Below are 72,089 nucleotides of genomic sequence, written 5' to 3'. Positions count from 1 at the left end.
CCAGCAGTTGAACCATACTCTTCCTCCTACAAAATGGAACGTACCGTGTAACGCAAATTGGGTACGTTACGACTCCCTGATTTTCAGAGCTGGCGCCTAGCTTTGAAGAAAATTTTTCGAGCACTGTGTGTGTATATATATATATATATATATATATATATATATATATATATATATATTACATATACAAGGGTCGTTCAAGGTTGACCGGGATTTTCGTACGTAAAAAATCGTTGAATAGCCGGATCATGAAGAAATGTGCGGGTGACGTAATGTATTCCTTTGCGAGTAACTAGCGCCCGGCATGACGTATTTCGCGCATGTGCAGCAGTTGCAGCGAACATGGCAGCAAGCAGTGTGTCTGTGGCTGTGGAGCAGCGGTGTGTAATCAAATTTCTCGTGAAGGAGAAAGTGAAACCAGCTGAGATTTTCAGACGATTGCAGCACAGTATGGTGAACAAACGATGTCGCAGACAAGAGTGTAGGAATGGTGTGAGCAGTTTTGCGAAGGATGGGAGCTAGTGCCAAATGAAGCGCATGGACATCTGCAGTCACACCAGTGAATATCTCACGTGTTGAGCAAATGATTCTTTAGAACCGGCGAGTAACAGTGCGGGATATTGCTGCCGAGGTGAATATCAGTGTCGGGAGTGTTGAGACAATCATTCACGACCACTTACGCCGCCGCAAAATCTGTGCAAGGTGGGTTCTCCGCCAGCTGACATTCGATCAGAAGTGAACATGCAGGACGGTCTGTGAACAGCTTCTGAATCGGTTTCGAGCAGAAGGTGATGAATTGTTGCAATTCATCATCACATGTGATGAAACATGGTTGCACAATTCAACCCCAGAGTCCAAAAGACGCAGCATGGAGTGGCGGCTGGAAAGGTCATGGCAAGTGTCTTCTGGGACATGAAGGGCGTTATCCATGTGAATTTTCTGGACAAAGGAAGCACAATTAATGCCCAGTATTACTCCACATTGTTGAGTGGTGCTGTACGAAAGTCCATTCGCAAGAAAAGACCTGGGATGTTGTCTGGAAATGTCATTCTTCTCCATGACAATGCCCGCCCTCACACGCCAATGTGACAACAACAACTCTGGCCGACATGCGCTGGGAAGTTCTGGCCCATCCCCCTACAGTCTGGATTTAGCCCCCAGTGATTATCCCTCTCGAACCCGTGCATCTGAGAAGTAGCTGATTACAAGAAGAAGAAGAGGGAGGGAGAGAGAAAGAAGCGTCTCCTCCCCGCCCCACACACACGTCTTCTTCACCGTTCTTCTCTATTTTGGGAGAGGAAAGAGGAAGAAAATGAGTTGCCTCCTGCTCCTCCGAAAATTCTTTTTCTCTCTGATAGAAGAGAGGAAAAGATTCTTCCTTTCCCCCTATGGGATCTCTTCGGCCCTCCCCCCAAACCTCCTCTCTTTTTCTTTCTCTTCCAATATATCATCCACCTTGTCCTTTCCCGCCTTTCCCCCCCCCCATTTTCAAGAAGATGGATGGCGATCCACCCTACTTTACAGCCCGCATTTCTCTCTCTTTTAAGTCACATACGGGGTGTAAGGGTTCAAAGGGAGGGAGTCTTGAGCCAAAAGGAAAATGGAGCAAAGAAGAGAAGAGAGGAGGGAAAGAGATGAGAGGAGAGGAGGAAAGAAGAAACCCCTTGTCCCTGCAGAATGAGACTACAGCCTTCCCTCACATAGTTTACTTTTACTCTTCTTCAGGGCTGGCTGGCTGGCTGGCTGGCTCTCTCTGGCTCTCTCTGGCTCTCTCTCTCTCTCTCTCTCTCTCTCTCGCTCGCTTAGTTGGTGACCGGCCACCTTTACCCCTCAGAGTGAAAAAGAGGAAAACAGAAGAGGGAAAAGGGGCAGGAAAGGAGTGCCTTCAGACTGAAGAGTACTTCTCCTTCTCGTAATCTTCCAGGGACCTTCCTCTGTCACCCACTCTCGCTCTTTCTTCCCTCCGAACTATCCAACCTGTGGCCCCCTTGCCCCCCCTTTTCCCCTGCCACTTGAAAGCAGAGAGAGAAAAGGAGAGATTCCGGATCTTCTCTTCGTTGGTAAAGGAAAAGAAGCAACGGTGGAAAAAATACTTTATTTGGGAGGAGGGGGTCAAACCTAAAGAATTCTCCTCCCTTCTTCCCTTTCCTTGCCTCCCTATTGTGAGACGAAAAGAAGAAGATTTCCGACAGACGAAGCACTGCGGAGCGATGTCCTCCAGTGGCTACGACAACAACCAAGTTCTTTCTACGCCAAAGGAATTCAGGAGCTGCCAGAACGATGGCAACGGTGCCTCGGCGCGCATGGAGAATACTTTGAAAAACTGACATAGTTTGGCGTTTCTTCTGCTATTTCCTCTGCAGAAATAAAAGTCCCGGTCAACCTTGAACGACCCTTGTATATACACTTTATCACATAATTTCAATACAAACTTATGTGTTTAAGCTTAGGCCATTGTGTTAATAGTGGCTTTACTGAAGTCCCTTAGGTTCATAGAAAAGATGTCAATGGTGTTATTCTTGATTAACAATTTATTGTAACTGGTGCACATTCTCCACAATGGAATTTCTTTTTAATTTCGGATCTAGCCTTCTTTATAAGAAAAACTTCATTCCTTAGTCTAGTTTTCGAAGACGGCATTCGAAAATTAATCTGGCAGAGTAGATGTTCCGAATAATAGACATTATTCATCTAGTATGTATTATCTTATTAAGCTATTAATTAAAACTTTATCGTTATTGTTATTATATGCGAGACGCTTTGTTTGGACCCCTCTAGAAATACAGTTCTAGATACGTGCTTAGTGCTTACTGATCACATCACTGTCACTATGCCTGAGATCGAGAATGTGTGGGACAACCCATCCCTACGTGTCCTCATGCCATGGTGCATTGCACAAGGGGACATCCTAGGGGCGTAGTGGCAACGCTCCCACAAGGGGTCCATCCCCTGTGGTGGTGGTGGCGGCACGGTGGTTCAGATGTGTGTGTGTGTGTGTGTGGGGGGGGGGTGTTAGCTATGCATTGTATGATGTATAAGTGCAGGTGCAATTGTTAACATATGAAGGTTAATGTAGGTGTCTGGACAATAGTAAGTTCTTTAGTTGTTTTTTAAAACTTTGATGGCAAATAATGTTAGTCAATGGTGCAGGCAGTTTGTTCCATTCCCTCATCCCTGTAACAATGAAGGACTTGTTATAGGTGGCAGTTTTATGTTTGGGGATTTTTAGATTGTCTTTCTTGTGGATATTATGTTTGACCAAAGTTCTACGAGAACAGATCTTATCGAATAAGTATTTTGGGGAGCCACTCTTAAGTATTTTGTGCATCAAGGTGAGTATTAAGTATTTTCTGCTATTAATGTTTAGCCAAGAAAGTTTCTTTAAGGATCTATGTTCTTTTCTTTTTAGGTTAAATATGAAACATATACAAGAGTTTAGAATTTTTTGAAGTGTATAGTTTAGGCCCTGGGAAATACAAGGTAACCAAAAAAGTTCTTGCCGTTTTTGATGTCCCATTAATCATGCGCTCACAGAGAGGAAACGAAATGACGCACGTGCCTGCCAAGCGATCGGGAGTTAGTCTGACCATCGACTGTCAGTAATACAGGCACGTTGCGCACACATAGCAGTCATAGCTCGACCAGCGTCGAAGAGAAATGGAGGTATCGAAGCAGCTTGTTCGCGTGTGTTTGTTGTATGAATTTAAAGTGGGCCTGTCAGCTGCCGCAGTTGCCAGACATTTGGGGAGAATGCCGTGAACGAACGCACTGCCAGGAATTGATTCCAGAAATTCTGTTCGGGAGATGTGAGCCTTTCGGATGAACCTCGCAGTGGACGACCACATGTGTTGGATGACAAGGCCCTGAAAGCTGCCATCGAGGAGGACAGTGGTCTAACGTGTGATGAACTTGCAGAAAGGTTCCATGTTTCCACTGAAACAGTCAGACTGCACCTGCATGGGATAGGGAAGTCATACAAGTTAAGCAAGTGGGTACCCCACACATTGTCGGCAGCCAACAAGGAACAACGAGTGACAGCCTGTTTGTCCTTGCTCACTCGGCACCTGAACACACCCATATTTGGTCGTTTGCTCATTGGTGACGAAAAGTGGGTCCTCTATGACACTCCCAAGCGTACCAGACATTGGTTGTCACCACGTGACCCTGTTCCTCACACCTCAAGACCACCTCTGCACCCACGAAAGGTTATACTCTCTGTATGGTGGAATTGTCGGCAAGTGGTGCATTACGAGCTCCTTCCACCTGGTCAGACCATCACTGCTGACCTCTACTCTCAGCAGTTGCAAAGGGTGCACCGTGCATTGCGGCAGAAGGAGCCGGGATTGGTGAATTGCAAGAGTGTGCTGTTCCTGCACGACAATGCCAAGCCACATGTGGCAAAGAGGACCCGGGCAACCCTTCAACAGCTTGGCTGGGATACACTGTGCCATCCACCATATTCACCGGACCTTGGACCAAGAGATTACCACCTGTTTCATTCCCTCGACAACCACCTCCTTGGGAGATCCTTCGCAAATGAGGGAGACCTGCAGAACGCACTCACGGACTTCTTTGCATCCAAGCCCGCTGAGTTTTACCACCAGGGTTTTGTGCAGCTGCAGGAACGTTGGCAAAAGGTGTCGGATGCTGATGGAGATTACTTCGAAACCTAAAGGTACGTACCGTACCGTCCACTGTATTGCTCTTTGTTTATCACTGCTCTAGAACGGCAAGAACTTTTTTGGTTACCTTGTATTACTGTACACTGGAGCGCAATAGTCTAGTGTGGGTAGAACGAGTGCTTGCATAAGGCGATCTTTAACATTGACATCCTGAGTAGGTTTTAAATTATACAAAGATTTAAGTGTCTATCGAACACAATCCCCAAGTTTTTGCTTGTATCCACTTTGCTTAGCTGTATACTGCCAAGAGTTGGAGGAGGAGAAGGTGCATTTTTGTGAAGTTTTTTAAGTGTACCATGAGTTCCTATATCACGATTTTTTTGGATTTAATTAATTGAAGGGGGTTCCTCCTTGACCAATTTGTTATAGCATCAAGGTCAAATTGGAGTTTGGTCAATGCATTATCGTAATTTTCTGTATTACACTGAATATAGATTTGAGAATCATCAGAATACTGATGGTAGTGGCAATTTTGGACAGCACGGTCGAAATCAGGTATGTAAATCATATATAGTAGTGGACTTAATATAGTTCCTAGGGGGATGCCTTGTTGAACAGAACCATTTTGAGTATGCAACTTCCGGTTCCCGATATTTCACACATTGTTTTCTGTTGCCTAGATATGAATGAAACCAATTTAAGACATTTCCGGTAACACCATAGTGATACAGTTTGGCCAATAGCAATTCATGATTGATCGAGTCAAACGCTCTTGAATAGTCCAACAAGACTAAAAGTGTAACTTTATTTTCATCTATCCCTTTACTTATATTGTCTACGATATCTACCAGTTCAGTGCAAGTACTATGCATTTTTCTAAAACCAGATTGAAAGTGAGGTAGGAAACCTTGAGTATGTGGAAGTATTTGTTCATAAATTACTTTTTCAAGTATTTTGGACATTGTGGATAGAATGATAATAGACCTTAGATCTTTAATTTCTGTGGGATGGATTTTTTAGGTATAGATGTTACTTCACATTTTTCCATTCTTGACGGAACCAACCTTTGGAAAAGGAAAGGTTAATAATGTGCGTAAGAGCTTTTAAGCAAAAGGGGATTCAATATTGCAGAACACTTAGGTTTATGCCATCATAACCGCACCCAGTTGATTTAATTTTGTTTATTATATTACATACTTGTTCGCTACTTACTGGTGAACGGGTCATTGTTGGGTTGCTGGAGATAAGTGTTAATTTCATCACTCACTGCTGCATTGCTATCTGAGGGTGCATTTGGGTTAACAAAAAAAAACTCCTTTACTGCATCAGGCTGAAATGTATCTGAGGAGAGTGCATTACTATTTTTATTTGGTAAATGTCCCTGGCTTCTGAGGTTAGACCATAAGTTCTTAGAATTTTTTATATTCATATTTACCATTTCGTTATAGTGTTTAAATTTTGTGTTTCTGACTGCTTTTTTGGCTCTTGTTTCTAAAATATTTGTATGATAGGAGAGCGTCTGGGTCTCCTGTACTTACGTACCTCAGATGAAAGTAGTCGTGCAACTTCCAGAATTTCCTTACTCGATTTGAAATCCAGGGGGCAGCAGGTTTGGCGACAAGAATTTTTCCCTGGGGGGCGTGCTCGTCTATTAGCCTGATAATGTTATAATTCAGGGCCTCCACTGCTGCATCGATGTGTTTTTTTTTTACACCATTCCACATTTTCCAAGTCTTTTCGAAACTTGTCCAAGTCGATGGTTTTGAAATTTCTAATTTTGATAAATTCTTGAAATTGTTTTGGTGCGTACAGGTCAAATATGGAGTATGTTATATGGTAATCTGTAATTCCTGGTAACTCGCTCTGCCTAATTTGCTTTACAATTAAAACCTCGCCGAGGACAAGAATGATTTTCACAGACCCCTACCTAGATGTAGCTGACATATGTACTTAGACATTGTAGAAATTTTATGTACTTACTCATTTCCGCTGAATCTGATGAAAAGAAAACTTAGCATTCAAAGAAATGTGACCACCAACGCTATGGAATTATTCTTATACTGTGTGAATGTGAATTAACCACAAAAAGAGGACATTTTCTCATCAAGACTGCAGTTCGAAAAAAGTCAAAGCAGGGAGGAAATATGGTCAACTGTCCCGACCAAATTGAAAAATTTAGTAGCTTCACATAAATGGTTATAAAACTAAAATTACTAAATATAGTAGACTGCAGACTTCTGAAGTCTGCCTCTATCCAGAGACAACGCATTCTTTAATACAAGAAGAAAATCTAAATTCTTGCAAAATCTTAAAATTATCCACTTTATTTTTGTAGGTTTGCATCAAATTATTTCATGGCTCGAGGGATGGCATGGCCCCCTTGCCCCCCCCCCCCTTGGTATGGGCCTCCTTTCAGTACATACCTTGTACATCATTGCAAGCTGTTTCTTTATAGGGATAGGTGGCAGGACCCCTTTATGTTGCAGCTGGTATCAGAACAATTCTGATTTGTAGCTGATACAACTTCACTAATCACAAGAATAAGGAGGGAGCGTGACCACATTACCTGTCTTTTCCTCACACATTGGGCTCAATGGTTTCGAACGTTTATTTTTGTATCCATGCAAAAATAAATTTAAAGAAAGGGAATGTGGAGGTTCCACAATGACACCACAACTTGTCCTCGATGCCAAGGCCCGATCCCAAAAATGAAGGTTATACAAGGTCCATGCTGAAATCCTTGAAGTTCATGACAGCAATTATCCATACCACCAACGCTGTCCCATCAGACCGAAGCAACAAGCAACACATGTCACTTGGGATCTGCAAGAGTATCAGCATCAATATGTGTATTGGTTCAGAGTGGTATCAGCTTGGCCTTAGTAACTAGCACAGTAGGATAGTTTTTTTTTTCTTTAAAAAAAAATCAAGGTTGTCTCCTCAAGCAGGACCCTTAGATAATGGGAGAGCAACTGAAATGGACATGCAGATGAAAATGAATGAAATGAAATATGACAGACAAACTCCGTACTAAGCCCTCTTGTTGCATCACAGCATCCCTATGGTAGGGGGAAAAGTTAATTTTGGGACATGTTGCAAATGTTATTGAACAAAATGGGACAGTTCCAGCTGAAACGACACATCTATCTAATATTTTTTAATCAAAATCTTTTTATGTACAATGAATAAAAACAATAACCTTTTATGAAGCATATTTGATGCTTACAGTAATAAAAATTTCAAAGAATAAGAATTTTATTACAAATTTAATTCATTATAATAAAGTTATCATTTGGCAGCATATTTAGCTTAATTGAACTCATGCAAGTTCCATCAGCAGATTGTCTCACTATATTACAATCACTATAATGCCATTGAGCAATTTCATACATGTATGTAGAGAGGCAAATTTAAGCTAAATCCAGATCATTTTTTAATACTTTATTCTTGACAAGAAAGATGCAGAACAAGAGAACTGCAACTGATGGATGATGGATATACATATATTACAAAGCAGGAAATTTACTGATTCAGATGTATTCACAATATTTTTGAATTGATTCCCAATACCTAATTGAACCACAATAATATTCACAATATAAATGGTATCATGTTTCTCAAGATATTTTTACACAGGTACTAAAGCAATTCTTCATAATGAAATAGGGATAGAATGCGAGAGCTGAAAGTACTTAAAACTTGTAATTCATTAGTTATTCACTTACTACAGGGTACATCCTCTTTTATTATAGGAATCACACTAAGTATTGGATCTTTACCGATTCTTTTGGCCAATCAGTGTTTTATGTGAGACAAAAGGGAAAAAACGTATAACTGAGAAAAACGTATTATTGAAATATAATTAAAATGATAAAATTAAGTACACAAAGAAAGAAAAGGAGTACTACATATGCACCAAAGTTTGCTGTATTGCAATGATCTCTTCTAAATCGTCATTGTAAATTTACAAAATCATGAGAAATAGTGAAGGTGCCGGGGGGTGGAAGGGGTGCAAGCAAGGATTACCCGCTTAATCCATTCACCCAATTCCATGCAAAAAAACAAAAAAAAACATGTTGAACATTAGGACGTTTATCTCGATTTTATGTTTACCGTAACTCTCGTTTCCCCCTTTATACGTTTTCCAAGACTTGCTGATGACAAAATTTGCCAGAAGCCTGTTCTGTATGCCAGGCGACCTCTCCCTCCCCTTGCTTTTGCATTTATTCACCATGCGACCTTGAATTCCTGCCTTACTATTGGGGAACAACCACACTATTGCCAAAAAGAATAGTCACTAAATGCTGCTTTCTCTAGGGTTTTAATACATTCTAAAAGTGTGATTGAGGTGTCCTTGTTCTTCCTCCCTCCACAAAAACGTATGTGGACAACTGGCCATGGCTCAATCACTATTCACACTTCTTTACAAGTGTTTTTACGTAATCCTTCCTAGTATATGGGAGAGTGAGGGGAGGGGACTTGCTTGGAAAACTTAACTTTGCCGGGAAAGAAGAAAGAAGAATTTGCAAACCCCAGTTATCTCATATTGGTTTAGGACTGAGTGAAAAAAGTCGCTAATCTCCTCTGACAAGAGACAATTAATCTGCAATTGCTGTGCAGGGCTATGCAATAATTTCATGAACCAGGCTTCTTTTTAATGCAGCCATCTGCATAGGAAAGATTGCTTGTGTGTCCCTTACAGTACAATAATCCTTCCCCCTTTCTTTCTGCAACTTAGTTCGGGAATAAGCACGCTGATGACTGAAAAAAAAAGGCCTTAGTTTAGCTTTTCATATTTTCAACAAGTGCTTTATCTTTAAAACGTGCAGGATTTTATTCTGCCACCTGTGCATTGGTGCCAATCTGTCTGGAGGGAGGCTGCTACTGGTAACAGTGTTATGTCTAGCTCTTCCAAAGCAGTCCCTTGCCATATCGCTTCTGACAGCAAAGACTCATCCAATGTAAAGGATGTAATTTTTCCTTCTTGTCCTGCCTTCTGATAAACAAAACAGTAAATCTTATCTTGCGGATAACACAAGATTAATTCTTTTGAACACTAGACCCAGTGGCATGCTCAGGATTTTCAAGGGGGGGGGCTTATGTAGACATTGTTTTGCCTCCCCAAAGGCAGCGTGGTTACGTTGTCAGCTTATAACCAAGGGGTTCTGGGTTAGATACCCAGTGAAGGCACATAGTGGTTCGGATTCCACTTTAAACTGTAGGCCCAGTCCAAATTACCCTTCTGTGCATAAAGTGGACTTAAAACCTTGGATGCCTGTATTCCCGTTGAAGCTGGCACCTTTTCAAGCGTGCGCTTTTCAAACTTGCCGCAAGTACAAAAAAATCGTAGCTCGAGAACTAATTGTTGTAGAGAGAAGGAAATTTGTTTTGTTTTCTTTCTTAAAGACAGGGCTTTTAGAGGAGATAAAATTCATACATTTTGCCTCCCAACAATTAGGGTTAACCAAATTTGGAGGGAAGCATGACAACAAATAAAAAAAAAAGCAAATTACGGCGTTTGTAATTTTTGTGTAATTAAGGAATTTCACGTTTAGTGTCAGCCATATGGATGCTGGATAGACCAAATTTTGAGAAAAGCATGACAAAAAAACACTCTATGAGGATATGTAATGCTTGTGCTGAAACATTGAAAAAACAAAACAACAAAAAAAACAAAAAACTGAGATTACGTCATTTGAAAATTTTGCGTAACTAAGGAATTTTGTTTCTAGCGTCTGCCCTATGGATGGTTGATGGACCAAATTTTGAGGGAAACTCTACAAAAGATCACTCTATGAGGATATGTAATGCTCGTGCCGCAACTTTGAAAAGAACAAAAAAAAAGCCCGGAAATTGAGGCATTCAGAAATTTTGGGTAATTAAGGAATTTTGCTTCTCGTGTTTGCCCTATGGATGCTGGATGGACCAAAGCTTGAGAGAGGCACGACAAAAGACCATGCTATGAGGATATGTAATGCTCGTGCCGCAACTTTGAGAGAGGAAAAAAAAATTTTGGCTGTCGGAAATTTTGCGTAATTACGGAATTTCGCTTCTATTGTGAGCCCTATGGATGCTGGATGGACCCAATTTTGAGAGAAGCGCAACAAAAGACCGCTCTATAAGGATAGCTAATGCTCGTGCCGAAACTTTGGAACAATATGGAAATTACGACGTTCAGAATTTTGCATAATTACGGAAAAATTTGAACTTTGGGCTTTTGCCCCTGCTTACTCCCTGGACCCTTAATTGTCAGATGTTTCTTAAAATGTTGCTTTTTGTTCATTCTTACATTTAGAATTTAAATTTTTCAAAAAGATGCAGTGATCGAGCAGTTATAGCCTATTATTTTCAATTTATTCCATAGTAACAAAAGGGAAACAAAGTGCTTTTTTCAAATGGAGCTTGCATAAAAAAAGTGCAGACAGTGTTTAGTATAATCACTGCATTTCTGCAGAACCATTCACAGAGTGAAAATAAGTCGCAGTGACCAATAATTAGTTTATCTGCGATTTCATTTTACACACAAAAAAAGTGCTGTCTTCAACAACCGTATTGTCTTTAAATATGATGGTAATAAGACCGGGTAAAACTCCCCACCCTGCTGGTCATTGTTCACTCCCCTCCTTCTTCAGCTGGCTTGTAATGTTTATGACAGGCTGGGCAGTTTGGCACCAGTGACTTGTCTGACAGCTTCAAAGATATCACTTTCCGATCTGCTTTAGGTGCAAATATGACTTGCCCAAGGCAATGCAAAGAAGAAAAGCAGGATTATTTAGCATAGACCAATCTGGTTCAAGGTTGCATTGCCCATCCCCTGCCTTCCGATGAAAGTGACATAAATAGAATTCCGAACAGTTGACAGATGTTATCATCATGGAAATCTTGAACTCCAAGAGCAGCATTCTTTCCAGCAAGCAGAGTTTTAAAAACGTATAACGAGACTTTTACCTGTTGGGATTGAACCCTTTGAACATATAACTGGAAAATTTCGTATATGTGACAGTTGCATAACTGAAATATAACAGTACGCAGGGACAGCCATAAAAACACGTACTAACGAAAAAAAGTACTATCCCGAATTGCATTCATATATCAGAAATCAGCTTTGTATGTATGTATGTATGTATGTGGATGGGTGGATGTGTGTGGTAGAAAATTGTTAGAAACAATAAAATGAGCATGTGAACTGTTTATACTTCAAGCTTTGACTTGAATGACTTTTTTTGGATTGGAAAAAACTTCCCTGCATTCAGCAATTCAACAGAAATCCTTGTGCTACGGAAGTGCAACTCTGTTTAAGACAATCTGGAAAAGGGGCACATCACAAAGAAATCAATTACGAAATGGCACAACCAAATTTATAAAAGTGCACACAGAACAGTTTTCAATGAACATGGTGAGTGTGTATGGCAATCCACTGATTTAATTTCATCAAATTTGTTTTCTTACGAACATCATCTTTGTGCCAACTCTTCCATGTGAGATGAAGAAGGTTTGAAGAAGCTACAGTCACTGTGACACCTGACCTAAATTTGGCAGAGGTTCAATTACGCCTATCGCATTATACATTGAGTCATGGTAACCAAATCCTGGGTGGAACAATTATCACCCACCCCGGGCATGGCAGCCAGTTGCTCTACTGACTGGACAACTGCTGCTTCTGAGACATGGTACTTTAAAAAGTTGCACCTTATTCCTGATTTACAGAAATCCATTCTGACAAGAAATCAGAGGGCAAACATTGAATGATCAATTTTTTCTAACCATGTCAGGTCAACTCATAAATTCCTGAAAACATCAGGATATTCAGAAGTGTTACAAAATCCTAAGGTTCGGAAAAAGGGATGAATGTTTGTTACTATTCCTTCATCATCCATCAGATGCATCATTCTCATGTTTGTCTTTCTTTTCTTACCAATTATACCTTTCAAATATTTGTAGCACAAAAATTCATATACATAATAATCAGGCAGTCAGTGTTTACATACATTAATTCCAATTATCTTTCAAGAAGGTTTAAAAATACCTTTTCACTTCCTAAATGAATTCAAGTATTTCTGCAATATCTTGTAACAACTGGAAATCAGCTTTCTTGCTTGGCGAAGAGATTCTCAATGTCCTCGACTTTCTTTGGACACTTTTCCGTCAATACCACAGGCCCATTCTCTGTGATGAGGACATCATCCTCAATTCTCACTCCCAGCCCACGGTATTTGGGTGGTGCCACTTTGCTGTCCTTAGGGACGTAAATGCCTGAAAAGATAATTTAAAAAAGAAATGAATACATGTAAGGGGTAGCACATATAAGTCATAGCAACTGCTTTTTAAAAAATAAATATTGCTTTCATTACCACAAACTATACATATATCCGCGGTGGCTCAGTAACATGTCTGACTACCATGCTCAAGGTATATCGGGTTCGATCCATCAACTTTTCTAACGTTGGAAGCGGCCCCGGCGCCCACCCAGCGTCGAATAACATGGGTACCTGGGGAAAACCTGGGGGGTTAAGGCAGTCAGGGGCATGATGCTGATCACATCACCCCCAATCACGACCGGATCAAGAAAGTGTGGGGCATTACCCCCACACCCCCTATACGCCTTCATGGTGTGGTGCTATGCACAGGGGAGAACTTTACCTTTTTTATACATATATCCTTCTGTTCTTCTCACCTGTGGTACATTATGATACACTAGATGGCAGTGTCAACCAAGAACTTCGAAAGGAGGAGTGTGTCAACTCTATTTGACCATCATGGAGAATGAACATGATCCAGGCTGAACAGCTGTTGTCTGTGAAGGAGAATCTCACACTGAACTTGTGGAAGCATTGGGAAATAATGCTCCACCTTACCAAAATGTTGCAAGATGCCACATGAGTGAGCTCTTTTACACATTGCATATTAACAATGCATCTACAAATTCACAAAAACAAAGTTCCTTTGCCAGATTTTCCAGGCCAGTAGGTTGATTCATGTCCTTACATGTGTGTGTAAGAAGGTCACTAGTTATTAGCTAAACACCTCACTCAGAATCTCAATTATTAAAAGTAGTAACAAGGAGGAGGACTGAACAGAAATTGAGTGTTGGTTAAGTGGGGTGAACTTTTATGTAATACTTGCCAAATATTGACTAATGGTAAACAAAGAATTCTTTTTTGGACAGAAATCATAACAATTACAGCATAAATAATACATAATTAATTTAGTAATATATGTTAAAATATGTATTAATCCTAATGTCAACCAAATACAACACAAAAATCGCAACAAGACAGTGGTAAATGCCAATAGCTACCTACTGTAGCAGACTTCTAGTCGATAAATGTTGAAAACATGATCACTTCTCAAGAGTATTTAACATGCAATTTCTACAGTAACTAGCAGTAGTACTCAGTACATTAAAAAAAGTAATTTTGTCCACAACAAATTAAAAAATACTTGCTTGTCCTCATTTTCTATGGTTCAAAAACCTACTTTTGGTGCACTACTACAAAAATGTTGATTTTTCCAGAAACTGATGAAATTTCCAGAAAGAGTACATATCCCCGACTTTTTCAGGATTTACAAACTGGTAGACACTCTGATATTAGAGGAATAAACATATCTGGAATAATCCTCGCATCCCTGTCTTGATCACTGTTTTGCAAAATTCACGCATTAAAAACAAAAGCATATATTGTACCCTTCCAATCGCATACTGCTGTACTGGAAAGTAAAAAACAACATACAAACCTGGTTCAACAGTTATAACCATTCCAGGCTTCAAATTCACGCTACGTGGTATTAAGGCAGTATCATGAACATCCATTCCCAAGTAATGGCTAACGTGATGAGGACAAAAGTTGTGAGCAGCCTGGAATTAATAGGTTAGAAAATGAACATTAAGGTACATTCAAACTATCTGTTTCACACATCACACCAAAATAATTAATTTTTATGCACACAACTCTAATAATGCTCTGCTCTAAATTTATTTCAACAAAACTATCAATTGAAACTTATTGTAGGGCATTCCCAATGGCATAGTGGTAACTCTGTTGGCTTGTAAGCAAGAGATCCAGTGTTTGATTTGAGTTGAGGCACATTGCACAGTGCTATAGGTCTGTTTAAACCGCACTCAGTACAGATTACCCTTTCTGAGCATAAAGTTGACTTATACCAAATTGGCAAATCTTTTATACTGATATCGTTAAAATAGACTAATCGGTACTATATTGGCATCAATCGATATAGGCATATTGGTGTATTGGTTTATCAGTAAAATTACAGATTATTTTACCAATCCGATACATATATAATTATCTTATAGTTTAGTGCAAAATTCTACCATGTTGTCATAATTTTTATGGATAATCTGCATGCTTTCTTTTGCACTGGAGTTACCTCGAAACACACATTTATTAAGGTCAATGAACCATCCAGGCCTTCACGGACCATTTGGAATTATTATATCAGATCGGCAGAATATCGGTTATTGGTATCAGTAAATTTTATATCGGTACTTTATCGTTATCAGACAAAATTTCATATCGGCCCATCTCTAAAAAAAAAACTAAATATTTAACAAAATGCCCCTGAGGCACTGTATATAGATCCACCAACATTTCTGTGTCTGCGAGTCATTGGCGCTAGTGTTGCTTGCTGTGAAAAACCCAATGGCTTTAGGGTAGGGGTAGTGGCTGATCATCAACACATGGTTTTCTCTTGCAGTGCCAAATCTAGAGGTGAGCATGAGTACAGCTTATATAGTACAGAAAAACTATTAAAGAAAATATTGTTATTGTTATTATTCAGAAATAAATACATATACAGGCTGGAGATTAAAGTACAGCTCATTAAGAAACTTATTTGTGATAATTTACTCTGATAAGATTAGTTTTCATTTTTCCACGTAAATTAAAAATCAGAGTAAATTACCTATCTCCCCCTACCCGCCAAACATATATCTTTAGATATTATTTGTGATAATTCAAACTTTGTAGATTTGTGTTGGCATAGAACCTACGCTGAGACATTTTTCCCCCTTTCTTACATGTGTCAAATGGCTGAGTTGATAATGCAGATGTATCAATTGGATTTTCTGTACCACTACAGGTCGATAATTTTCTGGTATTGTGGTCCTTTGCAGTATCCACAAAAATGCCATGGAGCACTTCCACAGAGTATAATTATCCTGAAAATTATGCAAAATTCGAAGTTTACTTTTATTTTGCACCAATTTGGTGTGCAAAAACTGTATGTTATAATTACATAAGTACAGCATTTTAATATTCTGATTTAATTCTTGAATATTTTGAAGCAAAACTCGGGTAAATTGATCCTTATAATTGGAGAGAAATACTGATCCACTAATATTAAGCAATATTTTGAACAACTTTTAATGGTTACAATTTACAAGCATCTGTATCAGTAAGAGTACCAGCATTCATATCAGTATCAGTTCAAAGTGGTATCCTCTCAGTCCTAGTGCCAAGACACTTGATTCATGTTTTCTCATTCGTATGTTATAAACGAGCATGTCCATATTTATGAGTAGAGGCATGCATATTTCATTTTTGACGAAAACACAAAATGTGAAATAACACATTGTAATGTCAATTTTTCATGTTTCTGAAAGGTGTGAGGTGCATTTTCCTACCCTGTTTTGTCACGAAATAATGCAAAATGAACTGCAAAATGCGAAATTTAGAGTTTATTTACCGACACAACACTTTCTGTCATCATAATTATCCTGGGAGTTATGCAATCCACGGAAAATTTATTAATTCTGCTGTAAATATTTAGAAGCAAAAATAGACCCCTTTATACAGGAATAAACTTAATATTCTGGTAACAACATAAATGTGTTATTAGAAGGGATATGTTTATTTTGTGTAGTAAGTGCAGTTTTTAAATCAAATTTAGGATTATATTGACAATTTTAAAATCAAAATGTCATTATATATATATCGCTTTTTCATCGCTATACAGTGAAATTGTATTTTATTTACCGCTTTTGAACCTGAAATTAACTCAGATTTTGTACTGAAATTTTGCTTTTTTATTTACCAAAAATATGTGCCTCTATTTATGAGCCAAGACAGCAGCATAGGGGTTACCATTCTATGCTGTTACCATAATGTTGAAATTATGCACACCAACAAGTTTTCATCAAATTCTAGCCCATTTTGATTTCACATGACCATATTTCCATTTAAGATAATTAAATTTTAATTTGATTCAAACATTGTAGATTTGTGTTGGCATAGAACCTACCCAGAAACAACAGCCTATTTTTGAAAAGTATAAATAGTAGATTTGTAGAAAAACTCATTTTTATAATGCTTTATGTTAATAACGGCAAGTTGAAAGTCTTCACACCAAACAATACATTTTATATTAGTAGTATACAATAGAAAATAATTTGTTGTTAGAAGACTTTGACGAACTGAATCCTCAAAATACTATTTATTATATTTATAAATTTATCTTAAATAACATTTTAAAGGGAAATACAATGCATATACAACCTAATTTGATTTCTGAAAGTAGGAATTATTGAAATGTATACAGTATGCTCAGTCGTTAGGGCATCTGACTACCATGCGAGAGACCCGGGTTCTGTCCACGGAAGGGGAGATACGGGATTCTTTCCATCTGTTCAAGCAACTCTGACACCCACCCAGCGTCGTATAAAGTGGGTACCTGGAGGAAACTCTGGGGGTGTAAAGGTGGCCAGGGGCATGGTGCTAATCACATCACCCCACCTTGGGTCAAGAAAGTATGGGGCCCTTACTTCACACAGAACAGGGGAGCACTTTACTTAATTCTCTGAATGTTATCCATTGTCTAGTGCTTTAAACTATACTTATTCTAACACTAAATTTCTTCGAGAGAGCACCTCTTCTCTTGTCTTCAGGTGAAATTTATTTTGCCGGTGAAAGGAATTGAACCTACGACAGACCTGTGTTCTAACAAACTACACAACAGCATCTCCCAGAATGCTGTACTAAGTTTTGCTCCATTTATGCTACTATGTCTAATTTTTGAGGAGAGGGGACCATATGTGCTTATATTCTACACTGGGATGACACATAGGGTATTGGGCCATTGCTATGAAGGCTGCTTCTTTCATTCTCCTTAGTTTTCATTCCCACCACCGGAAAAATAAATTTCAACTGAAGACGAGAGAAGAGCTCTCTCGACGATATGTAGTGTTGGAATAAGTATAGTTGTAAGCATTGGACAATGTATAATGTCCAATTAACACTGCATGCTAAATGAAATTTTAACTCCAAGATAGCCACCACCATGCCGGTAACACATCTTAAAAAGTTTGCCCTTTCCTATATCAATCCACATTTGTTTTAAATGGGTGTTTCCACACATATGGACCACCCTGTATATAACATTCACTTTACACTTTTACTCACACCTCTTTCTCTCTAGTTGGAAGAGAAGACAAAGAGAGGGCATAAATAGATATGAGAATCTTACTCTCTCTCTCTCTCTCTCTCTCTTTCTCAGTACATAACGATTGTCAAGAACTTACTTTAGACAATTGCTCAACTGTAGAATTTGCTGGCATGAATCCTAATTCTTGAAGCTTTTGTCCCAGCATGCCACACATTGCATGGAAGAGAGAGTCCAGTGTTGGCATCTCTGCACACAGTTTTATCAGCTCTGTCTGGACGGATAAGCAAGCTTCGTACATAGCACACTGGGCTTCAGAGAAACGGCCAGATACTGGCCAGGTCCTCGTTATATCACTGCTGTATCCATAATATTCACAACCTAAAAAAGATAGCATTATTACCATAAACTAAATCCTGATAAAGAATTGATATTCTACTAATCAAATATAAAAATGCGAACATCTCAATAAGAATCTTAATTGTTCATTCCCCTCAATTAAAATCATCAATCAGGTGATTGTAATGAGTTTTGACTTAGAAAAAAAACTGTGTATTTAGACATTTATTTATCAAAACTAGAGTATATGAATTATACCATTATGCTAATAAAAAGTAACAAAATGGAAGAATTTTGCACTACGTTACAGACTATAGAAACATTAGATCGGAAAAATTATTATCAAAATTACCGATACATCAACACACTAATATGCTTCTATTGGCCAATGCCAATAGAGTATACTTTTTCCAAACAAAAGATGAGAAAAATCAGGCAAAACCAGGGTTAGCTTGATAGCTGTCAATGGAGTAATATAGTTGAACCACAAGTATAAACGCCTGAGCAGGCCTGCAACTCCTGTGCACCGCACTCCTGCATGGTGAGGAGGGGAGGGGCAGAGTGTAGCATGCATCCTTATGCCCCGAGTTGAACGGAGGAAAGGGAAGTTGCACGAGACTTTTCACCAAAGATTCTTTTCCTTGTGGTCGCTCTATAGCATGCGATGGCCAGAAAGCCATGCTCAAATGCTGGTTGAACCTGCATTCTTCATTTAATATGTAACTAATGCTTGGCAAGAGAATATGAGATATTTGTTGTAAACAGTATCATATATATGTTATAAAAATGTGATTTGCCATTCAAAATAGCATTATGCATTGCTTTTTTGTGCAGTTTCCACTGTCTACATTCACTTTGTACTGTAAGCTCAGAACTGCTATATTACCAATTAGGTGCTCATTATATTCACTATATTCTTATCCATATGGTAAACAATATAAAAACATACACATCAATACAATGTGAAACTGAAAAGCTGAAAAAAGGCTGTTGACGTTTATGAGGATATCTCATAACCCTTCAGTAGAACTAACATGAAGAAACAGCTATTCTAGAAGTCTACCAATTACATTCAACCTTTTAATACTGTCTAATGAGAGAGACATCCCTGAAGCTTCACCACCTTATTTTTATTATTATTATTTCCAGTTTGATTATGTTGCTGTACAGACCTTTTCTCACACCCTACCTTCTGTGTCCTGATTGTGTAGTGGCCTCGTAAATCCAGGGGCTTCAGGTTCAATTCCTAGTGAAGATTCATTGTACATTTGTACAGATTCCACTTTAAATTGTAGGTCTAGTCCTGATTACTAAGTAGCTGTCCAGTTTAGGTATATATTTAGTTTTCCAGTTACTCAACTTAATCTTTTACCACATCACATGTCTTCTTCAGAACAAGAACAAGGATAAGTTTCAAACATGTTAAAGTAAGTTGGGTTTAAAATGTTAAATGTTTGACTGATCTTGTCGTAACTCCTAAAGAAGCCACATGATGTGACAACAAAGGCTTGAGTAACAGAAAAGTAAGTACATGTCTAAAATGGACTTCAGCTACTTAATGGAATGATGGCATGCGATGTAAATTATGCCTTGTCTACTCACGATTAGCTACAAGCTACAATTCCTATTTAGTCATGATTAGTCTATCTGAGCATGAAGCAATTAAACGCTGATGATGGCAACATGATATTCATTAAATGTTGGTACCTTTTCGATGCTATATTATTTTCATATTGTGGTACCATGATTATGTTTAATTTTCACAACTTAGGTCACCATGTAAATATCTGGAATGGATGACATCTTCGTCATCACGAACAAAATATTGCACTGGGATCTCAGAAGTGGAAGTTTTATTTCTATTTCAGTTATTCTATTTCCCACTTCTACCTCTTGCTTTAATTTTGATGATGAGAACGAAGGTCAGGGTTAGAGCATGGCAACTCTGGCTTCGCAGCACATGATGCTAACCACTTTGCAACAGTTGCAAATGCAAAATCTAACACAAAACTTACTTTGTGACAGATATAAGCATTGTCACAAATAACAATTAACATTAATTAATATTAACACACTAACCAGCATCCATAAGTACCATATCTCCTCCTGATACTTGCTGGTTGTTGTTTATGTAATGGATTACATTGGCACGTTCTCCTCCTGCTACTACAGGTGGATATGCCAAAAACTCAGCACCACGTATGCGACACTCGTAGTCCACTCTGGAAAAAAGATTATGTTCCATTACGAACGGGTGGGAAGATTTAATGGTTTCGACAATAGCTTCTGAAGCTATTTCGCAAGTCCTTTTCATGAGTTCAATCTCAGCGGGGGACTTGATCAGTCTTAGTTGATGCACTAACATCCTCGGCGACTCCAGAACCTTGTGCCAAGTTGTCGATAAGAAATCACGGATGAGTCTCTGAATTTCCTCCTGGACGGGGTACATGTAATCGTACCACAACACAAACGACTTGTTGTTTCTCATGAAGGCTTCCAGGTAGCGGTCCAATTCGCTTGTCGGCAAAGCTTGATCCACGCCAAACAAATGTACAGCATCGTCCGGACTAATTCTTGGCCCATCCCACAGCTCCGACTGCGGATCTTTCTTCCGTATGAACAGGGTTGATATGTGGTTGGGCAAACTTTTCTCTGGCACTGATGTGAGAACTAATGCACTGTCCGGTTCCAAAAAGCCACTCAGATATCGGAAATCAGAGTTCTGGCGGAAGACATACGGAATCTTCTCCGTCATGTAGACTTTACTTGCTGAAGGAATCACGACGACATGATTGGAAACTGCATGTTTACTCAGAGTGCTGAACTTGCAAATACTTTCCATCAACCGATATCTCCTCTCTCGGAATTCCTCTTTGGTCATGCCTGGTGCAAGCTGCAAGGTAAGAGACAATGTAAGACAAGATTTGCATTAAAAGTTTATCACTGTACTACAAAGAGAGCGATAATAAATGTGAATACCAACAAGCAAAATACTTATGTGAGACCCACAACATAGTTTCAATCATTATTCTACTTTCATGGTCAAACAGTAATCACATTCATATTAGCACTAAATTAAAAACTACATTTTTTTTCTCGAATGTGCTGATTTAATTTACCTAGGGCACAATTTTAACCTTCCTAATGATTTGTCATCCATGTTGGGAGGATGTCCTATGGAAGTCCCTTTACAACTTGCACTTTTAACCTTCCTCAAGGAGCCTCTTGCAAAATGGCCATACGTGCTGAAGCACCCAAAAATTTTAAATCAATCAATCATTGCTTCAACATAATGCCCCATGTCCTCAGCCAGGATATGGAAGTCAGAGTGCACACTTAGCCTGGATGTCTAATATAACCATCACATATCGTTGCACCAATGCCAAAACCACAACTTTGCTACATCTTATTTTGAGATAAAAGCATTTTAATATTCAAGATCCTTGGAAAAAAACAGACTCTACATTTGGATAATGTTGTCATTGGAAAATGTGTACCCACACATGGCCGTTTATTACCTCATATACGTTAGCATAGGAATCTATCAACAAAAAGAGAAACTGAAGTCGAAATGTGCACATTTGTGGTTTTGGCATTGGTGGGACGATATATATGAAATAACATGAGAAAGGTGAACCCCTTGGGCATAATACTCTAAAATAGTTTCATGTTCCTCATTATTCTTCACCTCTTCCCTGCATATTTCAAAACAATAAAATCACATATATTATGTAAACAAGCACTACTTTCTCGAACCGACAACTCTTCAGCACTCTCAGAGCAGTCCTGTAATGGCATTTGCTGCAAGTAACATTCACTTGTAGCAAGTATCAGTTACTCAATACGAACCCTGGAAAATAATGTCAATTTAAGAAATATATTAATACTAGGGTTGAGCCGATACCAACGCTTGAAAATTGTAAAAATTAAAATTTGTTCAAAATATTAACCATTATTTGTGTGAAAATATTATTTTCCAATTATATGCACCAATTTACCAATAAATTTGCTAAAGAATATTCAAGAATTACTTCAGAATATTAAAATAAATGTTATGTAATCACAAAATAGAATTTCTTGTGCAAAATAAAAATAAAGTTTGAATTTTGAATAATTTCCAAGATAACTGGACTCCGCGAAAGTGTCTTGCAGCATTTTTGAAAAACCAATATGCCATAAAAGTATCGACTGGTATCGGTAGATGAATTCCAACTGATACTTTCCGATACCAATACCACTGGTATCGGCTGATACCGAAAAATCGGTATTAACATATGGTGTTATTGTTTCAAAGTGTAAGGGAAATATCACAGCAAAGATACAAATTACAAGAATTGTTTGTCACTTGCAGACGGACCAGTGAAATGCAATCTTGTACAGTGTGCTATCCTGCCTCGGTGTTGCTTGTCACTTTGGTTTAATAATCCCCCTTAGTGCAAACAAGCAATGTCCACTATTAACAAGAATTAATCTTCCATAAATATAAGCAGAATGGGACTATAATTCTCAGTTGCAAAAATTGTTTTTTTTAAAAAAAATCATTTGGTGATGGCAATAAATCATTGCCCAGTAAATGTTCAATGCACACCTTATGTACCAAATGTATGGTGGTGAAATTTTTAATGTAGAAGATGAACACCTCCACGAGAAATAATTTTTGTATGGACTGTAGGCCTAGGTCACAAACACTGACCACGCTGTCCTAAGGAACAGTCAACAATATGCAACTATACAAATACTGACCTCTCCGTCTTGTACCATGTTGGGATGATGAGCTGGTGAAGGCAATCCATAATAAGCCAGGGGTTTCTCTGCCCACCGTGAAGGAACTTTTGTTTTTATGGAAGTTGCTTTTGTGTGACACATACAACGTTCAATCGACTTTGATAAGATCCCTGAAAAAAAAATAATTGTAAAATTCTGGAGATGGGAAAGAAAATTCACTTGTAGTGTTTCCAATTCTATTGACCGTACTTTTTCTTTTCAGAAACAAGCTCTCCCCCTCAGAGAATAATATTTAAACAAAAAATAAGGAATACTTCAAAGGTGTAGCTTTCACATAGAGATGTACACATGATAATTAAATATTATGAAATTGGTCCAAATTGCTTTGGAGAAAGGGCATGATAATAAATTACAACTATTGATTCTTAAATGATACTTTGACAAGATACAAAGCTTACTTCCAATATCTATAAATTATTTACTTTCCTATCACACATAGCCTATAATAAGTAACGGTCACTTCGGGGTTCATTGACTTTCAATTGAAGTGTTACAACCCAGAAGTGTCCATATTAAATGATAAGTATCCCCGAAACATCTGGAATTCCTTAATTTTCTTCTTTTTCACATTGGTACTTACGTATTCTGCATTCCTAAGGATTCTTGAAGGTGGCATTTCATTTTTTTCACGCAAATAATCTCAATTTTCGACATATTGAGTAATTCTTGTTTGTTTATTTTCGCTTGCGTTACACGCAATATGGTGGAGAAATCTTGACTAGCGTTGTCGATGATCAGTGGTTATGCAGTGTTGCAACCTTCTTCATCGAAAAATACCTACTTTCGTGTTGCTGATTATGTATTTTTTTCCAGGTTCAAAAACCCCACGAACCATGCACGGATAGCCCCATGAACCATTCAAAAATAGCCCCACAAACAATGCACGGCAAGGTAAGGTTAGGCTAGGTTAGGCAAACAGTTATATTTGTCATCTTAAAAATTGTTAAAAACATTCATAAATAGCCCACTAACCATTCACGGATAGCCCCACGAACCATTCATAAATGATGCAGTTACATGCACGTTCATTTACGTTATACTACTGTTACACAGTAGGAAAACCGCGTGTTTGGAAACACTGACCAGCTGTTACGTCATCAAGCGCACGCAAAATTTGGTTCACGTAGTAGAAGGACATCAATGAAACAGGTTTCGTGCATCGGAGAGACATTGTTGAAAAATAGATGGTTTTCCGCTAAAATTCATTCAACGAGGGAAAAAAAAAAACACTTCCCAGACCTTTGTAGAATATACAGAAACTCTTTTTGGTAAGTACTTTCTCCTGTAAAATTGAAGAAATACAACACACCCTGAGCTCTACAGAGAATTATCTGGATGAGTCCAAACGCCAGATCATCGCTAGTCTGCAAAATGCAGTCCAGGGTGTACTACCTGGAAGTGAGGTTGACATTTGGCTGCCTTTCAAAAGGTCACCTCTTACTCACTACAGCATGGATTTGCCAGATGTGAAATACTACAGATGGATCTCCTTAAATTTCAATACACATAAACCTAACATAGTAATGATAATGAAATAAAGGCCCAAGTACTTTTGTTTTATTGCGATTTCATCATGCTATGAATGCAATTTTTACATGGTTTGATTTCGATGTATGTCTGTTAACACATACTACAGAGTTTTAGCGATTACTTAAGATTTTGTTCAATATATGCTTTCGTGGTTAGGTTAGGCAGGTTAGGTTTGGTTCCCCTACCGTTAACATAAAGTTCCTAAATGCATTATACTAAGGTTCCGATTTACTTCTACATTCATTCTCACGCTTCTACGATATTTACCAATTACTCGATACGTCTACAATAGATACTAATTTCGTTAAAAAAAAAAAAGCGAAATCCCTTGTTAAACAATGATTCGCAATGCAGAATAGGTAAGTACGAATGTAAAAAAATAGAGAATAAGTACGAATGTAAAAAAATAGAGAATGACCGAGTCAGAGCGATTTCCCGCATATGACAGTTTTACCCTACAATAATTAGTCTTTGTGCTAGGAGAAATCATAAAACAATCGGAACAGTTACCTATTATGTAAAAAATAGCTGTGAGACTCAAATTATAGTGGTGCGTGTCAAATAATACAATACATACATACATCTACTATATTAGTAACTGTCACCAAAGATTATTAAAGCTTCGGAGCGAAAATCGTCTAAGGAATTACCAAGAAACTCGTCAAGCTCAGTTTATTTAGTTTAATTTACAGGAAAAATATTCCTCAATCTCCTTAAATTTCAATACATGTAAACCAACATCATATTGTCAACTGAAAATACCTGTACGCAAGTATAAAGCCTTAATATCATGCATAAAAGCCATTATCAGCTCGTCAAGTTCATAAATTTTCACGCTTATAGAATATATATTTACATATATATATATATTACTCGCATTCGAAATCTCATTCCATCTGTCACTGACATTCCAGACTCCTCACTGATGTGAATGTGCTATCTGCTTCGATTGAAAACGTTCCTAAAGCATCATGGTGTGTAGAGTCAGTCTAGGATTGTGCGGGATCCCGAAAAGTCGGAACTCGATTCCGACATCGGGAATAACTTCCCGACTTTTCAGGATCCCGAACAGTTGCGAAATTACAAATTTCATTTTTAGAAAGTGATCAATTTTCAATGTTCTCGGAAATTATTAGTTTTCGTCCAGAAATGCAGAAACAACCACTTAAGTAAAAATAACGTGTAGATTTCGATATTTCCAAGGCGTCGAGAAATTTTCAACATTTCTCGTTCCGAAAATTTTTCGTCCCGAACGTCGGGATTAGAAACAATTCCCATCCCGACAAAACATTTTCTGCACCACACACCCCTAGATCTCTCACTCCATCCGCTGTCCTTAATGTCTTATAGGTCAATAGTTAAGAGGCATTAATAATAATAAATAATAATTAAATACAGTAGAAGAAGCTAACGATCACGTAGCAATAAAACCAACGTTCACCGCTCCAGACTAAACAAATGATTTAACGGTCATTGGAATATTAAAATTTCGAACGACTTATTAAACATCGTCACATCTTAAGAATTGTTAGAATTGTCAACAATTGTAGTTGAAGAAATCCAGCTTCTGAAAAATGCGTAGTTTGACTGATGGCATTAAATGAACACACTAATAAAGTTCATTCAACATGCTAGAGCTTAATATATTTTTTTAAATGTGTACATTTATATGTAAAACCTTTGCGCGTCTATTTTATTCCGGCACAGGCTAATTCGTAAAGGCCAGTAGGGCAGCATGTTTTGGTAAGCCTCACTTATCGCACAAAGAAGTAGCGACATGCCGTTTTGACATCAACGCTTAATGAGTGCATTGTTAGAATAATTGCTTCGTTGTTAGCTTAAGCTTAGCATAAATAATACATGTTCAGGGTATTTGTGCTAAGAGAACTAAACCTAACAAGCCTTTCTGCACTGACGTCAGAAGGCTAGGTTGCTAGAGGTTTGTGCCATAAGTGACATTATAAATGTTTGTTGTGCGAGGCAAGAAGTTTGGATAAGTTTGTACTGGAATATTAAAAAAAATTGTGAGGATCTGCAATTAACTCCGCAATAATGGCATTTTCAAGCCAGATTGGTACCGTATCGCCTTTTACACATCCTGGCACGTCGTCTTTCGGAACTTCTACAGCAACAACAGCTCAGTCTGGTAACAGAGGTTAGAATGTATTGCTAAAGAACTGTAGGTCTATCAAAGAAATGTATATGTTTAAACTCCAAATGTCAGTTCATAACACAATACGAAGACATATCAAAATAGCATAAATCACACAGTATAAGAATTAAATGTTAAGTATCCCCGAAACGCCTGAAATTCCTTTATTTTCTTCTTTTTCACATTGGTACTTACGTATTCTGCATTCCTAAGGATTCTTGAAGGTGCCATTTCGATTTTTTCACGGAAATAATCTATATTTTCGACGTATGATGTAAGTTTTGTTCGTTTCTTTTTCCCTTTAGTAACACTAAATGGCGGTCACAGTTTCACTACCGTAGTCGGCATGCTGTGTTTCCACCCCACTCCACCAAAAATACATACCTAGCCCCATGAACCATTTCCGGTAAGGTTAGGTTAGGTAGGGTCACGTATAGGTTACAATAGTTAAAAATTGGTTTCGAAAAAAATATGCGTAGCCCCACACACCATTCTCGCATAGCCCCACGAACCATTGACACATAGCCCCAAAAACCATTTGCGGAAACATACCTTCTTCAGTTACAAAAACACGTGTTTGGAAACACTGACCGGGATTAGGTCATCACACAGGCTAAATCCACCTGGAAGTAAATGGATGCAAGAGCTTTCTTGCATCGGTCACACGTTTATATCGAAAAATACATGATTTACCGGCAAAATTGAATGAACGATGCGAGAAAACACTTCCACAATTCTAAAGAAACTGCATTCGGTAAGTAATTTCTCCTGTAAATTTGAAGAAATGCTTTTCGGGGATACTTAAATTTTACCGAAAGAACATAGTTTTAAGTTTTAGGAACCTCCATTAAAAATGAAACATAATGAGCCTAATTTGGGTGAAGATGAAAGTTAAATGCCTAAATTGTTATGTTAGGCTTATTGGGTTTAGTTATCCTAGCGTAAATAATACATTTACATTGTATTTATACTAAGAACCAAACTTAACTGACCTAACCTAACAACATAAGCATTGTTCGAGAAACGTCACAAGGCATGGTTGTCCTCATGTTCTGTGATAAGGGATACAAGTGAAGTCAAGGTCTCCCTTATTGCACACGCTAAGACCATCTTGGATAATAAAATAACCAAAAACCATATATTTCCCAGACAAAACCTTTTAAAATAACGAAAATAATTAACAGCTATTAAAAAATAGAAACTTCAATATCCAAAAATAACTGAAAATCATAAATACAGATGAAAACACGAAATAAGGAAAGCTAAATCCTAGTGGAAATTCACAAACATATCCATGTTAAAAACCAAAGTTTCACCTGGCAATAAAGTGTCTTTACAACATGGATTTCGATAAAGGAAAACACAATGGCAAGTACAGTAATGTTAGAAAGTTTGTATTATTTCACAGAACAGGCACAACGAATTGAAAAATGCAAAGTGCCAAATCGAAGCTCGAATTAAGTACTACGAGCCAACATATTTTCTTTTTTATGCTGAAATGTAAAACAGAAGGGTCGATTATGCAGTATTGCCGGAAGACTAATTATCGTAGAATTTTGGCAATCATTGTCACACGAAATTTAAACCTTCCTTAAAGTAATTAGCAATGTTTGGATTTCGAAATAAGTTCTTTATGTTGAAAAGGAAACACAACTGAATTACCTTACTCAAGCATATGCGCTTTCCATGGACAATGTATTTTCCGTTGACAAGCGACTGTAAGTATCTTACACTAGTGGGAATTCATTTAGAAGTAAATCGGAACCTTACTAGAATGCATTTAGGGACTTTTTTTTTAATGCTAAGAGAACCAAACCTGGCCTGCCTAACCTAACTACAAAAGCATCAGTGGCGCGACTTTTTCAAAAGTGTTACCGGCCCTCAGTATGACAGTTGACATTATCATTTATCCCCCCCCCCCCCCCACAAACATGCCTTCTGCCTTTTTTTTTCAGTCAGGTCAGTGATTTAGCCACAAACACTTCTAGCAAGAACTACCTACCACTCATGAGACAGTAACAACGAAAATCCAATGAACAGTGGTCAAGCCTTGTCAATTTTTCATTTGTTTCTTTGCAAATGAGGTGGAAAAGGGAAGAAGAAGAAAACACATTTTTAGGGTCACTTTGACATTTGCGTGGTGAGCGGACGACAGAATTCCGCTCCTCCAGCAATAGTCAAATTGTGGAAGGGAAGTCCAGCTTTACGTACTACTGTTGCCAACTTAGTTTTTTGGAGCAAGGTTTGTCCAAATCACGAATCGCACCAAGGAACTATATTTTCATCTATTACCCAACCGGTCTCAGTTGTAGTTCAATCCAGCCTTGGCTTTGTAGTCTAGCTCTAGTTGCTTCACAGAAATAGTACATCCCCACTTTAGGTGGGATTCAGCTCTTTTCTGCCAATCCAATGCAGGCCTGTAGCCAGGAATTCTTAGTAGGGGAGGGCGAAGTCAATTCTAGATGGGGAAAATTTTGGGTCGGGTACCCTATTCTACACCCTCGAATTTTGAATTTTTTTTTTTTCATTATGAACATTATTTGATCCTATTTGTGAATAAAAAAAATTGGAGCGCGGAAAGAAGTATTTACGACTGTACAGCCGTTTAAAGTTGAAATTTTGTCATTTGAAATGGTTCGCAATTATTTCCAATTTCTAGATCGTGATACTAACATGACACCAAATTTTAACTATCGATCTCAACCTAACTGAACTAACCTATCCACGCGCCAATGGTTCGTGGGGCTAGCGCCAATGGTTCGTGGGGCTAGCGCCAATGGTTCGTGGGGCTAGCGTAAATGGTTCGTGGGGCTAGCGCCAATGGTTCGTGGGGCTAGCGCCAATGGTTCGTGAGGCTAGCGCCAATGGTTTGTGGGGCTAGCGCCAATGGTTCGTGGGGCAGCAGACCATCTCCCTGTAAGTCAATTACAATGTCCCGTATGTCTCGTCAAACAAAGTCCTCTGTCCTTCATCCGTTGAACGTGTGTCAATCTCATATTTAGTCCTTTTGTCTTAATTCAATGTCACACAAATCAATTCCAATGTCTAAAGTCGCACAAAACAATTGCAATGTCTCAAATATCCAATCCGCCAATAAATTACATAAATAATATATTGAAATCGCAAATTATCCCATTGCACAAGTCATTCATAACAAGATAAAATTGCAAATTATCCCATTGCACAAGTCAAAGATAAGAAGAAAAAGAAAATGTTCAGGCATGCGCCTGTGACATGAATCCAAGATGCGCCATGATCAAATCCCTGCAAAACCATTTCGACGTTACATAAGGAATCTAAATATTGAAAAACGTAAGTTTCCTAGCACGTAGATCTAAAAAAATTACTTTCCGTGCTATTTAGAAACATCGTTTCTTATGAAGAACTAATTTTCGTAACGAGAATATTTGAAATGTGCGAAAAATCGAGGGTGTAGAAAAGGGTACCCGAGCCAAAATTTTAAATATATTGTGTCGAATTGCTAGATATAGCAGGGTACACAGTGCCACTTGCCCCCCTCCCCCCAAAAGTGATAAGTAACAGGAAGGGGTGATATCTTGAAACTCCAACGATCAAGAAAAGTTCAAGCAACATCAAATAACAATATTTCGATAATGACATTTCCGGACTGCCAAAGATAAGGTTTAACATAAATAGGATAATCGATACTTTGTCTACTTGATATTTAAATGTGCCATCACTGAATATCTAATCTGAGGCATCTAAATTACAGGTCGATATTGTCCAAGAGATGATTAATATGTACCAACAGCTTTGGGCTTCTCTGCAGAACTGATTGAGGGAGCCCTTTGTGAATCGTGCCTCATGATGTTTCCCTCTTAGTTTCCAGTATTCAAGGTTTTTACACACAAAGGAATCTAACTAGAATCCAACAACACCATTGTGTTGTGTTATGGAAGAATTGTGTAAAAATTTGAAATACATTTTTTTTGTACTTGCTAAAACATTAAAACATGGGTCCTTTAGTCCCTTGCTTCACTAGAGTACAGACAATGTTTGCCTACTGGTTATGTTAAACATAACGTAAAAATATTGTGTGTGAGTTATATTATTTTATTGTTGAAATACATTTGTTTAACACCCGACAAACAAATAGGAATCCCTTGATTGATCAATGACTTTTTGGATTACAGTGTCATCATTAATATTTCATATTAAGTTTCATAGAGTGAAATTTTGTATCCTCTTTACATTGTAAAAAAAAACATTCCTTAATGACTATGGTACGAAACCAAACTATATAAGGGGCCTCCTTCTCCTTACCCCATCCCCGCAGCACGAGTTCTCTGGGCTGCTTATCGCCACCACTTTTGAACATAAGCATACAAGGCCCAAATATCAGGGTTTTTTTTATGCTGATACTAATTTCTGCCAGTCACAGAATGGCTTAAGATTTATGAATAAAATTAGGAGAATCCACTCCACAGCAGAAAAGTTGACAGAATTTTTTGTTAAAATAAGGTTGTGCATAAGGTATTTTAACAGACAACATCTGTTACAGACAGATTGTAATATCATAAATATAAGAAAATAAATAGAATACAATTTGAGAGATTTTCAATCATATTTATTTCACTGCAACTTTTTTCTACTTGTCATTTTCTTGAACCTATATACATAGGATGCTGCCCAATAACACCGATAACTTTCACAGGGTATACAGGGCATCAAGGCAAACAACTTTTCTCAGTAATTATTTGATTGTCCAATTCTACTTTGGATGTTACAAGCAATCGAAGTATGGCATTTTCCGTTCTTAATGTATGCAATCTCATTGATAGTTTCGCTGTTGCAAATAGCATTTATTTTTACCACCTTTTAAATTCAAAGAGCAATACGTATGTATATAAGTAATATATAATATGCTATGGAATCGATATCATGCCAACAGTCAGGGTTTTCACTCACATTTTCCTATACAAAATGCATATCATAACACACATCTATGTTGCTTATCATATTTGATGCGTTTGAACAAGAGAATTAATTCATAAGATTTGAAATTGATATTCACACTTCACAAGATACCTAGTGTAACCCGTATCAAACTACAAATTCTATCACTTTCTAACAGAAATAATAAATGTGAAACGCTATCGAACCCCAGCCTGAGTGTTCATTTTGAGCACGATTTTTTGTCTAGAGAGAGAAGGGTACAAGTACCAGGACATACATGCCAATAATACTAATAATAATAATATAGTGGTGGTGGTGGTGGTGGTGGTAGTAATAACAGTAGCATAAAATACGTTATTACCGTCGTAAATCACACAAAAAGGGGTAGAAGACTGTGCTAAAGCATTTGTGTTGGAACAAATGATTTGAAATATTTTTCCAACATGTTCAATTTCACATTAGATAATAATGGAAAACAAGCACACAAACTGTATTTTTTAAAGACATGCATGACAACATAATTCTTTTTTTTTTTTGTACATAAATGACACGTACAACTTTCATGTACAACATATATTTTACACATATACAACATGGAGCAGGTGCAGATCCAGGGGGAGGGCAATAGGGGTGATCGCCCCTCCCAACTGTCTGAAGTTTGGATATATTACTATGCATAATATTTTTGAAGATTCAAATGTTTTGTCTTTTATCACTAAGTTTAACACACTTAAGAATATTGTTTTAAGGTTTGATTAAAGTTTACCTTGTTCTCGGAATTGGACCTAGAGTTTAAATTTGGATCTCAACTACTGTGCAATATGCCTCAAAATGGTATCGAATCCGAGACCCCTTGAAAGAACCTTTTTTTTTTCTTTATTTATTCACTTTATTCCTCCTATGATCGTTCTGTTTACCATGTAAATGGGAGGAATTGCGATAACCATATTATTAACTTATTCCAGCCCTGGACATCTATTTTAGCAAGACAATACTCCAGTCTCTAGAACATGGAAGTCAGCCTTGTCCCTGTTTGGAGTAAGGTGCTATATATTGTTTGCATAAAACGGTGCAAGTTTAGATCAGAACTGATTCTCGGTGAGGTGAACTGCCCAACTAAAATTCACCCCTCTCAACTGTAACTTCTGGGTCCGCCACTGACATGGAGTTAGGTTAAAAACAAGAAAATACATATGCAACATGTTAACGCTAAATTGTGTACGTATTCAAAGTTTCTTTAATATTATTTATACATTACATAATCAATTCATCCGCTTCATAAGAAATTAACAGTAAAACGTATGCAAATTGTCTCTCAAATGTGCATTCTTCTTTTCCTCAAAAGAAATGGTTCATGCATTTAACACAAAACTGTTCAGTAGCAACAGTCTGAAGTACATATTTGGTCTTACTTCTGTCTCTGGTAATTTAGAATGCGTTACATTAAGGCCACGGTGGCTCAGTCGGTACCGCGTCTGACTACCATGCTCAAGGTCCCGGGTTCGATCCCTGGCCGGTTCAAATCCGGGAACTTTTCTAACGTTGGAAGTGGCCCCGGCTCCCACCCAGCGTCGAATGACATGGGTACCTGGGGGAAACCCTGGGAGGTAAAGGTGGTCCGGGGCGTGATGCTGATGACATCACCCCCACTCATGACCGGATCAAGAAAGTGTGGGGCGTTACCCCCACACCCCCTATATGCCTTTATGGCGTGGTGCTAAGCGCAGGGGGAGCACTTTACCTTTTTTTACAAAAAATAATCATGTTGGGATCTAAGTGAGCCAGAAAATTCTTTTACATTCAATTTTTTACAATATGAAATCAATATTGATTTAATAGGGTCCAAATAATTTCACGGGGTGCCATGGCATTCTCTTTAACATTTTTTTCATTTAGATCGTTTGGCTCACAGGGCCGACTCCCACTACCCCATAGCAAGAAAATTCTGAACTTGACTATAAGAATAGGAGAAATTGTCAGGGAAGCGAGAAAAAAATTTACTAAATGTATTTTTTTTGTATAAAATTTGAAATCGATGGGAGCCCTCCTGCAAGTGCTCTTGGCCATCTGGAATAAAAATGTAAGAAACATGGGAAAACTAATTCCATCCCGAGTATTCATTTCTCCTGCTATTCTTAGATTCTGTTAGTCTTTTTTTATTTTAATGTTTGTCCCCCCTAGAATGGACTTCTCTCCAAGATTGGGGGGGGGGACAATGCCCCTGCCCTCCTTGTGGTTGCGCCACTGTTTGTGAGTGTGTCTTCACCTATTTCACGTTATCACTCACTGTCGCGATTAGCTAGAAGAGGCAGAAAAGCAACGCTAAGTAACAAACATTAAATATACACTCCCTCTCTCTACCACATGAATCACTATTACCAAAATGTAGATGTGGGGTGAGGGGGATTGAGTAGTTCAAACTTCATGGCAACACATCCAAGATAAACATCCAAACATATTAGGCACCTTTAATACAAGACTACTAAAAATGTCACAACTAGATACTGAAAATTGCGAAATAATTTCCCAAAGTCTGAATCCTGAAATTTGACAATGCTGTCTCGCCGGCTTAAAGATCAAGCTACAAAAAAAAAAAAAAAAAAAAAAAAAAAAGTGAATAGCAAAATTGATGTTGATTTTTAAAGAAACAAGGGAATACGTGAACAGAAGATTGACATTACGATGTAATTGGAAAACATACATTAACAATAGAAATGGAAATTTATCGTTAAATAACTGGAAATAAACAGAAAATGTAAGGCCTACATTACATATCATATGCAGCATGGAACTTTCCAATAATGTGTGCAGTAGTTTGACGCTATTTTATTTGCTAGAATGTTGGAATGACATTAGAAACTCTTTAGAAACTAAATATTTAAGAGATGGAAGAACTAATACACTGGCTTTACAGTTTTAAAAGTAAGACGTAAGAGTAGTTCTGGATACGATAAACCAGCATTCGCGAGTATTACAGAGTGTAAAATGTATCTTGAACATAAGATTTTATTCAACAGACAATACATTGTAATTACGATGTGGTTATGAGTGTATATTTGTTTTGTGTGCATATATATGTACAAGGCTAAAATAATGCCTTCCACGAAATTAATTAACTTAAAATAAATATTTACAAACAAGTGACATTTCTGATGTTGGTGGCTATATACTCCCTGAGAGAAGGTGGATAATTTTGCATGGTTTAGGAATTAGTTTTACATTTCCATTGTTTTTCTCTTGCGGAGATAGCCTATGTTACAGTGAAGGAATGAGTGTTGTGTTCTACTGTTTTCATTAGGTTAGGCCTGTTAAGTTTTATGCTCTTAGAGGTTATACGATTTTTGTGTGTGTGTTGTAGTTTCGCCCTTGTACTTAATACGAGTAACATTAAAGCTTAGCGTGTGGTGCCTCAAGCACAGAACTTTTCTCAGCGTGGAATTTGCTTTTTGCGTAAACATGTTTTAAATTAGTCTGCCTCTATGTTATGGTTATAGCTTTTCGACGTCGCTGATATATTTTGCACACAATTAAAAATCATAATGATATAATGATTGGATATTTATTAAATTTGATTATTCACCACATGTGAAAAGTACGGAATGCTCCGTGAAATGCTGGTATGCGGCTCAAAAACTTTATGCATATTTTTATCAAGTTAATAACATACTGCTTTATTCATACTATGGGCCCAGTGGTTAGCACATCGCGCTGCGACGCCAAGGGTCCCGGGTTCGAATCCGGCTCGGGCTTGGTTGTTTGTGAATGTCCATTCATCAATTTCATAATTTCATCACTCATCCCCATCTTCGCAAATTAGCCAAGAGGCACAAAACGCGAAGTAAAATAAACTAAATCAATCAATCAATCATTATTCATTCTATGGGAATGAGAGACGTGGTAATAGATAATTAAGGTACTCACGTTTTCCGCAAAGCTGTTTTACATGATATTCTATTAATTTCGGTAACCACTGCCACCATCCTCCAACGAAATAATAGAAAGTAATGTAAAACAGCTTCGCGGAAAACATAAGTACCTTAATTATACTGCTTTACTTATGAAAAATAACATTGAATAAACTAGCGATTACAATTTGAGCAAATTAAGTGATTACGGGATGAATAGCCTACAGAAAATTTTACTTTTTTACGTTTGGACGTCCATTCTCTAATGTTACTTCCGAATAACATCGGCCGACGGATGTCACGGTTTACAGGGTTGCCAAATTGAAGGCTCCGGCCTCTCTCGGATTAAAGATGGCCGTGCCCAAAGTCATCCCCTGCTCTTCCCTTGCATTGGCACCCTCTCTCCTTGTTACCTCTTCAGTTAGTGGAAATGGGCCTCCATCTTTGCTTGTCGGCTGCAGACAAAATATGTCTTCTGCAATATCTACTCTACGGCAGCGCTATTGGTTAACATATTTAACAATGTTGTTATTTTATTTAAACAACTTTTTAATTCTTCTCAAGCCTCTGGAAAGCATATATTGAACAAAATCTTAAGTAATCGCTAAAACTCGGCAGTGTGTATTAACAGAAGTAAATCGAAAGCGAATCATGCTAAAATTGCATTTGTAGCATGATAAAATTGCAATGAAACAAAAGGAACTTGGGCCAATTAGTCGTGCAATTACAATTTTCTGTAGGATGATGAAGAGCAGTGTTTTCTAATTGGTTGTCTTTACACTATAGCCTACATGACATTATCTACTTTGCAGATTAAATCATAAATTATAGTATAGTAAAGCAGTGGCACAGTATGTTGGAGACTCGTTAGATTCCTGGTCAAGCCTGCATTTTTTGCTAAAATTTATTCAAAGTAATCATGATCCTGTTCCAGCATGAGTAGGTTAGGGAGGAGGTGTTCTTAGAACTAAGGAGTCCAAGGTTTCATTCCCAATGAAGGCACATTGCAGATCCCTTTAAAGGTTCCCACACGCCTAGAGAACCTGGAAATCTCAGGGAAAATCATCTAATTGATCAACGAGTCCCAATGAAGTACATCTGAGTGACTTGAATATCCTCCTACCTGTTGATAATAACAATTACAACTAATATACATTAATAATTATAACTTCATTAATCTAGATTCGTACTTTGGTGCTTTAGATATGAGTATGTTTATTTTGCAGTACAGATTAATAGATATTGTCAATTTGTAAACTTCTGATTGTCAAAATTTTGTTTTATATATTATACACTATAAAACGGTTTGAAAAAACCTGCAACCTTAGTCCTTAATTATATGCACAGACATGTCATTTTATTCTTCAATTAGTTTTGCTCTTTCTAACAGAAAGTGTATTCATATTAATTTTTACCGATACCGATATACTACGGATGTAAAATTTTCTGATACCAATAATCGATATCTACTGTACCAATATAAAATAATCGGCCAAAATGCCAACCATGATCTTTATTCTGTTGAATAAAAATCTGCATAAAATCGGTTTCACAATGTGAATTAACAATGATAATAGATTTTAAAAACCGATTCAAAGAGCTTCAAGTTGATAAGAATGTTTATTTGACAATTTTCAAAAATCTGAAAATCAAGAATTGTGTTTATTATAACCTTTCTGTCTGCGCCATATTAAAATGTCATCACGATCGGACCACCCGTTTTTTATTTATAGAATTTGAAAGAGAGCAGTCAATTGCAAAACTAAAAAAAAATCACTTTTTTGTTCTCACGACAATAAAAAATAGAAGTCATACCTGAAAAAAATTTGTTAGCATAGATTAACATAGAATGGAATAAGCTAAATTTTGATCTAACTTCTTTTCATGTAGGTCTACTGGTTAATTTTTAATTGGAGTCCAAACTCGATTATCCATAAATTTTAATCCGAGAGTAATCAGTATTTTTCAGGTATTTTGAATCATTTTAAGTTTTTTGAAACTTACTTCAGGATTTTTCAAGCCTAATTTAAGATTTTTAGAGCCAATTTTGGGAACCTAAAAGCACTTTTTTAGAACCTTAAATCCAAGGTCTATTTGTAATAGGTTTTCTTTTCTAGACCTTCTTCTCTTCATTCTGTACATGTGTTCATACTAGATTTACACACATCATGCTTTTTAGCATAAAGATAGGATATCTCAAGTTTTGTGGCATTGATGCAGTAAGTTTTTTTTGTCAGGTTCATTTCATTATCTATATTGAATTAAAATTATGTATATTTCTTCCCTGTTGTTACTTTATGTACCATGTTTGTATGGTGTTCAAGTTATGTGCTACCAGGTTCAGTTCTCCATTCTAAAATGGATTTATTTTACACTTAAATTCTGAATAATTGCTACCAGCAACAAACCTACCACTCCTAACCTAACAGTGTACGAAGTGGTAGACAACATCATGTCTGGTGTTGCTTTGGCTTGTGTTGGGTGCAGTGTTTGAAGTGTGTGAGTGTTGGGGGGGGGGGAGTTGCATCCTCCCAGCTGCTTCAGTGTTACCATGTTAAACCATATGAGCATTCCCCCCAGCCAGGCGCGGCTCGTGCATTATTTACCCGGGGGTTCACTGAAGTCATGTGACATATATTCAGTTTCCGCAAAATAAACTTCCTTCGCCTAACAAAAGGATGGGGGGCGGGCTTAAAAGATTTGTCCAGAATTTTTTTTTATCTGGGAGTATAAGGTTTTGTATTAGGGGTGTGCGAATAAATTTAGGGCTGAAACTACAATAAATTGTGCCTTTATGAAAAAAGTTGAGTTTTGTTGGAATGGACGTCCTCAAGTAGGGGCAAGTAATATATTTTTTCCTCAGGAGGAGCAAAAAACACTCCTTCAGTCTGAAGTTACTGCAACGCTTTTATAATAATTACCAAAAATTACTGTGACTGAAATTAAATTATATGCGTGTAATATATAATTTTTGGTTTACATTCAATTTCCATGGGGGCTGCCCCCTTTTCCCCTTCCGGACGTCCATGCCGACTAATCAGAACTGGTCCTACATTTATTAAAGGGAAATGGCAACTAATGGCATGTGCATACTAGAAATCGAACCTGAGACCCTTTCATTGATACAAGATAGCTTTGTTCAAATTTGGGGCTGGTCGACCAGCACACGCTTTTTTTCAGGGGACAAGGAAGTTTGTTTAAGTTAATTATGTGCATTTCTATCGGTCATTTCTTACCTGCGCGGACAGCAACGCCTACACTGCATTAAATGACATAACCTAGGTAAAGTCCATCCCTCGCTTCACTCGCAGCTTCACTTAATACTTTCCAACAAGTATCCAAGCACTTCAAAAACTAACAGGCTTGAGACGATTGACACCGAGCGACAGCGAGTCACGTCTTCGCGCCATTCTTTCTCTTTCGCGAACCCGAAGTGTTTCCACCTTTAAGGAAAAACCTCTGAATGCATGCACGAGCTATTTTGGTAATGTATCTCCTTTATTTTAATTCATCGCATCTAATTCCAGCTTTTATTTGTTTCCACTCATCCATCTCTGCCACAATCTTGCATTTATTCCAAGACGTTCGGTACAAAAATGATACAAAGAGAATATTGAATATGTAATGTGTGCGCTTCAAACTTGAACCGCACACAGCAACACTGGAAGGGAGGAAGCAGCAAGATCGGAGCCTTGTCCCGCGCCTTCTGCGAGAGAACGAACTGCGCATGACCGTTGGGTGGCACATAGGTTCTTCAAATCTCATCTTCCATGTATTTTGTCCTATACCCTCCTCGAGCTTCTGCTCCCGCACGAAGCTTTCACAATGGCAAGAGCTGTCCTGCGGGGGTTCAACTGAGGGTCTGTATCAGGGTGGCCGAATCGCGGTTTCTTCTTCTCAGCAAAAGAGTTCACCGTATTACGGGCACAAATACATGACTTATTGTGTAGAATTTTTAGCGAAATAATGTGAAAATGTAAAGACATTGTTTATTGTTCATTCTCGAGGTGATTATCGTATATTACTGGGGGTTCACTGATCCTGTGCGCTATAGGGGCAACCGCGCCTGCCCCCAGCTAATATTTTTCACTTCGAAGTGCTGGTTGGGTGCTATATTCACTTGCGTGGAGCCATTACAATACTCATTTCAGGTATATAGTAGTCTGTAATGTTTTAATTTTATTGATAACTTTGATTTTAATCTTGTGATTTACCTTGTTAGAAGTAGTCAGTCAGTCAGATCTCCAATACAATGATCCTTTGACATTCCTTGAACAGCTGCAAAGAGCCTTGGCCATGAAAGGTCTGTTGTTCTGTGGTGTTTGGCTAAATCTCACATGACATCTTCAAGAACATTTTGAAGTACTTATCAGTTAGGTTAATATGGAAATTCCATCACTGAACTTTTGTACCAAGAGAGTACTCCTTGTTTTTCTTAAAAAGAACATGAATTTGGAGGAAAATAACACTAAGAAATTCCAGTCATACACATAAGGTTCTCCTTTTATTTCATTTAAATTGTGTTAACAAGTACAATACATATTGATTATTCCTTGAATCTGTCACTCTTAACTTTTTAATGAAATCTCTTCGTATGATGACTCTTCAAGTTGTGTTAAGGTGGGTTCATTCACAGTATTATCCACAGCTGGGTGAGTTCTGTGCAATCTTTTGTGATAAACAACAAAAATACCAATTCCTACTGCTACTAATACTGCAATTAGGCATCCCAGAACAATGTAAGCAGTTTTACCATTTGGTGAAAGTTGCTTTGTCATGGTTGTTGGAACATCCGGTGATTGTTCAATGTTACTCCTCTCTCCTTCACAGAGCTGAGCTTCTGTCAGAGGCAATCCTTTACGCGATGGAGGTGTAGCACAGACTATTTTCTCCGGAGCATGCAGCAGGTGTCCGCGATGGTAGTTACTTCGATCTAGCATCCATCTCAGTCCACAGTCACAGTGCAGCGGATTAGATGATATGTCTAATTGTAACACTTCATTTTCTGGGATGCTTCTTACATCGAGATGTGTAAGTCCTGTATCTCGCAGGCTCAGAAACCTAAGTTGGACACAGTTCGCAAGCTCAGAACTTTGCAATACTTGTTGGGCTAGATTTGCACTTCCATCGAGGTACAGGGAGTGAAGCATTTGCAAGTCAAAATTGTGGCTGCGTATTTGGCCTGTAAAATTAATGTGCTGTAAGTGAAGATGTAAAATTTGTGTCAGGTCACTCAGGAAACCAAAGTCATTTATTTGATAATGTGAGATTCCCAAGCTTGACAGAGACTGTAAGGAAGTAATCGCTTGCTTTGCATCAGGGCTGAGTATTGCATTATGGATATTAGCAGCACTTAAAGTAAGATTAGCTATGTGTGGCATTTGTGACGTTATGCCTACATTCATTTCTACCTGATTGTCCCCAACACAAAGAGATTGTAGGTGTGGTACAGCCATTGACGTGGCTGAGAAGAAGTCAAACTCGTTCCCACACAAATTAAGGTACTTGAGACTTGGCAAATAATGATGTGCTGTGATACTCGGGCCTATTTTATTATTGCTAAGGTCAAGCTGGATGAGCGTGATAGGTAACCTATAAGTAATTTCCAGAAGATGATTATTTTGTAGGAACAACTTTTCCAGAGAATTAAGTTTTGCAAAGGCATCTCCGTCAATTATTTTCAGCCCATTGTTGTCAAGGTACAGTTCCTTCAGCTTGCTGTTGTATGGAAATAGTTCAGATTCTAACTCCATTATCCTGTTTCTTGATAGATAAAGAGTAACTATGTTAGGAGTTGACCAGAAAGCATCTGGACCAAGGATTGAAATGTTGCAGCTACTTAAATCGAGCATTTGAAGGCTTTGGAAGTTTAGAAACTGATTCCCTGACACTGTTGGCATTTCACTAACCACTTGAAGCCTTGCTATGTCACCTGGTATATGTTCTGGAAGCTTGAAGCATACAGCCATTCGATACTGTTGACCTTTTGTAGCTTCAGTTAAAGTACAGATGCAAGGATCTGGGCAATCTTGAGTTCCGTATGCTCCCAAGTGAAGAAGCTCCGTAAATAATATAATTAGGACCATTCTCTTATGCTGAAAAGAAAGAAAAATTCTTGAAATATACTATGAATAAATATATTAAAACTTTATATAACACAGTCCTATATTTGAAAATTCATTTAAGAAATTGAAGCTACTAAGGTCAAAAGAGGACTCCTGTGTAACAAAATTGTTATCATCTCACTCACCACCTGTGGTACATCTGGATCTGGGTTTGGTACCCATTGGGAGAGCCCCACCTATAGAATAGTGATAACTAAAGCCTGGAAGTTTGGTGAAATGTCTCTTTTTTTTCCTGTTACATTTATTGATATTTTTTTCTTAATATGCATATTTTATGTTGTTCATAATTTTTTAGAATCTTTTTCTGTCTTCTACCCTACTGCCTATTTTCAATTTCAATGCCTTTTTTGGCATTTTCAACAAAATTTTAGATTTTTTAAAAAAAATTGTATGTAACTTATTTGTCTTTCAAAAACATTATTCATTATCAAATTGTGTTATTGCCAGAGACAATTACAAAGATCGATGAAAGTCTTCGAGTAATTGGTGTAGCAGCTGATGCATGTGCCAGGAGGGCCTCCCCGATTGCTCAGTGGTTGCGTTGTCACCTTGTAATCAAGAGGTCCCAGATTCGATTCCTGGTGGAGGCACATAGTGGTTCAGATACCATTTTAAACTGTAGGTCCATCCCGATTAGCTTTACTGTGCATAAAGTGGACTTAAAACACCAACTCAATCAATCAAGCAAGCAAGTGCTAGGAGGAAAGGGGTTAGCGGTTGCAGAAAAGTGCAAATGTGGCAATGGAAAAACTGAAAGCAATTTGTGATATTTCTTAAAGGCGATATGAATCACAATAGCCTGTTTCGTGTCTGGTCAAATTACTTCTGTTGAAGTAGAGAGATCATTTTCTGTTATAAAAAGCTTTGTTTCTGACAGACGGCAAGTTGAGGCTATTTTTAAGCACTGAGCCAGTTTGCTGCAGACACTTGCTCGTACTTGTTTGGAAGTTCAGATGTCTCATAGAATCTGCCAAAATATCAGAGTCTAAAAATCCTGGAAATCAATCAAAATGCATATTTTATGATTAAAAGCATGAAGAACAGTTTCCGCGAAGCTCTTCCTCTGTTGCAATGTTGCCAACTTAGCTCTTTTGGAGCCCAATCATGCTCTTTCTTGCACTTGTTTGGCTGTGAACTGGGGCACCCACCCCCATGCTCCACTATGATGCCATCAGTGGATCCGTCCCACATAGACCAACTTTTGTCATTATATACATTTTACATGTGACATAATATTGTTATATTGGCTGCGTTGCCCCACCCCCTCTTACCTCCTCATCTACTTTTTATAGAGCCGTGATTGATGTGAAGATGACATAATTTTGTTATCCGGGAATACTTTATTTTCAATTTCATGCAAGCATCGGTGGATTATTGAGATGGGTGATGTTGCCGGACAGTTTGAAGATGTAATTGACAGGTGGAAAAGTCGAAATTTCCATTTGATTAGCCATAACTTGAAGTTGATTCCCCATAAGGAATATATAGAAATCTGAAAATTCATCATATTTTTCAAATATTGTGTTTAGCTTAATAACGAACATAAAAATAGACGTCGACTTGCAACATAGGGAGAAATTCATACTCTCTCAAATGCCGTGATTTTTTTTAGTAACTGCCCATTCAGACGATACTGAAATAAATGCACAACTGGTACGAAACTGTAACTCTTCCCCTTGAGTGATTATCTTAAGAATATTTTAAAGCACAACTCTACATAGAAAACTTATGAATTAAACTTTATAATTATTCTGAAATACTTTGAATTGCTACAATTTTCAAGTATCAGCATTGGTAAGAGTTTTTTTTTTCCAAACACACTATGTAAAGATGCTATTTTGAACTTGGCCTACGATTTTACTTTTAGCCACTGAGTTCAGCCAACTCATACTTTGGATGCTCTAAGATATAAAGTAGGATACCTAAAAATTGAAGAAAATATATTTTTTTGAACCAGAAGATGCCATGACCCTTCCCCTTCCCTTCTCAAAAATATCAAACTCAAACATGAATTTGGTTGTAATAATAAGCAGGGGTAGACAAAACTAAAAATAATTCAGAAGCCTGCACCTTTTCCTCAGGGGATGAAAGGTGAGATAGCTATGAACCTAAGACAAACTATTAAATCTCAAAACATTTAATTTATTAATTTGTACAAGATTGGATTAAAAGTAAGCAATTCTTACACCGGAGTGGCATTACTAAAGAATGCTCAACTGGTAACAGCATGAATAACTATGCAATACATTCTAATATATGGCCATATTGCTGCAGATGTTAAAATTTGGCTAGTAACAGTGCAAAATTATTATTGCATGTTTATTATTCTGATTTAATGATACGTGTGATACAGAATACACACAAATATTAACTGTTTATAGCTTCAATTTTTGTTGTGGAACAAAATGGCAGCGTGAAACATTTATATGCATGGGTAAGACTTCCTTTGGCAAGATGGACAACAAAAAATCATCTGACATTGTAATAATACTAATTACAATTAATGGGACCTGAAAGTCCCGACAGGCCATTAGCATGTTATGTATAAACTGAGAAATGATATATCAGTTGGTGCTTGGTTATAAAATATATACTCCCTTCAACACCCTACCTGTTACACGTTTTGGAAGATACTGCTTAGAAGACAAATATATAAATTAAAAGAAAAATTATGTGTTCAGAGGGCCTCCCCGAAGGTGCAGTGGTAACGTCACCGCCTTGTAATCAAGGAGTCCCAGGTTCGATACCCGGTGGAGGCACAAGTGGTTCGGATCCCACTTTAAACTGTAGGTCCAGTCCCGATTAGCCTTACTGTGCATAAAGTGGACTTAAAACACCAACTCAACAATAAAAGACAAATGAGCAAGAAATAGTGAATAAAAAAAGAGTCGTCACTCTTGACCTGCCATCAGTGGCGTGCCCTGAATTTTGGTAAGGGGGATAGTTACTAGTAGCCAGCCCTTTTTCAAAATACTAGGCTAAGAGGTAGGGGAGGGGGTTATGACCCCCTGCCAACACCTCCTTAGGGACGCCTCTACCTTACATTCATCGCTATTAGCCTCAAATTGTTCTCTACATCCAAGAGAGTTTCTGCCAGCAACCTATTGGTAGCCTCATCGAAACAATCTTTGTGCCATAGCCCTACAACATCAAAAAAGAGCTGTCTAGAACATTGGGGTGTGCAAAGAGGGGGGTTGGTGGAGTTCATAGCCCCCATTTGGCCAGGTATTCATATAAAAAGAACATGAAAATTAGGAAAAATGGCAAAATGAGGGCTGACTGCAAGGAAAAAGAGTATATACCACCAGTTTCGAAAATCCTGGGCACACCTGTAGTTTAGAAGTGAGGAAAATATATTAAGGTTTTTTCAGTCAAAGTAGACACCAGATGCTTGTCGGGACTGCAAAGTCCCAGGTGATGTTTTGCTCATAAAACAACTTTTCGATCATATTTGGCCAAAATTATTTTATAACCAAATTTATATGATTTAAGATTAAGATATAAAAAAATCTGGGGTACTTACAGTTATTCTAATATCTAATTTTCATAAATCTAAGACCACTGCACTTTTATGTGGTTAATATGGCTGCATTACTGATGCTTAGGTCTAAGAAATTGTTTACTGCTCCCTTGCATATACTTCCAACAGCACCTGCTGTTTGTTGCGAGTAGTAGACACTGCAATTAACAGGAACGCACAATTCCTGCCGAGTCCGAAACCAACTGTGTCATGTAGCAAGCTTTTGTAGGATGTGGGACTTCTAAAGTCCCGTCAGTCGATATAGGGTTATAAAACACATTCTGTACTTGTTATTTTAAAAAATATATATTTTGGGAATTTCCATAATCAAATTTGAAATATCAGTCAACACTTGAACATTTTCAGGCACCCTGTATTTTTCTATCCCTGATAATAAGTGTCCTAACGATGTGGTGGTGGAACAGGCAGATAAGGGAGTGGCCACAGTCGTGATGGAAAAAGAATGGTACGAGAAGAAGTTTGAAGACCTGAAAGGGGACACGTATGAGGAGATTTGTGGAATGGAAGAGGAATGCAATATTAGAGAAAAGATCATAAAAGATTGTGGAAGGAGGGGGTTTAAAAAGCTCACGAAGGAGGCAGGAAGACTGCCCTGTTTAAAAGGCTTTCCCAAAATACATAAAGAAGAGATAAAGTTGAGACCAGTGATGAATTGCAGGGACAATATTTTGGAACCATTGGAGAAGAAGTTAAAAAAGGTAATTGAAGTGTTAGTGAGAGAACAAGAAAGCAGAGCCGTGAAAAACAGTGAGCAGGTGGTGGACCTTATAAAAGGTCTGAAGGAGTCTGGGGATAAAATCACAATGTTTAGCCTAGACGTGAGAAGCATGTTCCCTAGCATCAAAAGGGGACACGTAGTGGATATAGTGAGGAAGAAAGTGGGGGAAAGCATTATAGGAGAATGGGATAGTGAGAGAGTGGTACAAGCGCTGGAAACCATTTGGGACAATGGCTACAGCAGAGTGGGGAGTAAAATCATCAAGATTAGTGAAGGTCTGAATATAGGCTCTTGCTTGAGCCCTGTGCTGGCGGAATTAGTTATGAATGAATGGGAGAAGGAAGTGATAGTGAAAGGAGGAGATAAGTTAAGTCTGTTTTGTAGATATGTGGATGATTGTTTTGGGATATGGAAGGGAACAAAAAGGCAGCTGAGTAAGCTTGTTAAAGATGTAGAAGATGAGAAAGCAGGGATATTCCTTGAGCTCGAAACGGAACAGGAAGGAACATTAAATTTCTTGGATATTGAGATGAAAAAGAAGAGAGGAATGGGGATTGTGGCTACATGGTATCAAAAGAAGTGTTCGGCAGGAGTGTTCTGCCACAAAAGAAGTGATGTGGGTGATGGAACTAAACGTAATTTTATAAGGAATATGGAAGACCGAATAAAGAAGATATGCACAGAGAAAGGGGAAGAAGAAACCAAGATTAATAGCCTGTGGGAACAACTAGAAGAGAATGGCTATGAAAAGAAAGACAGACACAACATCAACAGAAGAAGGAAAGAGATAAAAGAGAGAGGACTGGAAGAGAAGGAAGAAAAAGAAAAAGAGAGATGGTTTGGTATAAGAAGTATGGGCGATGCCACAGAGAAGATATGCAAAGTGCTGAGGAAAGTGGGTATAAGAACTTACAGGAAGGGAGGACGCACTATTTTAAGTATAGCCAGCAAGAAGAAGGAAGAAAAGAGAGAGGAAGAAGAGGAAGGGGTTATCTACGAGGTGAAGTGCAGAGGATGTGAAAGTGTATATATAGGGGAAACGAAGAAGAGACTTAAAGACAGGTTAAAGCAACACATGGATGATGTGAGATTGAAGAGAGACAGGAATGCCATATTCAAACACACTAGAGAAACAGGACATGAAGTTGAATGGGATTCGGCTAGGCGAATAGGAAAAGAGAAGAGAGAACTAGTGAGAAAATGGAAGGAGGCCAAAGAAATAGAAAAGAAAGGAGAAGACATCATGAATTGGAATGGAGGACTCAAGATAAACAAGGAATGGAAGAGTGTGTTAGAGAAAGTTGAAAGGATGAAGAAAAGGAATGAGGAAAAAAGAAGTATGAAGAAGGAAGGAAGAAGAGAAAAGAAGAAGACCAGAGGAGGAGGTATTCATCCATAACCAAAAAGGCAGGAGGGGAGGGGGAGTGGTATGCAGGTGGTTCTTGCTAATCTTGACCTGCCAATCACCTGTCAGTGTAGTAGACCCATTAGTCAACAACTGTCAGGAGGTGATATGTTTAATTCCTTTGGAGAAATCTTCCTAGATAAGGACTGTCAACTTGATTTGTTGTTGTGTGGCTTGTGACCCTGCTATGTGTATGTAATCTTTCTGTATATAGTATATTTCATCATTTTAGTTTAGTTCTTCGTCTGAGGAAGGCCCTGATACAGGGTCGAAACGTTACGTGTTAAGTGTTTTTATCTTAATAAACTGCCTTGGTCAGCAACTTATTGGTTTTAGTATGGAAACAAGGCTTAATTATATTACAAAACTTTGCCTTTTCTCTGCATTGTTCACTTCATTTGCATTGTAGTTACTTGTTTTTGTTCACATATTTCAAGACACTGGTTAGATTCTTTGGGAGCTGCTTACTGAAAATTAAGAGGCAATAAAAAAATTAAACTTCATGAAAGGAAATGTCCATGTTCTACTGAAACTTGCAGTTAATGAAAACAACAAGAGCACAAGGAAAAGATAAAAACAAAAGACACTATTCTTTGTGGTCTGGAATATCCAGGGTAACCCAACATTTCGCACTGAAACTTATTTCACACATAGATCACAAGTGAAATGAATGTAAAAGGAACATTAAAAATTATACAACCTTTTTCATTAGATTTTGTTGCCTGCAGACCTTATAAATGTATTTTTCTTAAAAGTAAATGAATTTTTATCAGGTCAGACCTGTATTTTCTTATAATTATGTCGAGTATAATTTTTTAATATAATATTTTATCAGAACAAACATGCATAAGAAAGGAAAGGAGAGTATCAATATTGTGATATTTAAAAAAAAAAAAAGTATTTGCATCAGTAACAAAGAACACACTTGTATATCAAGGGTCACTGGATATAAAAAAAAATTATAGTAGATGCTGGTGGCATATCATACATTAATGCATTTCATATCTATTAGTGAGCAGAATTAAGTATCAACATTAATTGATTCCTGGTATCAGTGTGAATTTTTTATGCCATAATATAATATCAAAATTGTATATTATATTTCACAAACGCAAACATATCTAGCTGTTAAAAAAAAGTATATACCTTCTGGTATATTGCATTGGAATCCCCATATTTAGGCTCTTAAACACAGCATTGTTGCTGATGCTAAATAATATGATTCATTAACATTAACAATGCCAGTAGGCAACTGAAGTTCGATTATATGTTGTGAACAATTTGTACAACTGAGTTGAGAAAAAATACTTACTTCATCCATTTTAAAGTGAAATGTTAATCTGCAGAGTGGGTTTTGTTTTGAGGGTTATGACGATGCTTTCCGTGATTCCAAAGCACAGTCACCCCCCCCTTCCCTCCCGTATGCATCAGTTCCTGTGATAAACTGAAAACTTCCTGTCCCTGATAAGTGTCCGTTGATAATAGCGGAAGGATTACACAAAGATGTGCTGGAATGCTACAGATATATTTCTGCTGTGCATTGGCTAGCAGTGAAGTTAGTATTTGTGTTTTTCTTTCATGTGGTATCAAAATTTATAAATGTTGTTCATATCAGTATATATATATTCATACTAATTCTTGTTCTTATTTGATGTGTATAATATAATTTCTTTAGTTGCTTATTACAGCCATAATTATTTTTTAAGCTCATTAAAATTATTGCATATTTAGTTAATAATGAAACAGTAAGAAGAAATAACAAGCAGAAATAACATAAGGCTTAAGTTTAACATTGTAGTTAGCCAAATTTACGCTACTAGTTACAAATAAATAGTTACGTTTTTATGAACCAGCATGGCAAGTGCCATAGTAAACATATTATTAACCATTATGAATTAAAAGGTGTGCAAGGAAGAGGTTTCTTTATTTGTAATTACTAAAGCCCGGATTTCTATGTAATTACATATTTTTTCCTTTATATGTACAAGCGTGGAATTAAAATATATTGACGAATTACATCAGTAGAGATGTCACAGTGAAGTTTTATATTACATATTTTTACATATTTTACTAAATGTTACATATTCCTAGGATATGAAATATTTTTTACATAAAACAGTCCTTAAGAGGAAAATCCAATGAACTTTTGGCTTACTAGTTAAAAAAGTATCTTCTCACTTCCCCTCCCCATTTCCAGGTCAAAAAAAATATAGTAACTTAAAAGTGCGATTTGCCTTCGTTGTACGTACATAGCAGTTCGTTGATTCGCCGCATCGTAATAATTACATCAAGATTCGACAGTGTTTCAGTTTCCAGTTTGTAACATGGAGCGGCAAGCAACACACAGCGAACGAAGAGAACCAACAATGGAAGGCGGCAAGTACAATGCTGAGAGGCACTTAGCTTTCATCCGTACATTGTTGTGATCGTTTTGATTTTTGCAGCCGGCGGCGACAAATCTTGAATGAAGTATTGTTAACCCAACCGTAGAATTTCGTATATATATTTCGTCGCCTTTTCATTTTAACCATTGGAGTTTTAAGAAGAGCTTGCCTCAGTATTTAAACAGTGTTTTAGCTCTAGAAAGCTGGAATGGCTCCGCCTACCTCCTCGTTATCTCAAAAGTTGCGATCTTGGATAGCAGTCGATGATGCATTTACTACGGATGGTAAAGTCATTTTTTGTCGAGTGTGCGATAAAATAGTTGGGTGCACTATGAAGTCTCAATTAGATCAACATGTTCGCACTTCACTTCATGTGAAAAACAAACAACTACGGAGTGAAAAGAAGCAAGTTTTACTAACCCAGATGCAAGAGGATTCTTCATTCAGTGTGTTTTACAAGGAAATGTGCGAAGCAATGATTGCAGCAAACATCCCTTGGTATAAAATTCAAGTACCGAAGTTCCGGGATTTTCTGGAACGTAAACTTCCTGACGAGTCAACCCTTCGAAAGCGATATCTTCCACATTCCTACAAAGAAACTTTAGAATCAATTAGGGCAAAAGTAGGCAGTTCCTATGTGTGGATTTCCATCGAGGAAACAACTGATGCTTTGGGACGGTATGTAAGTAATTTCATTGCTGGAACGCTAATTGCTGATTCTCCATCTACACCACATCTCATTGCATGCAAAGTTCTAGAGCGTACTAATCATTCCACCATAGCACGATTTGTGAATGACAGTCTTAAATTGTTGTATCCGGATGGCGTACAAGAAGAGAGTTCTTCTCATGTTCACAGACAGTGCGTCATACATGTTAAAAGCTGCTACGGCACTTAACGTGTTTTATCCTAACTTGATCCACTTTACTTGCTTGGCACATGCTCTCCAACGCATTGCTGAGGAGGTGAGAGGCAATTTCCCGGAAGTCAACCAACTTATTTCTTCCACGAAAAAGGTGTTTCTGAAGGCACCACAACGTGTGCAAGTTTACAAGGAACAATTGCCAGGTGTACCACTTCCTCCGGAACCTATTCTTACTAGATGGGGCACTTGGATCCGGGCAAGTAAGTTTTACAACGAACATTTTGAAGAAGTGAAATCTGTGCTTGACTCATTTTCGCCGGACTCAGCTGTATCGGTACGCACTGCTCAAAATCTCTTCAAGGACACCAAACTTGCTTGCGATATGGCATACATAAACAGCAATTTTGGTTGGATTGATACAAGCATAAAAAAACTTGAAACTGTTGGGCTTCCTCTCCTGGAAGCCATGGATATATATGAGGATGCAAGAAAGAAACTGTCTGCTGTTGGAGGAGATGTGGGAGAGAAAGCTCGAAGAAAATTTGACGCAGTGACTGAAAGAAACCCAGGTTACGTCAGCTTATTTACAGTGAGCCGCATTCTCAATGGTGAAACAGTTAACCCTCCCAATGATATTTCTCCCGACCACATTCACCTCCTGAAGTACGCTCCGGTTACTTCTTGTGACGTGGAGAGAAGTTTCTCTGCGTACAAGAACATATTATCTGATCGGCGACAAACATTTACTTCTGAACATTTGGAAATGTACCTGGTAACATATTGTAAGTTAAATAATTAAATACAGTGCCTGCCCCAAGATCAAAGGTAACCTGAATTTTTGTAAGTCCTTTTTGAGTGAAAAATTTGGGCAACGAAAATTTACTACTGAACACTTTGAATGGTACCTTGTGACATTGTATATTAAATATTGAATATATTCAAATTGTGGTTAATATTTTTGCTCTATAAGAACATAAAAACTACTTAATGTAAGCATTGTAATATTGTAACTTCAATTTTTGTAAGTCTTTTTGAAATAAACATATCCCTTTGTGAGGAAAAAATGTAACAAAAATAGGAAGTAACGTTTGGAATAAATATTTATAGTACATATTTCATTATGAATTTACATATTTTTTACATATTTCAGACATTTTTATTACATATTTATGTACATATTGTAGGGGTTGATATTACATAAAAATCCGGGCTTTAGTAATTACTAACGTAAATTTGTGTGTTTTTGACCAACTTCTCCATGTTGTAACTTTCTTGTCCATGGAATAACAAACTCAAATTTTTTTGTAAAAGTACCCCTTCCTCTGTATGCTGTAAATATCAAATTTTTATCAGGTCGCCACCAGAGATACTGGGCTTCAAATTTTGAAAAAAAAATAAAAATGAGCATTTTCAAAGAACTATACCTGAAAGAGAAAACCAGTAACAGAGCTCAAATATTTTCTGCTAAAAATTTTGGTGTATATCTTCCTTCTAAAAAATTATAGCTCTGATATTATGGTTCTTCCATGCTACATATACATAAAAAAATCCTAAACTTAGATTTTTGTTCAATAGCAAATATCAGTTTTGGCCCTGAATTTCAGCCATTTGCATTAAAGATCGTAGAAAATGCACAGAACTTAAAATATAGCTTGAAATAGTGAAAACAATATTTCTTACCCCAGCTTTCTATCATTTTTCTTAGCTCTGTTATTAAATTTATCACCACTGTCTGCAAGGACCAAAAATGGCTGCCATTTTAAAAAAAAAGTCATATAAAAAAGAAATAATGCCTGTGTTGAACTACCCCTGTGTATGGGTTACAACAACATTAAAAAATATTCGGGTAAACAATTATTTTTTTATGTAGAAATTTCAGCGAAAAATGCAGTCTCGATTAGGACTCGAACCTGGTTGTCTGACATACCGTGCTATTGCACTACCACTGAGCTACAGAGCCAGCCTGGTTTTGCCTAAGTTTTCGTTGTCACTGTTTTACCTGTGTGGAATCATCTCTGCTAGTGCTACTGCAACGGGACCTGGCACAGGTAAAACAGCATCAGTGAAAAATCTTGGAAGCTCAGTGGTATAGCAATGGCATGGTATGCCAGAAACCCTGGTTCGAGTCCTGGTCGAGCCTGCATTTTTCGCTGAAATTTCTACATAGTACATCTCCCGCGTGTGTGAAATCTTAATGAATATTTTTTTGTTGGAACATTTGATATGGATTGACCCTTATGCCTTTATCTTCATAAACACAGTAAGAAAATGGTATATGTATGCATTTTGCATAGAAAAGTTGAATCAATAAAATTGTAGCCGTCTGTTAGTTTCATTGTTAATAGAGAAGTTACAATAATTTAATTACCCCACGTGTTGTTATTTTCCAGGATTTGGAACATCGGCAGGATTCAGTTTCAATAATCCAACGACCTCGGGTCCAATGTTTAATCTTGGAGGAACAACAACAACAGGATCAGGTTTTGGGTTCGGTGGCTTAACATCATCTGCTCCAGCTACCAGTGGCTTTGGCTTTCCTTCAGCTTTCGGGACCAGCACAGCTGCAACAACCACTGGGACTTCGGCTGGTTTTGGTGGTTTTCCATCTTTCGGAGCAACAACCAGTGCAGGCACTGCTCCATTTGGTGGAACCGCCTTTGGTACGCAGCCTGGGGGCACATTGTTTTCCGGAATTGGGCAGACCTCTACTGCCGGAACTGTAGGCACGTGTTATCTTTATTAAGGTTATTTTTCATGAGAGAGAAATGTACACATTTTCAGTTAAAAGTAATATTTTTTTAATGAATTCTTGAGTACTAAATTCATAAACCTTAAATTTATAATTGTACTTTATGATTTCAAGTATACATCTCAGACGAGTTCATTTTTCTCAAATTTTGTGATGCTTTAATATAGGGCATTTCCAGTAGAAAGAGAACTTCTGGTAAACCTAATTATAAATAACACTACTGGTACAATGGACTCTCTTTAATTTATACTTGGATAATTATTTGGTAATTCGAACAGAAGTTTCTTGGCCTTGAAATCCTATTGAAACCAATGTTATAAATTTGTATGAACTTTGAATTTTCAAACTTTTTATTTCGATAATTCGAAGACAGCCATAGGGAAGAAAACATTTGCTGGTATGCAGCCTTCACCCTCTTCCCAATAATGTGGGATTGCCCACCCCTTTTGTGTGCAGGTCCTTGAACCCCCTCCCCCACTAGCCAATGATTTGTCAAAGTCTTCTTATCTGCCCTCAGTTGTCAGTTGTGATTGGTCAGGGCACCTTGTTCGCAATGTTGCAGCATGCCACTTGTTCTAGCTTATAATTAGAGTAAAAATAGAAGTTATAAGAGAAGTGGATAGAGGTGTGAGGAAGAAAAGTGGCATCGCTAAAGAGTATAAGATACTGCTGAACACAATATCAACCTACATTGAAAGTAAATAAAAAAAATCTGGAGAGCTGGTTTCTTACTGGTAGCTTCATTGTTGTTGGAGAGGAATTTTATTTATTTTTTGCTTGTACTGTAGGACCACACTAAAGATGCAACAACTTTTATGGTAGTTTTTGTTAATTTGAATATTGGATAATCAATATTTTTGTGGCCCCTTGGACTTTGAATCAGGGTTGTTAAAGGTCCACGGACCCATAAGTTCTAATTGGTTCTATTGGGTTCCGCAACAGGTCCGGAACCTTTTTTCTTGCAAAATTTAAATTTGCTGCAAGGTGTGTATTGTTTCATTGATAAAAGGTTTTTGGGTCGAATTTAAATTGATCTATAAAAAGGTTCCTGGATCATATTTAAATTGATCTGGGAAAAAAAAGGTTCCTGGACCGTATTTAAATTCATCTGGATAAAAGGTTACTGGACCGAATTGAAATACTTTAAACATAAAAAGGTTCTTTACGGTCCAACACCCATTTACACTTGCTGATGGGAATTGAAGTTATTTACAGTTCCTGGATCTTTAACAACCCTGCTTTGAATTAAAAAGAGTCCACTGTATAATACATGGATTTCAAGAGAGAAAACTGTGCTTAATACTTGATGCTTTTCCAGGCTTTGGAGGTAGTACATTTGGAGGCTTTGCACCAAAACCTGCCACCACAGCACCTGGGAGCTTTGGATTTGGAGGAGGAACTGGAGGTTCCCTCTTTTTACCTGGTAATTTCATTCAGTGTTCATATTTCACACTTAACAATCACTTTTCTAACATCAGTGCATTGATTCAGTTAACTGCCACTTAATGTCCACACATTCACAAACAATCTCAGCCATTTATTAGAGGCTGGGAGTGTATTGATGTTACAGAATGTTCATGAAAATAGCTTGGTAAAATTATTGGCAATTTTACGTATAAATCTAAATACCATTGGCAAAAAATATGTATTAATCAGCTCATCCCTAGTGCAGACTATTTGAAAAGTTAAGCAACCATAACTTTGATAGCTCATAACATGAAAAACAGAAAATATATTTACTCTGAGTTTACTGCAATATGACCCTGTCTATTTCTTCTTAGTACTTTTCATTGGCCATTTACCCCATACACGAAATTGACTTGGAGTTGTCTTGCAAGCCAGTTATAACAGCTTCCTCCATCTGATTGGTTGTTTCTCTGCTGCACACCTTCTTTTTACTCTTCCCTCCCCCCTCCCCCAATAGTGCATTGTAAGAAAGAAGTTAGGAGAACTTGACACCTGGAAGGTTAATCCAGTGGCTTTGGAAAATTTGTTTTTCCTTTCCTTGCATCTTTTGTGAAACATGTCACTTGAGACTGTTGGTATAGTGAGACGGTACTCCCATTCTGTTGGAACCGTCAATCTATGGAAGTAACGCTGTACATATTGTGAAATTTTTTCAGGCTTGCTAGTGTTGTTTTAAGGTCCCATTAATTAGTGTTGAAGATTAATTGGATTCGTTCCTAATATTAATGCTGTGTTGATAAAACAATAGAGAATAGAGTGCTGCATCGAGGCTTTTTTGCTCGATCGTCTAATAGTTCGCACGGACGATGCTAGATGGCTCTATGGAATCGACACTTTCTTCGCTCAAGCGAATAACGCGTGAACAGGCAAACGATCAGCATACACTGGAAGCCCAGTAGTTCACGTACAGCAGTCATTTGTCTGTAGTTGTGGGCCTTCAAATATGCTTCGTGAAGTGAAAGACGCAGTGAAATTGAAACTCAAGTAAACATAGTCATCAACTCCATGTTATATTGTAATTTAGTCTATCTAACCAATACATAGCAATATATGAAAATGAATAGATGATTTTGGGCTGAAACTACCAGCACTAATTTTACCATATTTGTATGATTATTGTCACAGTAAAATGATATTTGATATTCTATATTGATGAAGGAATTGGGAGCATAAAAGTCGAAACATTAATTTGCCTCAAACATCGCTCTGAAGCTCGCAAGTTGAACGCTCATTCACCCCACATTCCACCGGATGCAGAGCCGAGCAACAAGAATTTTCCACTCGGCTCTGCACAGTCAGCAAGGCAACGGCCCTCGCCAGCGGTGAGTGCACCTCCACTGTAAATTTCCATCTGCATCCAGGGATACCCCAGGTGCACAGTGGAGGTGCAAAGTTCACCAACCTATGACTCAAATCCAATGTATAAAACCGCTGGAGACGGTAAATCGATCTCTCACTTCGCTCCAATATCACCACCAAACTGATCGACGAGAAGAGGACGACGGCCTGCTGAGAGATCGCGACACTACGAGGCGGCAACAAGCGAGAAGTCCATAAGCAGTCCGGATTAAGCCAACCGAAGAATCTGCAAGAATAAAACAAGTCGCCGAATTGCCTGCCGTCTCTTATCGTCATCTTCGATCTCTCCAGCGGACACCTGTCACCGTCGCCGACGCCAGAAGCCGAGGGCCAGACCAACAGCAAGGGGTGAGTAGCGTTCAACAACACAGGCTCCCAACAATCCTTCATCAGCCTCCTTAAGGGTAGAGGTGGTTAGCCAAGTCAAACTTAAGACCTATTGTATTTATCTGAGCTACGTCCCGGCGTGACTCGATCCCGTACCTCGAGCAAATGAAGCTCGAGCGTGGGAGATTCGATCGAGTTTGAGCTAGCGAAAGTGGTTCAATGCAGTACTCTAATAGAGAGAATACTTGAGGTGAGGAGGAAGGGAGGCATTTTGGAGTTTCCGTTACTTGAGAGGTGTTTTCGGTGTTTGATTAATATAGGTGCAGTAACTTGGACACTTGCCAAGAATTTTGCTGGGTTGATTCTGTTCAGCATGTGATGATCATCTCTTTCTTACAGGTTTAACGCAGCAGCAGCAGCAGATTAACCCAAATGAAGCCTTGTACAGCTCCTTGTTTTGTTGCAATGTATATGGAGATGAGCGGGATGCTATCCTTCAGAAGTGGAATGTTCTACAGGCTATGTGGGGAGTAGGGAAAGGTAATATTTGATAGTGTAGTGTTTACTTGGAATTTACAAGTTGTTTCCTCTGGATAATCTCGACAAACCATTTGTAACCCCTTAATCAGATGTGGTAATTTCACTAAGTTAAAGTTCCCCTTGTTTACTTGTCTTTGATTTATTTTAATGCATCCCTATGCCACAGCTGTGTCCATATATCTGTTCATGTCACTTTTGGTACCCCCAGAAACTAGGAGAGCTAAAGAACCAAAATTTGCCAGGTGCACTACCAGAGTTCCCAGGTTTGGATTCCAGTCTGGGCATGGGCTTTGTTGAGTTTCCCTTCATCAATTTCATTAATTGTCACTCATCTTCATCGTGGTGATTAGCCAAAAGGGGTAGAAAAGCGATGCTAAAGAACAAAAATACAAAATACAGAACCAACATTTTGATGGATTGATAGAATTAGCAATAAGTAGGACTAAACCAATAAATAATCACTTTGAACCCAAACCAATACTTCTACTTGACCATTGTAACAATTTAAAGTGGTTCAGTATATTTATAAATTTTAATATGTAAATATTCTACTTTATTGCAAGATAATAATTTCACATTTCAGATAACTACAATATGAAAATATGACATTTAGATTGAAACTTGGCTCTGATCACATGCCATCAGAAAGTTACACTTACCTTGGCATGCCAAATGGTTATATTCCAGTATTTCATTTGAAGCAGATTTAAGCTAGTGAATTACATACAGGTGAATAAATTAGGATCTTTCAACTGTGGTTATGACATATCGGAAAACATGAAAATTCCAAAAGAACATTTTTGAATTATGCAAGTTTCTTTGAATGTTTAAATATTATGCAAATGTTCAAGTGTGTAACATACTATTAAAACGAAATGTGTTCCTGCTTCCAGGTTATTATGCTCAAAATGCACCTCCGGTTGTGTACACCCAAGAGAATCCATTCTGCAGATTTAAGGCCATTGGATACAGCTGCATGCCCTCTACGGGTAATGCTGATGGCCTTGTTACTCTCACATTCAACAAGAAGGAGATGGAAATAAAGTAAATTTCTTCATTACTTTAATTGTTACAATGTCTATATTAGAAATTAAAGACCCTCGAAGTTCCACAAAGTAATCAAATATACACTCCTCACAAAAAGTTTGGAATATTGTTATATTAGGCACAACAAGTTTGAAATATTATTATATTAGGCAATACGTGATAGGCACGGTAGCATATGTCGGCGAGAAGACAAGAACGTCCACCAGGCAGATACCATGTGTTGTTGCATTTCAAGACCTTGTCTATCACCTATTGTCTAATGTAACAATACTTCAAACTTTTTGTGAGGAGTGTATTTATATTGGCACTCAGCGTGTTGCATAAATAAATACAAAAGCAACAGAACCTGCAAGGAATATGAGTGCTTAAGATAGTTTCAACTATACGAGATTTTTTTCTGATCTTGATCTATAATTGTAAATGTTCTTTCAAGGACATGAATGGTTGATTTGCCTCCTTAATTAATATATATATCTAGGTGATTGAATGGGTTTTGCCTTTTAAAAATTACCACATATCTAGATATTTACTTTACAAAACCATAACATGTAAGTTATATATTTTTATTCATGTAAATATCAAAATGGCAGAATTTTGCCGTAAATTACAGGATATTTTTAGATATATCAAATGTGTAAAATTTTCAGTAATTTTATCTGTAAACCAAGACACTGATATGCCTTTATCAGCTGGCACCGATAGAGTATGGATCAGTCTTTCCCATCCGTAGCTTTTCATTAAAGTAGTAGTCATAAGAAGGTGTGTAATGTCTTGTGAGTGAACCTTATTGAACAGTAAGTGGAGCAGCTAGGTTCCAGGATTTATTTGCCCATTCCAGTATTTGTGTCAAAAATTGGTCACAACCATAACCATAAAATAAAGCATATGCTCTCTTTGACTACTCGCTCCCTTGCATATCCCAAAATACTTCATATTTTCATCTACAAGTATGGGCAGTGGGCACTTCTACCCCAGCTAGTTCGTTAACTTCATCCAAAGGAGGATTATCCTTATGTCTCATCTTCCGGCATGGATTTCATCCTGACCATACAGATGAAAATTGAGGGTCATCAGCAGGGAACGGATGTAGTAAAAATGTGCTAGATATGTAAATACATATTTAGTTATTTTCACCAAAATGTGGATTTATATATGGACTTAAAATTGTCAAAATTTACCTTTTTAATAATACTAGACACTACACGAGCTACATAAAATATGGTCTTGACATTGTAACTATTACCATGACTGTCTTGCAGATAAACCAGAAGCGAATCCTATATGTGTGCCACAAAATCATTGCTTCTGACGCTGCTGTGGGGTTAGCAATGGACTGCTCAACTTCCAACATTGCTAAAATAATGTTTGTAACAACGAGGAGCCGATGCTTGAGCCCTCATTCTTTAGTGTTGACAAAATAAACAGGAATTTCAAGTGTTTTACAATAGCAAAAGCAAACAGTTAGGATTAATAAATTGAAGGGGGAAAAGAAAAGGAATGTTATTATTTCGATGACAGAAAACTTGTAATTAACGCAATTGGAGGGCATAATAAAGATAGTAATCTTTTGTTTGTTTAACATCACTTCGGACTTTGTCAGTTATTCGTAAGAAATTTACCCAACTCTTTTGGTCACACAGGGACATGCAGTAATTGTGTTAATATTGAATATATGTTGTTAATATTGAATATATCTTGAGAAATGTTCTGAAATATGGAAATAATTTGTAAAAATAACTAAAATATGAGCCAAACCTAATATTTGTAAAAATATGGAAAATAGAAACTGATTTTTTCGAGTCTACATGTGATGATGCACAAAGATAATATAAAATATTACTGATTTCAGCGTCATACATAAATATGTATTTACATATAAATCCAGTTGCCTGGTCGTGTTGCAGTTTAAAGTAATTTGTCACTGTGTGATAGTTTCCATTTGTGTGATAGAAATAAATAATTATTATTGTGTTAGAAAATTAGAAAGCTATTATCTCGCTCCTTTAAGCAATTTTAAGGATATTTTACCACTTATTTATTGATTTGGTTTATTTTACTTTGGTTTTCTGCCACTTTTGACTAATTGTGAAGATGAGGTTGAGGTGTGATATGGTGAAATGAAGGAACACTCACAAAGAACACCGATGGATTGGAACTCAGGACCTCTGGCACTGTAACATGTTGTGCTAACCATTCAGCCATAAAGGTCTGCCATTTATCACTTATTGAGCTAGAGCTCATCGGTACTCTATCTTTATCAGCTGATATAGACAGACATATTGGTTTATATGCAAAATTCCCAATCATTTTACTGATTGATATTTCTATAAATAGCATTAACTTAGTTCTGAATTCTGCTGATTTGTTATTATTTTGAACGACATTTGTACATTCAAGGTATGTACTGAAAGTCATGAGCCAAGTGTTATTACTCAAAGTGAGAAACCACTATTTTCATTCTATGGTAATACATAATTTGGACCTTATTGCTACTTTTCCACATAACATCCAGATTGGTCAATACATTTGCTCCACCGTAGTGGCAGCTAAAAATGCCACCCTTGTAGAAGATCGTTTCGACAGGATGCAACCACTAGCGAACCTCATCCCTTACCTTGTCATCATTGTCACACTTGGTACCCTGAATGCTGTTGCACAAAGGAGCAAACAAGTGAAAGTCGGACGGAGCTAGGTTTGGAAAGTATGGGAGGGTGGAACATTAGCTCCAAGCTCATTTTTTCAATTTTCTGTACTGTGCGCCCAGCTTTATGGGGAGCAGATAGTCGAACGTGTTTGTTTATGGTTATTTGTCAGAAGCCTTGGCACCCATTTTGAAAAATGTTGTAATGACGAAGAGTTTTCATGATGTCCTGTATAGCACTGTGTCCAATGTTCAGATGATGTGCAATTTCTTGTACAATTATCCTCCTGTCACTTTGGATTTGGTCTGTGTTGTTGCGTGTGGAAGCTGTTTTAGGTCTGCCACTACGAGGCTTATCAGCAATGTCTGTGTACCATTTCTAAAATGTTTCACCCACCTTTTCACTGTACTGTAACCTATGCAGGCATCTCCATAGATGTTCTGTAAATGCTGATGAATTTTTGCAGGTCCAACGTTTCCACTAACAACAAATTCCACGACAGCATGTTTATGAAACGAACTGTCTGTGGATGCCATTTTTCTCCTACCTCATGCATCAGCTTGTGGTTCATGCAGTGGACAACAGATACCTGCCATACATGTGGTTTCAACCAAAATGGTCAAGAGTAATCGAACAAGGCTCACTCACTACTTTCAGTATGTGCCTTGTAATTTATATACCCTGTTATGCAGTCACCTGATTACATACATCAATTGAAGGTGTGAATGAACCATTCAGATTTTCATAAAATATTTGTATTTTTATGTTGGATCAGTAGAATTTTAGTGTCATAAATTTAATCTTAGTTCTTTTTCAGTATCAGCAAAAAAAAAAGAAAAATCGCAGAAGCACAATTTATGGTACTTTTGGCTCTAAATTTACCTTTATGCCTCTCGCTAGGAAAGTCCTCACACTCCCTTAGAAAATTCTATATAAAATAGGACTGTGCTGAATCAACAGTATTTGTATTTAAAAGTATGGGGCTGATACCTGCCAATACTTCTCTGGCATATTGGTATTGTGCAAGATCCACAAAAATTCGCGCAACGCTTACACAAAGTCTAATTATCTTGGAAATTGTGCAAAATTAGAACAGTTCATTTAATTTGCACCAATATTGTGTAAAGAAACTTATTTTGCTATTCTGATGTAATCCTTCAATATTTTGAAGCAAAACTCTAGTAAATTGATGCTTATGGTTGCAAGTGGAATTTTCACCCACTAATATTAATCAAGACTATTTGAACAACTTTTAATTGTTGAATCAACAGTATCGGTATTGGTGGAAATTGGTAAGAGTATCAGCATCGGTGTGGGTATCTGTTCAAAGTAGTGTTGACTCAGTCCTAGTATAAACCTCTGCCCAGTAAGAACTAAGTGAAAGTATGTCATACTTTTAGATTGTAGAAAATGTAGATGGCAACCCTGTCAATCAGTCTGGGCTGATTTGTCCTAACTCTTACAGCTTGTATTAATTTCTTCCTGCTTCTTATTCCAGGAATCAGCAGCAGCAGTTAATCACAACCTTGTCTTCTATATTAGGAAACAAACCAAACTTGAATGTTGTGATAGAAGGAATCAAACCAGCATCTGAGAATAAGACACAAGTCATTTTCTACGTTCAGGAGAAGCCCCAGACAGGTTTGTTCTAGTTTAAATCCATTATTGTAACTAACCTTCTTTGTTTTTCTAATTTCGTAGTACTTTTCTGCCTCGTTGCAATGATGAGGATGTATCATAATTAGATGAAATTAAGCCCCCCACACACAAAGAACCTGATGTGTTGTGGCATCCCAAATAGGATAGTAATTTACTAATTGAAGGGCTTGTGTGTAAAACATGGTAAGTGACATTTTGGTTATTTTTAAGTTACAAAGTAAAATGTGCCATCCTTCAATTTTTGAGTGAAATTGCCATGTCATACAATTTGGATTGGACTCGTGAAGCCTTCTGAAATTGGTAAACACAACATGAAAACATTTTATCTACAATATAGCTTCTAATAACCTTTCTTCTTAAGGGACTCAGAAATTACCAAAATGTTACTTACTTACCATGTTTTACACCCGAGCTCTTCAATTTATTTTATGCATAATTTTGTCTGTTTTAACTTCAAAATATGACTTTACACAAAGAATCCAGAAACTTTATTTTGTCTGGAATGAAATATGGCTCCTCAGATTACATTACAGGCATATCGTCAGCACTCCTACGAGTATGGACTCCAAAGCAAAAAAAATGTATTTACCTAAAAATCCACTCCCTATATATAACACTGAAGGAGCGTACACAATGAATTGACAAGTAACACAACCACCAACTACACATGTCGTAATCGGCACTCCAGACTGAGAAAGAAAATCACTGTGCATGTGCAACCAACAGACCAAGGCAACATGTGCAGTTTGTCATGTCATTCTGGTATGAAAGGTTGCATGTATATTTGAAGGTTTGTTTCCAAGTGACACCCGTCACTTGTTACTTTGGTGTGAGAGGTCCCTAATTGTAAAATATTGAAGATATCAAATGCATGTAAGTGCATTTTGATCCAGTTCACTTTATACTTTATTGATATTGTCAGAATATTGGAACATATTATATGTAAATGTGGTATTCCATGTCCATGTACCCCTGAATCTCACGTTGTATCTAAAGATAACTGTTTGCCAGTTACGCTGTGCTGAGATAGATAATTCATTCTAATGAGTTCAATTACAGTGGAAAGATGACCAGACAGGTGGCGAAATCGATCATGAACAAAAAGTTCATGGAAAAAAAAATGAAACAATTCATTAGAATGAATTAATCTGGTGAGTGAACAATCTCAAATTTCCCATAAAAATTCAAGTATTATAGATAATGAAGTTCGAATGTAGAAGGTATATTACATATTGTTCATTTATTTTAACTTTTTGATTTACTTTAGTTTTCTATTATATCCCACCTGTGACACCAAAAACAATTAATTTCTTCTTTAACTGTTACATTTCTCCCTCAACTTCACTAGAATATCCAAAGGTCAATTACCTTCTCTCCTTGTCTTAAATAATTTATTCATCATGATTTTATAATTCACAGATTTAAAATAAATTTCTTGTTATGTAAGAAGGCAGTGTTTCGTCTGTCACACCCATGACACAAAATTGTTCACTTATAGCAATAAATCTGGGAAAGTATTTTAAGGGTAGTTATGTTTAATTAACAGTGTTAGGTTTCACAATTCATTGCACAGAAACTGTAAGAAAAATGTTGCCTAACTATCAGTAGAATAGTTATGCCTAACTATCAGTAGAATAGTTACTTTAATATCAAGTTCCACCTGTGGCAGTGGAATGCCCCACACATAAAGGAACAAACTATGTGAGAAATGTGAATAAATTAATTCCACATGCTTTGAAATTGTGTTTCTTTCAGGTATTGTCCGACGAGTTCCAGCTTTAGAAATTTCAAACTTCCTGCTGAGTCCCATGCAGAAAATGAGCATGATGAACTTGGGTGCTGAAAATATTCACCCTCACCTGTCTCCCGGCAAAGAGCAGTTGAAACTGTACCTAGACAATCCCCCAGCAGGTAAGATTCAGTCCTGAGGAGATTCAAGTATATAATATTGTAATGAAGTGATGCATTTGGTAGGTTTAGCCCTTTCCAGCCTAATGCCAGATATCTTCTGTTATAGTATTTTTTTCTTGTCCATTCTGGTGTTGGAACATGTCCGACTTGACTTGTTTACCAACAGAAAATGTGATTGGATACAAGGTAAAGCTAGCATATTTCCAGAGCTTTGCAACACAGTGTGGACTGTGTCACACACAGTCCACACTAAGGTTACGTGTCACATGCTACATTACTGAAAGTTGCCACTAACTCACACTTGGAGCTGGCTGGCTGGCTTATAGTATTAATCACAGTCATTTAACACTTGAATAACATTAATTTAATTAGAGACACATGACACTATGCCTAAGATATCAGTTCCTTAAGTAGATTCGTTTACAGATACCTCCTCGATGAGGTCACTACATGTAGAATAGAGAGAAAATTGAGAAATGAGTGAGATAAGAAAGGGGTAACAAGGTCCTAATTGTATTTTGTGGAAATCTTGTTTTCGTCTCCTGGTGGACTGGTTCCAGGTAAAGGACAGATAAGGGAAGAAAATGGGGCTATTGCTCACCCTCATACATTTCTGTATAAGAAATAATTTTAAGAAGCATTATGTAATGAAAAGTTATGTTTGTGTCATAAATATGTATTAGTACCCCCTCCCTCGTAGGACACATGGTGCTGAAAACTAACATTACAAAGTGTCTGTTGGAATTTTCAAGAAGGGTTCATTGTTGACCATGATTTAATAAATCAGATAAATAATGGGCTGGTGTTGGAGCTGGTTCAGGACACAGTTCTTCATCTATGTTTAATATCATCCCTCCTGGATGCTTTGTATGTGGATTAAACAGATGATTGGATTTGTGTGTGACACACTTCTTACTATATTCTAGTCAGAAATGCTGCTACTAATAATAATATTGACCTTCAACAACAGGCTTTGTAGCAACACCTTTTCATGCCACAGAAAATAATTGACTTTGTCTTCTAGTACACAATTGAACTGCAATTTTTTTTTTGGGGGGGGGGGGGGGTTGAAAAACCAGCTCTAATCCTTCGCCAAACCCTCTCAGTGTCTTATTTTACATTGCTTTTCTCCTCTTAAGGGTATTTGTGATGATGAAAATGAATTCAATAATCTTATGAAAGGAGAAACATCCAAGGCAGCATTCACCAAACTGGTCACACCATTCTTATACTGTTGCCTTTGGCATCACTTGTTCCGCACACTATGTTTGCCATATATTCAAACTCTCAGCTAGTTTCTTTCTCTTTTTCACATGAAATTTGATATACTGCAGCTACAGACACCTTAGAAAGAAATATTTGCTGCAAGTACTGGTCATACATCAGTGAAACATAAGATGACACAGGATACTCATGAAAGAATACATTACCTTCTCAGATTTTTTTTTTTTTTGGCAAAATTATTACTTAGTGTTTTATGCACAATTGTTTGTCAGCCCTGAACCACTCATGTACGGGCAATTTCCATTCCTTACTATTTCCCTGTTTCAGTTAAGCTAATGATACTAAATGAAACATCATTTAAATCATCCACTCAAACAGATGCTTCACTTGTTTTTATTTGCTTGACAAATATCTTCCTCTGATATTACTCTGATTCAAAAAAATTATTAATTCCCCCAGGAATTGATCCGAGACTGTGGAAGCAAGCCCAACTGGATAACCCCGATCCAGAGAAGTTCATTCCAGTTCCTATGGTTGGGTTTGGTGAAGTTCGCTGGAGGATGAAGTGTCAGGAACAAGAGACTCGACTTCACCAAGCTTTTCTAGATAAAGTTGCTCAAGAAATAGCTGAACTTCAACGCAGGCATTCCATATCTGTAGCAAAGATCACAGAATACAGAAGAAAGTTCATAGAGTTGGAGCACAGGATCTTACAGGTCATATAATTTATTTTAAGTGTAATTATATTAATTTGGGATGGGTGTATATGATTATTTTTTTTACCAATGTCCTAGTGATCTGATATTAAATGCTGAACATTCCATGAACAAACTGAATGTCACATTCACATCCTAAGTTAATATGTTCCAAAACTAGGAAGGCAAGGTGCCAAAACTGAGGGGTCAAGGACAGTTTACTTTCCCTTGGTAGATAAATTTTAGCATAGTGTGGGGGGTAAAAGTGGCAAAAAGTGGAGGGGGGCAAGTGCCCTCCCCCCTAATCGCCACCACTGAATGTATAACAGGTAACTGTCGTGGCCTTTACCTTTGAAAATGAAACTATGTATTTGGACATTTATGTTCCAAAACCAGCATACAGTACATGAATTACACCTTTATATTCATAAAAGAATTTGGGCTCAGTGGATACCACTTTGAACTTATACCCAAGATTCTTACCAATTTCCATCGATTAATATTGTTACCAGTGGCGAAGCATCCTAAGAGGCCCGAAGGCAGGGCCTACCCTAATATATTTGTCTATTACGGATTATTTTATTACTTATAATTTCATTGAACAATGCTTAATGAAAAAAAACTGAAATCCTAGGTCTTCCGATAATTACTGCAAGTTTCCAACCCTGCCTGGAACTCTATCTGCACATTCAGCGAGGCCCGCCTGAGAGTGCCTCAGCTGGTCCCATAACAACCTATGTGATTCGTGCAAGAAAACATAATTTCAGGGGCACATTCGCTGTAACGTAAACGGTGAGTCCAGCCTCAAAGCCAAAGAGTGCTGATCGTATACAAGCGCGTGACAAAGCAGGCAGTGGATGCACAGAGCTTGGTGAAGCAGTGTTTCCATTGAAGATTCGAGTGTGCCAGGAGTGGGCACACCCAGCTGCTAACACGCCTCTAAACCTGGCCTCTTAACATATCAACGTTGGCATTATTATAATTCTAACTGCAAATAATGAATGTAAGTTGGTTACCAGTGTCAAGTTTGGTGCTTTCAGCTTTTTTCAAGAACCGCTTTTCGCGAAGTGTTAGCTGCTGGATGTGCCCCCCACCAATCTCGATTATTTCTTTGAGGAAAGGGATATTGAGGCGATATTTCCTTTCATGATTAGTGACATAACTGAAAACTCACTACTTTTAATAGGGGGCAAAATACAGTGCAAACGTGTTGAGAAAATCCATGTTTCTGAAATTTTCTGGTCGGTGTGTTACACAGAAAGATGTCCGTGTTCTCATTTAGCATTTCATCATTTTCTAAATCATATTATAATTTAAAAAAATAAAAGTCGTGTGTTGAAGAAGAATTATATGCATAAAAGAGTTAAAAAGAAATAATTGATTGATAGATTTATTTTATTTTACTTGGCTTTCTGCCATTTTTGGCTAATTGGAAAGATGAGGATGAGCGATGATATGATGACATTGACGAAGGGACTCTCACAAAGAACACCTATGCCCAGGGGGGATTTGAACCTGAGGCCCTTGTCGTAGCATGCTGTTATAACCAATCTGCCGCGGAGGTCAGCATTAAATAGAAATAAATACTAAGTGACGATCAAGTGATCCATTTCTTTAATGCGAGAAACATTTACAATACTGTTATTGAAGTAGCAAATAATTTTTTACAAGCAGCTTTAATATAACAAATGTAAGAGGGCTATGGCCTGACATAACGGCTTTTTCTTTGGGTGACGCGTGGTCAGAACATCAAGTCCCATCGTCACTGTTTCCTGACCTTCGTGACAGAAGCGCCTTTATTCTCAGATATCTAATCGAGACTAGATTAAAGTAGAATCTGAACCAATGCCTCCAAGGGAAATCGAACTTTCTACTTCTTGATTATAAGGTGAGAGCGTTAAGCACTACATTATCCTTTACAATCCCTATCCTGACTTTTTCGAACAGCAGTAGATGAGATTCAGGCAATACATTATCTTTTATTTTCTAGGGGCTATATTTTAAGATACTACTTTTTAAAAACTGCACAGCCCCCCCCCCCCAATCTCTGCTCTGTCCTGTGCCTACCCTTCCAGGGACAGCACGCTTCGCCACTGATTGTTACATAAGCATTCTGTTGCAATTACACCACATCAATTGACCAGTTTCACTTTCAAATATTCAAAGAATTACTTTAGAATATTAAAATATTTATCTTTAAGCTCAAAATCCATTTTTAAACACTATTGCCTCATCATGAATGTATACAGCTATGCACTGCAGATTCACAGTTTTCAGACAGTTAGGTTTTCTGTTGAAAAATGATAAAAATATTTTAGCATACTGTGGGCAGATTTTGTAACCAGTAGAAGCAAGTGTTGCCCTCTGGAGTGTGAATGAATATCTCTGGACAAGCATACGAAGCCCTTCTTTAATACAAAACCATGACATAGAATTGCAACATATGAATGGATGATAATACACACTTGATTTAAGGGAGAGGGGTTAAACCTTTCAGCATCACTATGCTGACATGGTAATGTTCCATACCGTACTTTACACATTACATTACATGTACACAGTGGCAACCATGAATCTGTAATGTATAGCCATGTTCATGAAGGATAGACAATGAATGCTATCATCAAAACAAATCAAAATGTAGCCAAGAGAAGTTGTTTGTCTTGATGTTAACTACATGCTGTGAAAGTTTTTTTTTTTAACATTTTATGGGGACACCCTATAGATTGCCATGAATTTTTTATTGTATTTATTGGTATGGATCTTTATTTATTGACTTACGTAGATTCAAATTACGGATTAAACATGGTTGTTTGTAATTGTCATTTTCAATATTCATGTGCATCATCATGGTTAGACAGAAATTTATAATGCGTATTGATATTGCAGGTACTTGTTAAGCAAGAAATATCAAGGAAAGCAGGCCTAACCTTGCAACCAGAGGAGGAAATGTTAAGAGGTCAGTTAGAAAACCTACAGGCTCAACTGAACGTACCAGCACAGTTCAAGGTAAGCTTTGGGATATCAGAAGTTCAGTAATATTATTTGTTCTGCTGTGTCCATTATAAATATTCACAATTAGCCCATCCCTTTGTCCTTGAGTTCAATAGTTGAATGAGTAAATACCTGTTGTACCCCATGAATATCAGAATCAACCATCACTGCTTATCCACCCTAAACGCTGACTTCACCATTGGCACCCACAACAACAACTGCAACTTGGGCTTCAACAACTGTTTCTGTGTAGCCATTATCCACCAACTACCCACCCCCTCAACCTACAGATTCCTTTGGAAACTCCTGGGAAGGAGATTATATCCCAAGTCCCCAGACTCCACCCAATCACTCAGTTACAATTCCGATCCCAGTCACATATTACTGACTTTTTCCCTGCCCTCCCTCTCCCACTGACTCCAAAATGTTTACATACATTTCTTTTTCAACTATTTGACTGTTCTCTATTACAGCACAAGTTCATTTTTTATTATATTCATTTTTAAATGTGCAATTATAATTGTTATATATTTTAAACTTCAAATGTACATGTTAAATGATGTTCAGTACAGTTTGTTTCCTATCAATGTTAAATTGTATAACATTTATGTGCTTGGCAACACTGATGTTGCTATAGTAACAGAAATAACAGTAGTAGGAGATTGTGATAAAAATGTGCGCTGAAACGTAACTGTACATTTAGGTAGAAGTTTAGCTTCATTGCAATTCCTGGGAGAAAAATATTCTTCAGTGTAATAACAGTCTTTATTGTTCTTATATTTAAAAACAAATTGAAAGGAAAATTATCTTGATGTGTATATTTTTTTCTTAATGACAAATATATTTACCTATTGTTATGTTCTTACTTAACAGGGTCGATTAATTGAGTTGCTGTCTCAGGTTAGAATGCAGAGTAATAAGACAACTCCCCAAAATTACGAGAGGTATACCATGGATGATACTGTACAAGAAGATATTAAGCAGGTAATGTTCATGACTTGGTTTAGCAACCCTCTCTCCTACCCCTGTAGAAGACACAACCGTAAATCTAGTGATTTAAGAACCATGGCCAAAATAGAGCTACTCAAAGTTATCCAACCTCTTTCTCTTGGTCACTGGACAGTAGACTTAGAAAGTTCTTTTTAATTTGAATATGGACACTACTTTCTGAACAATCCTCATTTTTAATCGGAAATAAAAATATGTTGTGAACAACTTTAAATTACAGTATTTTTCAGGCATTGTTGTAGGCAGAATTCAGTAGCGGCTCCTTAGTATTGGCTATTTTGTACATATAATTTCTGTGCTTATTGACTTTTGAATCTTGACATTTTCTTCTTTCTTACAGTTCCTTGTCTCTGAGCAGATTGGAATGTCTTCTGTTGTAAAAACTATTCAGGATGATTTAACAGACTTGAAAACTATCAAGGAAGGAATGTTGCAATTATTGCAAGGACATTAACAATATGAAGTGTGGTTACACAAAAAGCAGTGTTCAACGTTTGTGTAAGAGTGGATCAAAGGTTTGTAACAATTCCAAATTGATACTTGTTAACACTTGCCATATGAAAACAAAGTGAGTATTTTTTTTTTCTTTTGTATGACTGTGTTTTTGCTGTGAAGTGAAATGCATGTTGCAGAACTTGTAATGGATGAGTGAAAATTTGTAATTCAGATATTTATATTTTGTACAATACTATGTAATTTTATACAGTGTACCATTGTAAGCATTGTTGTATATGGAAGTAAAATTATTCATTTGCACCATATTTTAAAATCAGTTTTTGTTCTCAATTGTTAACGTACATAGAAATAAAGTTTTCTTAACAAAATGAACACTTTGATGTGTGTGTGTGTGCTGGCAATAGAGCAAATTGCTGTCATGTATGAGATAGGAATCAGTATTCATAGTTTAGTTAAGAGATTACTCATGTAATTACAGCTCTACACCAGTGTTCTAGGAATTTTTCATTAGCAAGGTTAAAGCCAGAAATAAATAAAGTTTGTCAGGAAATTATAGGCAATAATATTTCTTACTTTACATTACTTCATATAAAGTTGTGGTCAGGCTTGCAAGAAAAGTTATTTTATCAAAATCAAATTTATATTGTTTCCTGAAATGGATAATTCCAGAGAATCTGGTGTAGATATCACAGGTATCTAAGGGAGTGGCAAAGTCATTTTTCTCTTGGTGAACATTAAAGCAATAAATCCATATCTACATTTGAACAAGATTCACCACTACAACTTTGCCCATCCAGGGATGCTATGAGCTGTTCTGGTTAAGGATAGGGATGGGCAGATAGAATTATTTATTGATACCAGCCGATAGAAGCTGCAGTGGGCTAGTCAGTAGGGTGTCTTGACTGCCACGTGGGAGATCCAGGTTTTATTCCCAATATGGGTGATCTAAGATCAGAATTTTTCCGACCTTGTATTCACATAATAAAGTGACTCTGGGGCTCACCCAGGCTTGAAGAAATTGATACCTTGGGGGGTAGAGGCAGCCGGAGTGTGGTGCTGATCACCCCACCTCCAAAATGGCAGAGATCGAGGAATGTGTGGTGCTGTACCCCACATCTTCCTGTATGTGCCTCATGGCAAGGAGCAAAGTGCACAGGAAACTTTACCTTTACCTACCTTACCAGCCGATACTTTTTATGGTGTAAGGCCATACAACACTTTCACAGTTTCCATTTATTTTGCACTATTTTGTGGTTACATGACAGGTATTTTAACATTCTGATGCTTCAATATTTTGAAGCAAAACTAGTAAATTGATGATTATAGTT

General features: G+C 37.4%; 3 protein-coding genes across 4 annotated transcripts; 1 reads left to right on the top strand and 2 right to left on the bottom strand.

Annotated features, from left to right (window-relative positions):
• Positions 1-11,768: 11,768 nt before the first annotated feature.
• LOC145985289 (xaa-Pro aminopeptidase 3) lies at positions 11,769-25,588 on the bottom strand. 2 transcript variants are annotated; one of them, XM_083119125.1, is made up of 6 exons: positions 25,545-25,588; positions 23,100-23,251; positions 20,436-21,249; positions 18,157-18,398; positions 14,358-14,478; positions 11,769-12,875 (listed from the first exon to the last, which is right to left on the bottom strand). In XM_083119125.1, the coding sequence occupies exons 2-6, from the start codon at positions 23,220-23,222 to the stop codon at positions 12,706-12,708; spliced, it is 1,470 nt and encodes a 489-aa protein (XP_082975251.1). In that variant the 5' UTR covers positions 23,223-23,251; positions 25,545-25,588; the 3' UTR covers positions 11,769-12,705. The 2 variants fall into 2 exon arrangements, with proteins under 2 accessions (XP_082975251.1, XP_082975250.1); XM_083119124.1 differs by lacking the exon at positions 25,545-25,588 and adding an exon at positions 25,434-25,511.
• A 1,036-nt stretch (positions 25,589-26,624) lies between these two features.
• On the top strand, positions 26,625-71,129 carry Nup54 (nuclear pore complex protein Nup54). The gene is made up of 11 exons (XM_083119703.1): positions 26,625-26,826; positions 53,074-53,406; positions 54,751-54,855; positions 56,985-57,125; positions 58,019-58,169; positions 62,313-62,455; positions 64,229-64,384; positions 66,068-66,324; positions 69,193-69,312; positions 70,171-70,281; positions 70,646-71,129. Exons 1-11 carry the CDS (start codon positions 26,724-26,726, stop codon positions 70,757-70,759), a joined length of 1,734 nt encoding a protein of 577 aa, XP_082975829.1. The 5' UTR covers positions 26,625-26,723; the 3' UTR covers positions 70,760-71,129.
• On the bottom strand, positions 40,146-48,855 carry LOC145985948 (uncharacterized). Its single transcript, XM_083120090.1, has 2 exons — positions 48,747-48,855; positions 40,146-41,740 (listed from the first exon to the last, which is right to left on the bottom strand). The coding sequence occupies exons 1-2, from the start codon at positions 48,753-48,755 to the stop codon at positions 40,214-40,216; spliced, it is 1,536 nt and encodes a 511-aa protein (XP_082976216.1). The 5' UTR covers positions 48,756-48,855; the 3' UTR covers positions 40,146-40,213.
• Positions 71,130-72,089: the final 960 nt, after the last annotated feature.

Source organism: Lepisma saccharinum, chromosome 3 (assembly GCF_977018435.1).
Source record: "Lepisma saccharinum chromosome 3, izLepSacc3.1, whole genome shotgun sequence".
NCBI lineage: Eukaryota > Metazoa > Arthropoda > Insecta > Zygentoma > Lepismatidae > Lepisma > Lepisma saccharinum.
The sequence above is the reverse complement of the archived record's forward strand: the minus strand, read 5'-3'. Positions and strand labels throughout refer to the sequence as shown.

What these genes read in the sequence shown, in the direction of transcription:
- LOC145985289 (XM_083119124.1), bottom strand. Translation starts at nt 25,476, where the DNA reads ATGGCTTTTATGCATGATATTAAGGCTTTATACTTGCGTACAG. An exon ending in ACATGGTACAAGACGGAGAG is followed by an intron (nt 21,250 to 23,099) that starts GTCAGTATTTGT and finishes CTTACCTTGCAG; the next exon opens with CTTGCACCAGGCATGACCAA. An exon ending in TATGGTACTTATGGATGCTG is followed by an intron (nt 18,399 to 20,435) that starts GTTAGTGTGTTA and finishes TATCTTTTTTAG; the next exon opens with GTTGTGAATATTATGGATAC.
- Nup54 (XM_083119703.1), top strand. Translation starts at nt 26,724, where the DNA reads ATGGCATTTTCAAGCCAGATTGGTACCGTATCGCCTTTTACACATCCT. An exon ending in CTCTACTGCCGGAACTGTAG is followed by an intron (nt 53,407 to 54,750) that starts GCACGTGTTATC and finishes ATGCTTTTCCAG; the next exon opens with GCTTTGGAGGTAGTACATTT. An exon ending in TGGAGCACAGGATCTTACAG is followed by an intron (nt 66,325 to 69,192) that starts GTCATATAATTT and finishes TTGATATTGCAG; the next exon opens with GTACTTGTTAAGCAAGAAAT.